Source organism: Emydura macquarii, unplaced genomic scaffold, assembly GCF_026122565.2.
Source record: "Emydura macquarii macquarii isolate MOO-44397 ecotype Brisbane River unplaced genomic scaffold, CSIRO-AGI_Emac_v2 contig_719, whole genome shotgun sequence".
NCBI lineage: Eukaryota > Metazoa > Chordata > Testudines > Chelidae > Emydura > Emydura macquarii.
In genome coordinates this window covers 2,252,460-2,324,548 of record NW_027130856.1, presented here as the reverse complement: position 1 = coordinate 2,324,548, position 72,089 = coordinate 2,252,460, and the positions used below count along the sequence as shown (strand labels likewise).

Sequence of the window (72,089 nt, the reverse complement as noted above, 5' to 3'; positions counted from 1 at the left end):
TGAGAATTAGTGCAGTGGAGTAATGGACCACCTGTATCTGGTCTTGTGCTGACACCATCCCACAAGGCACTTTTGGTGCCATTTGCATTTTGTGTATAATCTTCTATTCTCTTTTAAATCTTTGATAATATGTCTAGTAGATTATTTGTTTTTACTGATGTGTAAATTGCTCTGAGGACAAGCAATAACTTTTATAGAATGAGGGTTATGTAGTTTAATTACTTTTATTAAGAAAGAGTTCAAATTAAAAAAAAATAACATTAATAATCCCTTTGAATAAAGCCATTGTCTTTGTTTTCGTTGGGTCTGTCTATTTGTGTAGGACTGTGTTGGAGAGGTTCATCGCTTACTTTTCCTTGGAGAGTGGAATCCTCTTGGCCCTGATGGTGTTGCTTATTCTGATAAAGGTCTGTGTGGAGCCAGTTCGCATGGCAGCCTCTAATAGGGCTTAACCCCCATCACCTGCAAGGCTAGTGAAGTCACCCAAGTAGTCATGTTTATACCTGGGGAAGTGAGTAGCTAATTGGCTCCTGGCTAGAGGGGATGAAGGTAAGCCATAAATTGGCTGAAGGAGCTCAATTGAGGAAGAGGCGGCAGAAGAGACAGGTCTCTATGGATAAGAGATGCCCAGGGTTAGGGTACACAGACAGAGACAATGAGGGCAGTGTACTACAAGGACAGCATAGGCTCCTGTGAGGGAAGCCCTGAGATACAGTTTGTAAGTAGATCGGCTACTGAATTTTTTTTCTAAGAGTTTAGAAGAACTATTCAGTTTCATTTGGACATTTTTTGGAACTTGTTTATGATACCTCAAAAGGAGTCTGACCGTAGGTGACTTGGCTGAGCCACAGAGGATCCAGGGCCAGAGGCAGGTAGCCAGCAAGATGTGCTGGAGTCAAAGATAGTGGCAAATCCCACACCGACACAAGGGGGTGCTCCAAGGATGAGTGAGCCTGGCCACACAGCCCCGTTGGTATAGCATAGAGGGTTGTTTGTTGTGTTTTACTTTATGGGCTGTGTCAAATTTGTATTGATGAATTTATTCCCCACACTACGTGCAATCTTAATTTCTACAATGATAATATTCCAGTGCTACTGCATTCTGAGTCATAAATAAAGTTCCATGGTGGCATCAGATCATCATTCCCTAAATCCAACAAGTAGTGCCCTAGCAGTCTGTTTTCTTTTAGATTTCAGGAATTCCAAATCTACTATTTGGACTATTTATTGTAAACATCTCCTGGCTTCTACTTGAGAAAGAAAACAACTTATTCCAATGGGAGGTAGTCCCTTATGAGATTCTTTTAGCTGGCCACAGCAGGGGCCAGGTTTGTTGGCCATACAAGCAGGATATGTCATATGCCAAAGTCAACAGGAACAAAATATATGACAAATCCTCGGTCGGAAGTTTTGTATCACAACAAAGCCAAACAGAAATAAGACAGTATGGAGAGCCAGGTCCAAATCACTCATTTAGTACAAACATTTACACACCTTAGTCCAAATTTTGGATGATAGGGCATTTCCATAAAACTTGTAGGCAGGAGCAACCTGGGAAGCACCTTTTAGATACATCTGGAGACAATTTATGACATCTGTTGTATAATCTTGAGTTTGTAAATCCCATGTGAAAAGCAGTGTGTTTGGACTGAGCTGCTGATGACTAGAATTTTCTGTTTGATATAATCCACTGCCAAGTCTCTAGCCGCATCTGTGTCTCAAGCTCCTTTTACTCCAATCCCACACACTTCGAGACAATGCCCTTTTCCAGCTGATTGTAACATGGTATAACCTCTTGCTCTTGATGCTTTGGAGGCTATTTATTAAGAGTAGACTTGATGGATGAAGAGAGCAGGGATTTTTCTTTGTCCACAGACCTTTAATAAAATGTTTAGCTTGGAGTGATTAGAAAGACTTTCTGTTAAGAATCTTATATCAGCATTTGAGTTCCTCAAACTACATGAGCTTAGAAAATGTTTATAGCCCTCCGTAACATGGTTCAACTCACTGCCTTTGCGCCTCCTGCTGGCTATCTGGGGAATCAGCTGTCAACCAGGCAGTCGCCCCTCTCTGCATAGTTTCGCCCTCCATCCTGTCTCCACTAGACCCTCCTTCTTGTGACTCAGCCCTCTGGCTCAGTCACAATCCATGTTCCCCCCCCTTCTGGGGGATTTTGCAGTCCGTTCTAGCCATTTCCCACCGTGGCTATCGCAGTCCTGCTACCAGTCCAATGGCAACCGGGGGGGACCCAGGCGGGCCCACTACTCCAGGCCACGGCTCAAATGCAAACATATACGTCACATCAACCAAGCACTGCTACTCAGCTTGACTAGCAACTGAAGGCTCAACAAAAATGTAACCAAGAAATGCTAATTAAACAGCTAACATCCCTTTGTTTCCTAATGGGACAAGGACTGGCAATAGAAGGTCACAATTCCAAAAGTGACAATCTATATCAGCTCTTGCATCTTTGCGCCAAGAATTGTCCTGATCTTAGCTGCTGACTTTCTGAGAAAAACATACATGTCCCATAACGTAATCAACAAATTAATTAATCTCTTTGCAATGGACATCTTATAGAGACTGCTTTCAAAGATGAATGAGGTGGGATTTTACTCTATTCTTGTGGACAAAACAAGGAATATATTGCAAACAAAGAACAACTGGTCACTTTATTTTGCTGGGTAGATGAAAATTACACCATACATGAAGATTTCATTGGCCTGGTTGACTTACCTAAAACCAACTCCTCTACCATCTCTAATGTGCTAAACGACATTTTGATATGCTGCAACATGCCGCTGGGTCTATGCAGGGGGGAGGCATATGATGGTGAAGCTAATATGTCTAGTCACATACGTGGTGTTGCTGCTCAATTTAAGCAAAAAATCCTGCAGCCATTCATATTCATTTCTTGGCACACTGCATAAATCTGTGCCTGCAAGATGCGGGGGGAAACTGTAAAGCAGTTCGGGATGCATTGGATTTGGTGTTAGAGGTGACCAGTCTTATCAAGGAGTCCCCGAAGTGAAACCATTTGTTTGAGTCTTTAAAGAAAGAATTAACCCAGGAGAGTCAAAACCTGCACACCCTTTGTCCAACACGATGGACTGTCTGCACTGGTGCAGTGAAATCCATCATAGAAACTACAGTGTTCTTTGTACTGTAATGACGCAGATAAACGAAGAGTCACATGATGAATATGGTAGAAGAGTTTGTGGCATTTTAGCAATGCTCGAATAATTTAAAACATGTTATGGTCTGCGTCTCTCCTACCTTATCTTCTCTGCCACTGAACAGTTATCCAAAACATTGCAAGCATTTAACACAACACTACAGGTTGCACAGAAAGCTGTGAAACTTAACATGGGGATTTCTTCTGGGACAGCGGTCAGAACAGGCCTGTGAAAGTTTCTACAAGTCAGTGACAGAGGCTGCCACAGATTTGACAGATGCACCTGTGCTGCCAAGGCACTAGAGACCTCCAAAAAGGCTGAATGGAGGAGAGCCTGGCTACACCTTTCAGAGTCCAGCAGAATATTATAGGAGACAGTATAACGAAGTTTTGGATTTGCTAGAATGCAAACTGCCTCGTCGTTTCGATCAAAAAGACATTGATATGGCAATTGACCTGGAGAAGCTTCTGCTTACTGCAGCTAAAGGAGACAATGTCACCTTTTGCTCCCACACTTTGGAATTGTATGCTAGCAATTTTGATTTTGCTTGCATACACAACACAAAATGTTGCCGAATACAATAAAATAGTCTGGAAACGAACCCACAATGGTAACAACCACTAGATCAATCTCAGATGCAATGAACGTGGTGCCTGTGGCAAAGACACCTGCCAGAGGTGCACAAACTACTTTGTTTGTGCTACACAATACCCGTGACTACGGCAACAGCAGAGAGATGCTTTTCCGCACACCGTCGTGTTAAAAATTACCTGAGATCTACAGTGACTCAGACGAGATTGAATGACTTAATGTGTGCCTACAGTCACAAGGAGACCCTTGCACAGTCAGACATTACCGCAATTGCAGCTGAGTTTGCACAACAAAACGATTGTAGAAGGATTTTCTTTGCAAAGTTTGACACACATGGGCAATAAAATGGCACTTCCATATTCACAAGCAAGGAGCTGACAAATATTGGGGAGTGTTATAACGATATTTTTCAGTTACTCTTCCTGTACTACTGCACAAGTGTGATTTTTGTAACTTAATAATTTCACGATTAGCGCTGTGTATTAATAATAATCAATTATACTTTATGTGTATTACGCAAAGAATGTATGTAAGAAAGAATGGCATTAAGTGTAAATGTAAAGTAAGAAATCAGTGGTGGGAGCTGGGGGGGGCAGGGGTTGGTTTGTTTTTTTGGCCCCCCCCAACCAAAAAGGCGTTCCACAGCCCCTGCTTTGGGCTAAATTCTATCTTGAGGATCCAGACAGGAGATGACCCTCTGTGCATTTTGTTCTGTATTGTGTGTCTTGCCTTATTGCCTAGGTTGCCGTAGCAACAGAGCTTAGCTTGTTGCCATAGCAATAGAGTTAGACTATTAGGGGATAGCTCAGCCAGTCCTGGCTGGTTTTAGTGTAGTTCAATAAATACTTTTCATGGGTTTGCATCTCTCTGTGTTCTGTGCTGATTTATCTCTGAATACAAGTACTTTCCAAGGATTTAACATAACACATTTGTCTCCCCATCCCCATGTAGAAGGGATGGAAGGGCCTGGTCTCTCTACAGCACTGTCTCCTGCAGAAAGCTCTCCTGCATCTGTAGTTGCTCAGGAACCCATGGAGTTTCCTGGCCCCTTTATGGGTATTTTTTTGCTTATGGGCATGATCTGGCCTTCTGTAAGAAATTTCAAAACTTTGTATCCAATTTTTCCAGATTTTCCCTGTTACTGATTTAACTGTGCAGCACTCGACAGGGAGGCCCTTGCAAGACTCCAGCGATAGAGGTAGACGGATCCCAGCCTGTTTAGCTCACCCATAAAACTAATGTTTTTTAAATATTCTGGCCCCATGAGCAGATCTGGACTAGTCTTTCTTCCCACCTGCTCAGCTACAGCCTCACCCTTACAGGTTGTATAGCCACAGAGTAATAGTCCCAAGGTTTCTGAGTTGTGGTGTGCAGCAAGTAAGGGGCTGATTTGTTTGACTTTTCTTCCTCTTTCCCAAGAGATCAGTAAGTCAGTGCCAAAGGGCAAGTTTGTGTTTTGAAGTTTCTGCGGCAGACTAACCTTTCTACTGAATAGTTCGGTATGTGATAGAGCCAGCATCTGTAGCCTTCTGGAACTTGCCTGGGTCAGACACCTCAGAGACATTCTGCTGAACCAGGCTCTAAAAGTAGCATCACACACAATAGACAGACCCAGTATGTTTCTCCACAGAATTCAACTGGGAACAATTTAAAACTTCTATATATTTAGTGAAATAGCCTAGAAGGAAAGAAAAGATGGTTTCTCATTCAGGAAATTCTGAGAGTGGGGTTAGACAGTCCACTTGGAGAGCTGGCTAATGTCAATGCAGAAGCTGTATATAAATATGCATATAAAGGAGGAGGTAGAGAAAATGTAGAGAAAATGTACTGTTTTTGGTTGAGGGCTGTGGAGTTTGTGACAGTCAATAACAATGGTATTGGATTGCTGGAAGGCCTTATTACTACAGCTTTTCTAGGCAAGTTCATTGGAGGGTGACTCCAAGCTAGAAAGAGAGGAAGTCTGTGTTCACTGAATTTAGTTGTTTTGATCCCTGATTACATGAGGAAACCATTAAAAAAACTGGCAAAAAGTCTTACTTTTTATATATTTGTTGCCATTTTGTTCTCCTCCCTTCTTGTTTTCTGATTAGCACTGCATATATCTTAGCATTTACTACCACTTTTTCTTTGGATCTGTTGTAAATAAAATCACTTCTCTGAATAGTGCCAGAAATTTATGGACTTACATTCTTTCCTGACATGAGAGGTCTCCAAGACAACATCCCACAGACCATGCCATGCGATGTGGTTTTATGTATATAACTGGGTGTGTGGTGTTATTCTCAAAAGTCAGAACTATGTACATTAGAATTGTTCAGGGTCAATTTTAACTTATGCAACAGATGGTTTTGCATTTAATTTTTCCTCTTCCCCCAGAAGACTAAATACAAATTGCTCATTTTAGCAATTTTCATCCCTTTTGGATCAGTCCCTTCCCCTATTCTGAGATGCACACAACTGCCCATCCGAATCGCAAGTGATAATTTAGACCAGAGTATACTGTGTTTGCATACCTTCAATTAGAGAAACACATGAAATTATGTCAAAATCCATTATATGTGGCATGGTAATAACAACTAGAATTAGGGCCAGTGTTAGGGTGTCAACGCTGATCATTTTTACTTAAAGATGTGAGGGGATCTTTTAGCACTTCTAAATCATTATGGGCCAAATTCTGCCTGGCATAGTGGGAAGGATACAAGAATCAGGCAGAACTGGAGTCCTTGTGGGAATAGCTAGCTGCACCAGAAGTAGTAAGCTGTGTCCATAAATGGCTGTTGTAGTGGATGTGCAGCCTATTCATGTCGAGGGCTAACATTACATTCTTTAAAAAGGGAAATGGGAACAAAGAGATTCTGGGGAATTATAGACTAGTCAGCCAAATTTCAATAGCTAGAAAGATACTGAAACAAATTGTTAAACAATCAGTATGTAAGCACCTAAAGGATAACCTAGGGTTATAGGGAATAGTCAGCGTGGAGTTGTCAAGAACAAATTATGCCAAGCCAACCTACTTTCCTTCTTTGAGAGGATTAGTGGCCTAATGGATAGGGGGAAAACACTAGACATGATATCTTCATTTTTAGTAAGGGTTTTGACAAGTTCCATATGACATCCTCATAAGCAAATCAGGAAAATGTGGTCTAGATGAAATTACTATAAGATAGGTGCACAATTGGTTGAAAGACTGTACTCAGAGAGTAGTTATCAATGGTATGCTGTCAAACTACTAGGGTGTATCTAATGAAGTCTTGCAGGGATCAGGCCTGAGTCTGACACTAATAACTTAGCCAATGGAATGGAGAGTTTGCTTATAAAATTTGCAGATGACACCAAGTTGGGAGGGGTTGCAAGCAGTTTGGAGAACAGGTTTAGAATTCAAAACAACCTTGCCAAATTAGAGAATAAGTCTGAAATCAACAAGATCAAATTCAATAAAGACAAGTGCAAAGTAGTATACTTAAGAAGGCCAAAAATCAAATGCACAACTATAAAACATGGAATAACTAAAAAGGATCTGGGGGTCATAATGGTTCACAAATTGAATGAGTCAGCAATGTGATGCAGTTGCAAACAAGGAAGGTTAATATCATTCTGGGACGTTGTAAAGAGGTGCACCTGGCCTTTGTGGTTCCCCACAGTCCTATTACACCCCACCCCAAGAAGCAGTGAATGGAGCTGTGAAGCAGTATCCTCCAGTTTGCCTACAGAGGACTTTCTGAGCAGCCTTTTTGGAAACCACAGAGACTTGCTCCTCCTAGGTTAGAGGGGCTAACAACAGCCCTGCTGGCCCATATAAAAGGAGCTGCTTGGCCTTAGCAGGTCAGTTCTTGGCTGGGATAAGAGGAGTGAACAATGGTCCTCCTCACGGGGCAAAGAAGCCCAACAAGTAGCCAGAGTTTGTGGTGAGCTGAATTTACATAGCTGGGATTGCAGAGAGAAGTCCTTGACCATGTGGGCCCTGAGATAGGGCTGGACATAAAAGGGGCTGGTGGCATTGAACAGTATGTGGTTGATGTTTATACGGTCCCTGGGCTCAAACCCTGAGTAGGGGGTGGGCCTGGATTTCCCTACTGGCCACAGATAAAGTGGTTTAAACCCCAAAAAGGGGATAGGACTTATTTGGGAGCCTGAACAAAGGGCTAATTTTAAAGCGATCAGAGCCAGGACTGAAGCTCTAGTGAGCGTCAAAAGACTTTGTGTATTTACTGAATTCTTTAATAACCCAGAATGGGTTCATTGGGACTTGGTGCCTTCACCAGAGGGTCAAGCCACTGAAGACCCACCAAAGTCAGTCAGCAGCCTGCAGGGAATACCAGCGGATGAGAAATGGAGTGTGATACTCCACCCAGCCTCTTGGAGGTGCTTCAGGGATGAGTGCTCTGGTACAGGTGTATTAATGGGAGCGTCATATGTAAGACACAGGAGGTAATTATCCTGCTCTATTTGGCACTGGTGAGGCCTCAGTTGGAGTTCTGTGTCCAATTCTGGGTGCCAAACTTTAAGAAAGATGTGGACAAATTGGAAAAAGTCCAGAGGAGAGCAACAAAAATGATAAAAGGTTAAGAAAATCTGACCTATGAGGAAAGGTTAAAATAAAACTGGGCATGTTTAGTTTTGAGAAAAGAAGACTGAGGGGGGACCTGATAAGTCTTCAAATATCCTAAGGGCTGTTCTACAGAGGATGGTGATAAATTGTTCTTCATGGCTATTGAAGAGAGGACAAAAAGTAATGGGCTTAGTCTGAAGCAAGGGAGACTTGGATTAGGTATAAGGAAGAACTTTCTAACTATAAGGATAGTTAAGTTCTGGAAAGAGAGGTTGTGGAATCTGCATCATTAGAGTTTTTAAGAACAAGTTGGACAAACACCTGTCAGGGATGGTGTAGGTTTACTTGGTCTTGCCTCAGTACAAGAGGTTGGACTTGAAAGCCTCTCAAGGTCCCTACCAGTCTTACATTTCTATGAGTCTGACTTGTCTGTGGTGTCAGAGGCAGTCAGCTGTATATGATGCCTGCCCGCAAAGGGTGGCATCCTAATAAAAACCTTTTTTTCTTCACCCCAATCCAGGACGTGGTTTGCCCTGAACCCAGGAGTGACCTGGATCACTTGGTTACTTGGAAGATACGCTTTTTCTCCCATTTTTTTCAGTGCATTTTTTCATTTTTTCATATGCAGCACTTTTAGTAAAATGAATGATGAATGTTCACATACCTAAAAGAACTGTTGTCTGATCAACTAATTGCTTTTGGATGTTTTCTAATTATTCTTTGCACACTACTCTTTTTTCCAACTATTCTTATTTTTCCACAGGCTTTCTGAGTTGGAGGTAAAGTCAGTTTCAAACTATTTCAAAGCTGAGGAGTCTGAACATCAGTGATGTGTGAAAAAATTCTCCAGATTTCTGACCTGCATTTTGGAAGAGCTAGAAATGTGACCACCTCCACAAAAAATCCACCTAGGATTTTACAGAGGAATTTGAAAGTTTGTCCCAAACCTGCTCCAACTCTCTTTTTGTTCTGTTCGTACAGCACCTAGCATAATGGGGCCCTGGTCTGTGAGTGGAATTCCTAGGTGCTAAAGTAATACAAATAATGAAGTCAGTGGCAAAATTCCCATTGACTATAATGGAAGTAGGAGCAGGCCCATAGAAAGCATTAGGTACTTTTATTCAGGAAGTTCTCTGGAGCTTGGTTAACACTACCAATTCATGTCTGTATAACTATGTTGCTCAGGGGTGTGGAAAACCCACACCCATGTGTAACATAGTTATATCGACCTAACACCCAGTGTACACAGCACTATATCGGCAGGAGGGCTTTTCTAAGCACTACAGCGGTGCAGTTGCATTGGTGCAGCTGTACCACTACAGCGCTGTAAATGTAGACAAGCCCAGGACAGTAAAGTAATCTTGGCAGTTTTAGCTTCATTGGTCCCTGAGAACATTTTGCACAGTTTCAGTTTTCATGGGTTTGCTCCCCAATAAATTCATAAGCGCAGAGCCAAACTTAGTTCAAACTGCTGACTTATGCCTTGTTTTGGGTTATTAAGAAAAAACTTGCAAAACCAGAGCTTCATCTGGCTCCTGCCTGGAACCTGAAATTGGCCCAGGTTCACTGAAAGGTTTCTGAGCCTCTGCAAACTAGTGAAACTTGGCCTGAGTTTCAAGTTTGTATTCACCTGGCTTCATGTTTCATTATAAAAGTTTCACCCAGCTGTAGGTCAGGGGTATACCAATTAAAGTTCTCTGTGGAAGCTGGACCACCCAGAATTACAATTCAGTCCAAAAGGGAGGATAATAGTCATAGTTATAACAAACAGAAATTCTATATATTCTTTTATGAATAAGAAATGTGTGAAATCTGAGGGTGGGGGTGGGAGGAGAGGGAAAAGACTACTGTATGCACCTGACATGGGAAACAGCTTTAGTTATTTTAATTTACATATTTTAAAATGGGCCCAATCCAGATACCTCTGACCTTTAGGAAAGTTTGGATGGGCCTGAGCCTCTAAGTCTGATTATTCTATTTTAAAACATAAGTGGAATTGAAAACTATGTTTTTAGTTCAATCTTAGTTCCAACTGTGATGGTTCAGAAAGCTACTTTTTGGTGACAGGAAATCTCCTGGGTTGTGTGGAATATGCTGTAGGCCCAAGGGGAAAGGAAGGAATGTATCCTTTATTCATGCGCTTAATGGAGGGAGAACTTTTGTCCCACCTATAAATGACAAAACCACACTTTAGCTTGTGGAATAGAGTGGCTGCCATGTGCAGTACCACTTTTGTGGGGAATTAGGATCCAAGTAATCACAGATCTCAGGGCCCTCTCCTGACCCATCTCCTTTACTGCCTTCTCTCTGGCCTCTGGAGGGCCAACATGAAGACAGTTTGTGCTCCTTCACACAGCCCCTGTGTGGGTGGTGAACCACCTGTTCTTCCCACATAGCCCTGCCATAGTGAATGTTAGCCTTAGTGAGTAAAGTGCTTGCTTAGTACCCTGACAATAAAAGGACAGCTCTCACTTTTTTAATATTTTTGTTAGTGCTAGAAGCTATCACATGATAGAGAAAGACCTCATCTTTAGATTGAAACTTTAAAACTTCAAGATTTACATTAATTATATATTAGCATTAGCAATTGGGGAAGACAATCACTACAAGAGCTAACATGTTCTACATGAAAGCAACTCTTAATTTGTAACAGGAATCAAAATACTCTCTTTTAGAAACCCAAGTTTGCTTTTGCTTTGTAAACTATCAGAAGAACAAAAATCAGAATCGATAGAACATGGTACTGCATTGTCATGGTTCTAATTTAATTAGCTGCAGAATTAACCTGTGACCTTCAATTCTTTTTTCTTAAATCCGTGTGGAGAGGCAGCCCCTTTCCTTTCTTCTTTCTTAGATGCTCTCAGAATGGCTTAATCTGACTATCTATACTGCTTATTGCAATCAGATTGTTAGCCTGAAACTGTTCAGAGCTGTCTTGGCCCTTCAGCATCTTACCTATCAGAAAGTTTGTGATCTTTGTTACCTATGCTAAACTGAGAGAGACCTTCTTGTCTCTTCCTCTCAGGAGTTCCTATCCCCCAATTTTTGACTGTCTTCTCTTAATATCCCTGCTCCACTGAGTCCCTTCCCTGTCTACCTTAGCATGAATATCTAGACTCCAGGTTCTTTATATTATGTCCGTACTGTTCCCCAACTAACACCGTGCACTACTATGTGAAAATAAAACATTCAAATGCATTCTTTAGCGTAGATAACACCGGAAAACATGTGGAGTTCGCAGCCCAAACTATAGTAGGAGGATGACAGGAAAAATGACAGGAAGGCTTTCAAAAAGCACATGAAAGGGAAATGTTTTAATACCATGTCCTTGATTCAAGAAAGTACTTAACCACCTGCTTAAAGTTAAGGTCCTGATTAAGTCCTATCAACATCAAAAGGACTTAAGTATATGTTTAAAGATAAGCAAGTCCTTAAGTCATTTGCTGAATTAGGGTTGGAAGGGATCTCAGGAGGTCATCTAGTCCAACCCCCTGCTCAAAGCAGTAACAACCCCAACTAAATCATCCCAGCCAGGGCTTTGTCAAGTCGGGCCCTAAAAACCTCTAAGGATGGAGATTCCACCACCTCCCTAGGTAACCCATTCCAGTGCTTCACCACCCTCCTAGTGAAAATGTTTTTCCTAATATCCAACCTAGACCTCCCCCCACTGCAACTTGACACCATTGCTCCTTGTTCTGCCATCTGCCACCACTGAGAACAGCCTACCGCCATCCTCTTTGGAACCCCCCTTCAGGTAGATGAAGCCTGCTATCAAATTCTCCCTCACTCTTCCTTTCTGCAGACTAAATAAGCCCAATTCCCTCAGCCTCTCCTAATGTGCTCCAGTCCCCTAATAATTTTCCTTGCCCTCCGCTGGACTCCCTCCAATTTGTCCACATTCTTCCTGGAGTGGGGGTCCCAAAATTGGACATAATACTCCAAATGTGCTGAATAGAGGAGAACAATCACTTCCCTCAATCTGCTGGCAATGCTCATACTAATGCAGCCCAATATGCCGTTAGCTTTCTTGGTAATGAGGGCACATTGTTGACTCATATCCAGCTTCCTGTCCATTGTAGCCCCCAGGTCCTTTTCTGCAGAACTGCTGCCTAGCCCGTCGGTCCCCAGTCTATAGCAGCACATGGGATTCTTCCGTCCTAAGTGCAGAACTCCGCACTTGTCCTTGTTGAACCTCGTCAGATTTCTTTTGGCCCAATCCTCCAATTTTTCTAGGTCCCTACCCTCCAGTGTATCTACCATTCCCCCCAGCTTAGTGTCATCCGCGAACTTGGTGAGAGTGGAATCCACCCCATCCTCCAGATCATTAAGGAAGATGTTGAACAAAATTGGCTCCAGGACTGACCCCTGGGGCACTCCACTCATTACCAGCTGCCAGCTAGACATCGAGCCGTTGATCACTACCTGTTGAGCTCGACGATCTAGTCAGCTTTCTATTCACCTTCTAGTCCATTTATCCAAACCAGACTTCTTTAACTTGTTGGCAAGAATACTGTAAGAGACCGTATTGTTTGCTAAAGTTAAGGTATATCATGTCCACCGCTTTCTCCACATCCATAGAGCCAGTCATCTCACCAAAGAAGGCAATCAGGTTGGTCAGGCATGACTTGCCTTTGGTGAATCCATTCTGACTGCTCCTGATCACCTTCCTCCCTTCCAAGTGCTTCCAAGTGCTTCTCCATGATTTTTCCAGGAACTAAGGTAAACCTGATTAATCTGTAGTTCCCTGGATCCTCCTTCTTCCCTTTTTTAAAAGATGGGCACTATATTTGTCTTTTTCTAATCACCTGGGACCTCCCCAGATCACCTTAAGTTTTCAAAGATAACGGCCAATGGCTCTGTAATCGCATCAGCCAACTCCCTCAGCACCCTCGGGTGCATTGCATCTGGCCCCATGGACTTGTGCATGTCCAGCTTGTCTATATAGTCCTGAACCTGTTTTTTCATCACTGAGACATCCTCCCCATACTGTGCTGCCCAGTGCAGTAGTCTGGGAGCTGACCTTGTCTGTGAAGACAGAGGAAAAAAAGCATGGAGTACTTAAGCTTTTTCCACATCATCTGTCACCAGGTTGCCTCCCCCATTCAGTAAGGGGCCCACACTTTCCCTGACTTTCTTCATGTTGCTAGCATACCAGTAAAAACCCTTCTTGTTACCCTTCACGTCCCTTGCTAGCTGCAACTCCAGTTGTGCTCTGGCCTTCCTGATTTCACTACTGTATGCTCAAGCAATATTTTTATACTCCTCCCTATGCATCTACCCAAGCTTTCACTTCTTGTAAGCTTCCTTTTTGTGTTTAAGCTCGAAGATTACTCTGTTAAGCCAAGCTGGTTGCCTGCCATATTTGCTATTCTTTCTTCAGGGATGGTCTAGGTATAGTTGATCCTACCTCAGCACAGGGGGCTAGACTAGACCTCTTGAAGTCCCTTCAAACCCTACATATATATATATGATTCTATGTAAAACTTGAGGGAGTATATTTTTTATGAGGAAGCTGAAAATTGGGCTTGTAATAAGAAGAAAACATCAGCATGATCCATGGATCACTATTGCTCCATTGTAAGTGATATAGCGATTATAATATTTGGACAGAAGACCATCTACAGTTAAGGTCATTTGTTAAAGTGGATATTTGTGATGACACAACAATAGTACGAGACACTCACCATGACAAAAAGGTGAGCATTCGAGGAGATGCTATATATATTGTAAATTGAATTAGCCCCTTCTACAAGATGTATGGTACCTATAATCTTAATATGTAGGATAGTCAAGCAAGTTCTTCTTTGTCTGAATGCGTTTGGATAGCTTCAGGCATCCCTGCAATGTTCCTGCTCCTAATTTTGTATGTGTTCCTTCTGAAAGATTATATTATGAATTTCAACATGCTGGATCCATTCTCTACTCAGTCTGAACTCCAGACAGGTATGAGAATATACATTTTATAGAAATCTGTCTTAAAGTGTTTTGGCGATAGTCCTTTTTTTGTATATAACCATTTTGATAGTGCTTTTTCAGTGTATATTCTGAGTGAGTAAATCTGGATACTTTTAATATCAATTTTTGAGCTATAAAATGGGTGTGCCCTACAGGATACAAAGGTCATGAAAGACAATAATAGCATTGAAAGCTTAATTATTCTGTACTAATTACCTACTGAAATAAATTAGTGTCAAGGGTGTCTGTGTGAAAGTGACATCATTCATGATATAATTAAATACACAAAACTATGTTTAAATAACATTAAGTGTCTGGCTCAAATGAAGCCAGGAAATTCAAAGGTAATGACACTCCACCCTTAAGTCACACTGTGGGGAATAAAAGGCATTTTTATAGCTATCATACTAGCTTTAACTATTAATGCACTGGGGTCTGTAGGCTTATTTAGGACTTTCATGTTTTTTAGTTTTCTTTTAGTCCTAAAAATTAATGGAAATGCGAAATAATCTGCTTAGTATGTTTTTCTTTAAGAACACAGTTGACCAGTGTGTAATGTTACCTGATTACATACGTATTTTGATACATATACTAGTTACTCAAGAGTCCAGGAAGGTGCCTCCCAAATCCATATGATCACTCCATAATTAGTAAAGTTTTACTACTTTAGCTAGAGTGATTTTTGGAGTGATAAACACAATGAAATATGAAACATAATTTTATGGATTCCAGCGTGGCTTAAAAATGTCCAAGTGATTGGATAAAGTACTAGAATATATACCACAGAATACAATTCTAAACTGGCCCCAGGAATAGATTAGGCCATGTCTAAACTACCACTTATGCCTGCAAAACATGTTGCTCAGGGGTGTGAAAAAACACATCCCTGAGTGACATGAGTTTTGCGAGGATAAGTGGCAGTGTGCACAGCACTATGTCAGTGGGAGAGCTTCGCCTACCGCCATAGCTACTATTGATCATTGAGGTGGTTTTATTATGTCGACGGGAGAGTTCTGTCCCGTCAGCATAGAGTGGCTACACAAGCGATCTTACAGCGGCACAGCTGCATTGTTACAGCTGTATCACTGTAAGCTTGCTAGTGTAGACATGGCCTTAGAGCATCAGTCAAGCTTTCCCATCTCTAATAGAAATTAAACATTGTTCTTCTGCTGAAACCTTTTATGCTAAGTTTCAGCATGAGGCAACTTTTGTGACCTTAAAAGAGAAGTTTAAAACAAATTTTGGGAGTCTGAACTATGGCACCTTTAGACATGTTATAATAAGTACGGTAAAAATAGTAACTATTATTCTATATTATACCATACCATAAAAATTGTTTAGCTTTTACCAGCCCATTGATAAACTTAATTTTTAATATCAGATACTTTCAGTTTCATATACTGATAATTTCATGGCCAGAAGGGACCATTGTGATCATCTAGTCTGATCTCCTGTTTAACACAGGCCATAGCTCCCCAAAATAATTTCTAAAGCATATATTTTAGGAAAAACACCCAATTTGGATTTTAAAATGGTCAGTGATGGAGACTCCACCACAACCTTTGGTAAATTGTTCCAATGGATTCATTACCCTCACTGTTAAATTTATGCCTTATTTCCGGGGTGAATTTGTCTAGCTTCAACTTCCAGCCATTGGATCATGTTATACCTTTCCCTACTAGTCTGAAGAGCCAATTATTCGATATTTGTTCCTCATGTAGATATATATAGACTAATCCAGTCACCCTTTACCCTTCTTTGTTAAGCTAAATAGACTGAGCTCCTTGAGTCTATCACTATATGGCATGTTTTCTAATTCTTTAATCATTCTTGTGACTCTTCTCTGAACCATCACCAATTAATCATCATGCTACTTTAATTGCGGGCACCAGAACTGGACACAATTTTCCAGCAGTGGTTGCACCAGAGCCAAGTACAGAGGTAAAATAACCTCTCAACTCCTACTTGAGATTCCCCTGTTTATCAATCCCAAGATTGTGTTAGCTCTTTTGGCCACACCATCACATTGGGAGCTCATGTTCAGCTGATTATCCACCAGGACCCCCCCAAATCTTTTTCAGAGTTACTGCTTCCCAGGATAGAATCCCTGATCCTGTAAGTATGGTCTACATTCTTTGTTCCATTTAGACATATTAAAATACATATTGTTTGCTTGTGCTCCATTTAGCAAGCGATTGAAATCACTCTGAATCAGTGACCTGTCCTCTTCATAATTTACCACTATCCCAATCTTTGTCATCTGCAAACTTTATCAGTTATGACTTTGTTTTCTTTCAAGTTATTGATAAAAATGTTAAATAGCATAGGGCCAAGAATGGATCTTGAGCGACCCCACTGGAAACATATCTGTTGGTGATTATTTCCTGTTGAAAATGACATTTTTAGACCTATCTGTTAGACATTTTTAAATCCATTTAATGTGTGCCTTGTTAATTTTATATCGTTCTAGTTTTTTAATCAAAATGTCATGTGGTACCAAGTCAAATGCCTTACAGAAATCTATTACATCAACACTATTATCTTTATCAACCAAACTTGCAATCTTATCCAAAAAAAAATCAAGTTATCTCGATAAGACCCATTTTCCATAAATCCATGTTGATTTGCATTAATTACATCACCCTCCTCTAATTCTTTATTAATCAAGTGCCATATCAGATGCTCCATTATCTTGGTTGGGATTGATGTCAGGCTGAAAAGCATATAATTACCTAAATCATCCCATTGACTTTTTTTTTTTAATTGGCACAATGTTAGTTTTCTTCCAGTTTTCTGGAACTTTTCCAGTGCTCCAAGACTTATTGAAAGTCGACATCAACAATACAGTGAGTTCCTCAGTAGTTATTTTAAAACTCTAGGGTGCAAGTTACCTGGACCTGCTGAATTAAAAATGTCTAACTTTAGTAGCTTCTGTTTTAACATCCTCCAGAGACATTAGTGGAATGGAAAGAGTTTTATTACCGTATGTTGAGATTATATCATCTGTGTTTTCCTCAAATAGAAAAGAAATATTTATTGAACACTTCTGCCTTTTCTGCATTAATATTGACAATTCTTCCATTTCCATCTAGTAATGGATCAATAGCTATGTCAAGAATCTTTTCATTTCTAATATATTTTTGTAAGCAGGTTCTGAATGAGCTCTACCCTGCTGAGCTGGCTGGCGGGAGGGGAACAAGCTGCAGGACCAGACTGTATTTGCATGCACACACTCACCCTGCCTAGGTGCTCAGCATGATGGGACTGCTTTGCCCAAATGCTCACTTTGGCTGGTGTTGGGTTACAAATCATTTTATTGTTGAATGCAGGGGTAATGAAATGTTATCCTTATTGTATGAGCAAAGGGCAGAACTGTGCTTAGCTTGTCCTTATTGAAGGATCACTCTCATCTAAACTGAACTCAGTAAGCAGGGGGCTCAGATGCAGACGCCCTGTGAAAGAGAGAGGGGGTGGGGACAGGTATCCCTGCAGGGATGTGTGGGCTTCGCTTAAGAGTGCTATGCATGGTTTGACCTGCCCCTCCCCATGGTTCAAAGATAGAGCTAATCAAGGCTCCATTAGGAGTCTTTGTTTTGTTAAGTGAGCTGAAATCCACGTGCTGTAGGACAGCATTCCTGCCCAGCCTGCTTTTTCAGTGAAGCTCCCCAGAGCTGAAAATCATTTAGAGCTGACAATCACTAAGAACTGGAGGAACCTCAGGAGACGGACCTGCAGGGGAGCAGGTGGCAGCAGAATGTGATGGTGTGCATCGGAGCAGCTGGCAGAGCAGCTGGTGGGGCAGTCCACTCACACATCTGGGCAGAGTTCCTTGGGCAGTGTCTGCTGGCTCCCTTGACACCTTGCGGGAGCAGTGGGCGCTGTCCGGGGTTCTCTTCTCGGTGTCCCGTTCTAGTTCCCTTCGTTTGACTCTGTGACCCCCACGCCCACTCCTTTTTTTCATTCTTTTGTCCCCTGAAATCAGTTGTGTCCTGGGTCCAGTGACTCCTCCCCTCCAGGGGAAGGGGCCTTTAGCCCACCTACTTCCTGGCTCACAAATAGTAGCAAGCTGCCACCAGGGTGGCCGGAACGTAGCGGCTGGACAGCAGAGTGAGCAAGGTGCCATCAACCAGGGTGGAAGGTGAACTCTGCAGCTGCACCTCTAGACTCTGGGTCAGCCCTGACTAAGGACACCATCTATGAATGGGGTGCTGTGAAGGGAGAGGCACATTAAAGGAACTTCTTGTTACTGGACTTAGGAACCTGAGGCAAAATGAAACTGCCCCTCGTACTCTGAGGTGGTTGTTTTGTTTATTGTTTTGTGCATGTGAATCCTGCCTGTGGCATTTTCCCAAGTTAATGCTGGATTACTTTTCCCCTTTTTATTAGAAGTCTCTTTTCTACACTCAGTCTCTGTGCTTGCAAGAGGGGAAGAGGGCCCAAAGGGTGATGTGTAATTGTCCCAGGTTACTGGGTGGGGGCTTGAGCTGGTTTTGTATTGTTGAAAGGAACCCCTAGATATTGAACCTGGCCCTTGTTGCTGTCAAGTCCAACTGGCAGAAGGGTTGCATTTTTTAAAACTCCTTATTGTCCTTAACTCTGCTGGCCATAGATTGCTCCTTTGCTCCTCTTATTTATTTTCTGCAGTTCCTAACTTATAATTTTTATTCTTTACTATCAACTTCCTCTTTCTTCAGTTTGTTACATTTTTGTAGCTTCCTTCACTTCCCTGCTAAACCAGGTTGGTTTTTTAACCAGCACAGCCTTCTTCCTCAAGTATGGGATTCTGACTTCTGGGGCATCTAGTAAGGTAAGGACACAATTCCTTATTATCATTCACATTTTTCTGATTAAATTATTTTTCCCAGCTTATTTGGCTCAATGATCACTTGTACCTAAGCTACCATTCATGTTTACTTTATGTCAGATCACAGAAAAACAACAACTTTTGATTGACATGCTATAGCAGAAAGGCAATACTGTATCTGTCACTTGGTTCATCTGAGGCAATAATGCACTTGTTAAGTGGTATCTTTGTTCCTTTGTATTTTTTTTTGTCTCTATTCCCAAATAAAAATGAATACAGATGTAACTCATGATTTTTTCTGCTCACCTGCAGTTTCTGTTCATATACTTTTTATGGTACTTTAGTCAATGGCTTTTAACAGCTAAACATAAAAGCCACTGAGAGCATAAACAGGAAACTTGTGTTTAGGTGGGAGTTCCTAGGAATTTTATACTGCAAACCGCAGAGGCCATGGGAGAAAGGAAATAGGAAAAACACTGTAAATACCTGGGTGACTAATGACTTTGTGCTGCTCATCTGGCTTTTTGAATATGAAACGCTCAGTGTCTTCCAGGGAAAACACCACAAAGAAGGCAGGAAGATTTTTCAAGATATTACTTGCTATGCCACTGTGTTTATTTCACTTGTTACATTCTCACCACATTTTATAGAAAGAGTATCTTGTTTCTATAAGGCTGTAGCGTGAAATGGTCAAATAAACCTACAGTAAATCATCACCTATAGTATGTGTTACTTCCCTGCCCCCAAGATTAAATGTATTGATTGTGAAGTAAGGGAGTGTGAAGCAAGAGTGAATGCTCACCCTTTGCATTCACACTAAGAGGATTTAAATGAAAGTAACTAAATTTGCACTCCCCTTGTTTGCTACTGAAGTGGTAGCTGGAGTGTGAGAGCAGTGTATCCCTTTGTAAGGAGTTTCCTCATTGGCTCCCTAAAGAATTCCCATTGTTATCAGAGGGGCCATCTGAGGGACTTTTTTTGTTAAGAGCATGACTTAGAAGAGGTTTGGTCTCTTGCTGATTGCAGCAGATTTTGCTGATCTGCATCTTGCATGCAGTGGAGGTGGGGCAGGATTTCAAAATCAGCCATCTGCACAGAGTGAGATTGGCAGTCTGGGATAGTTAAGTGTCTTGATGATTCCCCTTAGAACACCAGACTGTGACTAAACTGAGACATCTGGTCTCCTTCATTTAAAACATCGGGTCTAATTTCACTAGAAAGCCTAGGCAGCTTTCTCATATTAAAATTCTGAATTGGCAAAGTGGGGATAAAAGTAGCTGATAGTACTTTTAGAGTCTCACATTTTGGGAGCAGGAGATTCACATCCCTGGGGAAAGAAACTGAACACTTAACAGAGGAAGGGAGGGGGTGATGTGGGGAACTAATCTCTTAAACTTAGTTCTGACATAGGATGTAGACAAAGGGGTAATAGAGTTGGACCCTTTCTCACACAGAAAAGGGGAATTGCTTCCACTGGAATGCACTGCTTTTAGCTAGCCTGAAAAAGTTATTACAGACGCAATAAAAGAATCTCACTTGCCTGAGGTTGACAGTGCTGCTTCTGTGATGCTTTTAGCTCCTGCAGGTCCAGGCAATGAACAGAAAGGGCAGGATGGGACTCAGACTGCTGAAATCCTCACATGAAAGAAAACAGCGGGGCCTCCATCTTATTCAGTTCTTGATATGTTTGGCTTTTGTGACACCTGGTCTACTTCTAGCCATAGAACAAAAATTAGTGGGCAGTCTGTTTATTGCAGTTTATTTGAATTATCCTAATTTGTACAGAGCAAAGACTGGAATTAAACCAAATTTTAAAGCTATTCAGCCCTGAAGTAACAGATCTAACTTTAACAGAGTTATAATAATAATATGCTCAGCATGTTAGAGCCAAAAAAAACCCATGATGTTAGCCCTTATTCAGCAAACACTTAAGCACATGCATAAGTCTCATTGAAGGCAAGCATTTTGCAGAATAGGAATGTGATTACAGACATGCTTAAAGTAAAGGACATGTTGAAGTGCTTTTCTGAATCAGGGCCAAGGTTTATACCCTAAGCATCTTACAGTCTAATTATAGAGGTGATGCACTAAATGAGTGTGACACTCTGTGTCTGAGAACAACACCCCAGAAACTCCAATGTCATGTATTTATGACATGCTCTGAACAACATATGCCTTGCTTGGTATTATTTTAAAAGTCTTGATCTGCTAAACATTAATATCCTGTTGGATTGTATGTGCTACTATAGTATGTGAAATGATAAAATATTTTTGTAAATGCTACTAGAACATGTTGCAAGGTGGGAAACTCCCACAAACAGCCTTTCAGACACAACAATGGAGTGGCTAGACAGCTTTAATGGCTCTCTCTCACCCAATCAACGATAGATTCCACTAACAGGAATCGTTTACAGTGAAGACTTCTATGTAGAAAGCAGGTTCTCAATGAGGTTGCTTGACCAATGGGAAGCAGCCGCTACGTCATGTGCATGGACTGTTCTAGCAAGCTGAAACAGAGTATAAAAGGGGATGCATGACATCACTACTTGGCTTCTCTCTCTCTCCCCATCTCAACACCTGAAGGATCATCTGGAAGATAAAAGGGCTTTGAAAGGGGGGTCCCAGGTAGGGAAGGCTGCCCAGCCTGCATTTAAAAAACTGCTAGTATCAGCTAACAAGGGTGAGACATTGTTAATTCAATATTAGTAGAGTGTAGAACTTAGATTGTGATCTTATGTTTATTTCATTTGGTAACTACTTGTGTTCTTTTTACATTTGCTACTTATAATCACTTAGAATCTATTTTTCTGTAGCTAATAAACTTGTTTAATGTTGTATCTTAACCAGTGTGTTTTTGAGTGAGGTGTTTAGACAAATTGCTTAGCAACAAAAGCTGTTGCATGTCCTCTTCACAATGAGGGGGGGGAGCGGACTTATTAATATAATTTTGGGGATATACTCCTTTTGGTGCAGTTCTTACAAACTAAGGTGGGGTGGGAATAATTGGCTGCTGCCTCTCTATTATTGATTTGTGAGTGGCTAGAGAAGGCACTCATAAAACTCAGTTGCTTGTGTCTCTGGCTGTAGATGGCTGTATAAGGCCTTCTCTATACTAGTACTTATGCCGGCAAAACTTTTGTCACTCAGGGGGTGTGAAAAAAACACTCCGAGTGATATAAATTTTGCCAACATAAATACTTGTGTGTGTATAGTGCTATGTTGTCAGGAGAGTGTCTCCCACCAACATAGCTACTGCTGTTTGTTTAGGTGGTTTTATTATGTTGGCGGGAGAGCTCTCTCCCATCAACATAACGCGGCTACAGAAGTGCTCTTACAGCAGCACAGCTGTACCCATATAGCTGTGCCACTGTAAGTTTTAAGGGTAGACTAGCCCTAAGAGTAGCTTGCTGATAGCATCACAAAGTAACAGGCAACCCAGGTTAACATTCATGCAGTCTAGCTGGGTGTGGTGCTCTGCAGTACTATGGGGCTAGGTGATAACAGCACTTGGAGGGGCTTGCCTCTTGTCACTAGCAAGGCATTGTGAGGGACAGCCCTGGCTGGAGAGTGAAGAGGGCACAGTGTTCCCACAGTTTTCAGGTTGCACCCTGGGAAACACTGCCACAGTGAGTACCATTCAGTAAGGGAGTTGGGGATAAGGAGAACAGTAACTAAGATCGCATGGGTGCTCATCTGTAGTCTATACACATGCTGAAGATTGTATTTACATTTATATAAAATGTAACTCATTTTTTTTATTAGACTATAGCTTGCTTTTTCTACACAGTTAGAAAATAAATACAGAGAATTGGCCATGTAGACACAGTAATAAGAATCCTCTGATTAGGCTCTTTTCTTATTTTTAAATTTAGTGGTGATGGTGGAAGGTGTCAAACTGATTGAAATCTTCTATTTTTTTTTTCCAAAGAACAGATACAGCACAGGGAATGGCAGTATAAACTGAAGTCAGTGGGAGCACTAATATGCTTAAAGACAGGCATATGCTAAAATATTTTGCTGACTCATGGCCTCAGTCACTGGCCTCTTCTGAGACTGCTAAAGAGGATGCCAAGTGCAGTATTGTGTGATACAGACACATGTCCACTGGGAATCACATTGTGGTACAAACTCATTTCGTATGGATCACCAAATAACAAGCAAATGATAATTTCTGGTCACTACTATTTCTGGCCAAATAGGAACTGCTGACCTAAAAGTGAAAGCCAGTGACTTCAATGTCAAAACTCCCATTGACTTCAAGGGGTCTAGGATTTTCTTCTCCTGAAGCTAAGTGGCTGGTCTGGCTGATGTGTACATTTAGTGTATGCCCTTTCTTGTGGAAAAAGCAGAGGCCCTCCCCTCCATTAGCTCACCTAGAATATAAGAAACTTGTGTTGCAGGGATTTGACCCTGACTCTCCTACACCCCAGATGAGCGCCCTAACCACAGGGTTGTAGTTGTCTCTGGTCCACTGAATATTTAACTACTTATACAAAATGGAATAGGTCCAACAGGAGAGACAGAGAACAGACTATCCGGGTGGTTCAGGCACCCACCTGGGAGGGGAGAAACCTTTGTTCAAGGTTCTGCTCCAACTCAGGCAGAGTAGGGATTCAAGCCCAGCTCTCCTTCTTTGTTGGTAAAAGCCCCTCACCATTAACTATGGGGTATCTTAGAACAGAGCCACCTCTGATCATGTAGCCATGCCCTGAAAGCACCTGTGGGATTGGGTCCTTGGTGTGGGATGGTACTTGGAGCAGCTCATTAGCTGTGGGGTGGTGTCAGCTTTGCACATTCCCACCAGTGGAAACAGACATATATGGGGTTAGGCAGCAGCTGAGGGGTATGTGTGACAATGCCAATGATGTCTAAAAAAAGCAATGAGGCACCTACATACTGCTGTGGAGCTAGTCTTGGGCCTATAGGTTGATCAGGAACTATATGTTCAGTTTCAGCTTATTGCACCTTACTAGATCATTACGATTCATTAATACACTGGCTGCATGCGTTTTGATTTGTTTATATAACTGTATTGCCACATCTAATATGTATTTCTAGATCCCACTGCATTTGCTGAGCAAATGCATATAACTGTTTTTAATTCTGCCTTTCAAAACATTGGTTCCAATCATTCCCCACATTACATGTTCCATTAAACTGGAAACCAGTAGGGAATCTGTTGCAAAGTCAATAAAGCATGAGACAGTACTACCTTTGCATGTGGCGTAAGTGCACTGTGGGAGCCCCTTGAATGGCTCTGCTGTAACTGTGCTGAGAAGGGTCTATGGGAGAGCTATCAGGACCATACAAAGGTGTGAAGGCAGAGAGAGGTTGAGCATGGACAATCTCTTGTCCTGCAGCATATCCTGCCGCGCCCCCCCCCACACACACACACCCCCCCCGAAACAACTTGTTTCATATTAAGAAATTGTTAGCTAAAAAGTGGAAACATTAAATTTGTAATGAAGCTGTCTTGTTTTTTAAAGCCTTTCATGAGCGGGGGGAAAAAACTGATCAGCTCTAGCAGAGACATTGGAGCTTTTTCCAGAGATCTTGCAGCAGCCGCACATCGTACACAAGATAGAGAGAATGTAGGCATGTGCACGTAACCTGTTCAGAGGATGCTGTACAATGGGGTGGTCTCAGTTCAGAGAACAACCTTGCTCTGCTTTAGTAGGCTAGAATCAGTCACTTTCTATTTAAATATAGTTTTTGGTCCAGTTGTACAATTCTTTCTGTCATGAGTAATTCAATGGAAATCAGTGGGAACATTCACATGAATGGGGGTTGCAGGATCCACTCCTTTGTGTGCTTCAATTAACTCTTGTCACAGTAATATTTTAAAAGTCTCTTTATAAACAAAAGTCTAAATTCATATTTACTCTCCACTTCCTCTGATCCATGGATCTTATGTCTATGTATTTAGAGAAATTTTAAAGTATGCTGAGAGATGTGGCATATAGATGTATATATTTACACTTTGTAGCCCAGATATTTACTCAACAGACCTTTTAATGGCTTTTTCAGAGCCATCACAGTCTATTATGTATGACAGCTAACTGTAACTACATGTATGATTTCCACTTTGATATTCTATTTATGACCTTGCCTGTTAAAATGTACCTGGTAGTTTGTATTTATATAACTTTTTTAATCCATTATTATTTAGCTGAATAGACTGTACTGTTGGTATGGATGTCCTCCACCTGATGATTACAGTTCAGTGGAAGCCCTGCCTACTGGTTAGAGCCCATGGCAGTAGGAGCAGGGGGGAGTAAGGGCACCTGGACCCCACCAGCTTTCGACAGAGGGGCCCTTTTGTGTACTGTAGGGATGGCATTCATCATCTGCAATCCTGCTACTGCTCTCCTTTGGGTCCCTTCCTACCACTCTATCCTTCTTGGAAGTATGCTGAAGCTTCTAGGTATCCCTTACAGTCCAGTCCGTGGCATGCGGTGGGTGAGAAAGTCCCTGTTCCGTGCCTCCTTCTGTTGCACCCACCTGGGGCAGTCCCTTTGTAGCAGTGAGCACACGTATATTCCCCATGTGCTAGCCACCTGGCTCAGTTGCAGTGCCCTGTTTTAAGCCCTTCCTCCAACTGGTGCATGCCCAATAGGTCTGCCAATGTGGAGCTTTCTGGGCCCAGAGTTGCTGTTAACACAACCACACACACACACAACCACAATGTCCTCACATTCCCCCATCCTGGGAAAAGAAATCTGCATTCTGGTGTTGAATCCCAGGCCTATCAGCCACTTGAAAGACATAAGCTGTAAAAGCTAAATACCATCTCTTAATCTAGGGCTTGGTGTCCCTCATGGAATTTAGCCACTAGAGAGGTGCGTGAATCAATTATCAAGAGAAATGGATTTCCAAACAGAATAATTCTACAGCCCACTTCAGTGTCAAGGTCTCTTTCTCGGTAGCTGAGTAGGCCATTTCTCGGGACAACTGTTTCTAATATAGAGTATTGGGTATTCCGCCCTATCAAAGTCGTAGGATAGGCTCCTAGCCCCACATCTGAAACATCGGTGTGGAATATGAGCTGTTGTATGAAGTCCAGGTGGAAGAGGACAGGTTCTCCACTCAGCCTGAGACCTGTGACAGCTTTCTATGTGACCCTCTGGGAGCCAGAATACCCAGTAAGTCAATGATTGGTGTGCTATTGTGGCAAAGCCACCTATGAACTGCCTGTAGCAACTGGCTAGGCCCAGAAATCATCTAACTTGTTTCTTTGTTGGCAGTATAGGGCAGTCAGTCAAAGATTGGACTGTCCCACTCGAAGGTCAAAGTTTGCCCCTCCTGCTGGTGTATCCCAAGTACATAACCTCATGAAATCCTAAGCGACATTTGGCTGGGTTCACTAGGAGGCCAGCTTCTTCCAGGGCCTGTAAAACACTACTAGTATGCTCAAGTTGTCTTTCCCAATCACAACTATAAATGACTATATTGTCAACGAAGGCCATTGCATACTGGTCACATGGATGCAAGACCTTGTCCATTAGCTGTTGGAAAGTGGCTGCAGCTCCTTGGATGCCGAAAAGCATGGTCTTGACTTGGTACACACTAAAAGGTGTTGCAAAGGCCATTTTTTCTTGGGACCCTCTTGTTGAGGGGATCTACCAGTAACCCTTGGTCAGATTTAAGACTGAGATATACTTCCTGGCCTTCAACCACTCATCAATTTCAGGCATGGATAGAGCATTAATTTTTTCTAAAGTTCATGCAAAACCACATATTCCATTTGCCTTGGGCACCAAGACCGTGGGACTCCGCCACCCTCCATGACACTCCTCACAGTGGTTTAACTGCAGCTCCCAGTGCACTGATCCCATATCTTCCTGGGTGGGGGTTGATGTCTCTCATGGACCCTTTGTCCAGGCCCCAACAAGATGCAGCAACAAATCAGTTGGGTTTGTCCAGGTCATGATGAAAACACAGGAAAAAAGACTGGACCACCTGCCATATCTGTGTCCCAATGGGCTATCAGAGCCCTTCCCCTAAAAGAATCAGGTCCAAATCTTGGGGCAACAGAGCCTGGGGCCCCAGCTCTGTGAATAAGCTCTTGCTCTCCCACCAAGTTTTCAGAACATGTACATGGTAAATCTGTGTCTCTCTTCTTTTCCTGGGCTGTATGACCTCATAATCCACAACTCCAATTTGGTATACCATCTCAAAGGGCCCTTGCCACCTAGCCATTAACTTTGACTCTGAGCTAGGCAACAACAGTAGCACCTTGTCACTGGCTTGAAATTTGTGTGAGCAGGCACCCATATTATAAACTTGCTCTTGGCTCTCTTGGACCTTTAAGAAGTTTTCCTTTGCAAATGCTCCTACTGTCTTCAGCTTCTTGCATAGCTGGAGAATGTAATGTAGTACCATGGTGCCCAGGGTTCTAGAATCCCTTGAGGCTGTCTTCTCATAGAAGGTGAACAAACAAGAGTTTGTTGACCACCTACTGGTCAGGTAGGGGTCTGGCAGTTCATCTCCCCATTGCAAATATAGTCCTGTCCTTTAGCGCCTCATCCCTATGGATTTCTGGTCCTTCCCTTTAGCACAGGGATTTTGGGGTCTGGGCCCTTGAAGAGTGAGGGACTTTCTCAGTTGGGTTCTTCCCTGAGGTGAAGGCTCCTGTTGTCATTAAGTCTTCCTTGAGGGGGTAGGGAAACATGGGCTCACCCTCTCCATGGAGCTCTGGTCCAGGGTCCAATAATGGGCAGCTATGCACTGTACCTTGGGGTATTAAGCAGCCAACCCTATGGACCACTTCCTACTCAAGTATCCTTTCCCTCATAGTATAAGTCAAAGACTCTCAAATAAAGTCTCTGACCTGCACAATCAGTCACCTGCCTCTCCTTTGTAGATATGCTCAGGTCTGTGTTGTCAGGATTCAGGCAATGAGCTCCTGGGTAGTACTTCCTCCCAGAACTCAAAGCAGTAGTCTGGTCCCTTCCATCTGCCTTCTTCTGAGATGCTCTCCTTCTCCTTTTAAGCCCCACCTCAAGCTTGTGCTCCAGCCCTGTGTTCTCATCATGACCTGGTGTGGCTAGGTGGGGAAATTGCCAGAGCTGTTCCTTTACCCCTTGCTCTCCAGTGTGGGGCTTGTATACCTCATCATACTCCCATAAAACAACTCTAAGGGTGAGAACCCTGTTGAGGCCAGGGGAAACTCACATGCTATAAATAGGAGTGGTCGTAATAAACAGTCTCAGTGTGAATATCCTCAGCCACAAACTCTTTCAACATCCCCTTTCAGGTTCTGTTGAAGCCTTTGACTAGTCCAGCCATCCTGTGGATGGTAAATGGATGTTCTCAGAGATTTGCTTTTCAGTAGCTCACACAATTTCTTCAGAAGTTGTGTGTGAAGTTCATTCCTTGGTCTGTCACTATGTTCTTGGGAATGCCTACTATCACAATGCCATCACAAATACCTTCATAAGATCCATTGCTACAGCCACTGTGTTGGTTGTGTGACATGGAATAGCCTCTGGGTACCATGTTTCATAATCAACAATCACCAGTAGATGTAGGTGACCATTTGTGCACTTCTCCAATGGTCTGACCAAGTCCATGCCAATTCTCTCAAAGGGGGTGTCTTCCACTGGCACCGGTACCAAGGGAGCCACTGCAGTACTCTTGAGTCCTGTCAACTGACACTCTGGGCCGAATGCATAGTAATCCCTCACCTCTTTGTAGATGCCTGGCCAAAAGAACTGTCTGGTTACTCTCTCTAGGGTCTTCTCCCTTCTCCTCATAATACTGAGTACTTGAGCCAAAGTAAAATCATCCAAAAAGGCCTACATACCAGAAGTCAGGCCTGTATTTCATTAATCTGCTGATCATGCACCAGCCAGTAAAACTGTTCCTCCTTAACTCAAAGTGTGACCATTGTTCTAGCTTCCATTGGCATAAGGATGAGGGGACTAGAACCTGGGATGGCTGATGTTCCCACAGTGCCACCAGGAGGCCATGCAGAGCCACAGCCAGGAAGCACCATGGAGAATAAGTGCCACAGGAAGTACTGACCAAAGAAGCCAGAGTGACAGTACCCTGCAGCCCTCTGATTGGCCAACCACTCTATTTAACCCTGGAGGTTAAAGGTATCCCAGGAAGTTCTCTGTGCAACACCACAGACTTCAGGCCTGCTGCAACTCCAGACCTAACCTCATCTCTTGATCTCTGGCCTCTGATTCCAACCTGATTCCTGCCTCCTGATTCCAACCTAGTACTGCCTCTGATCTCCGGTCTCTGACTCTGGCCTGACTTTAAGCCTGAATCTTGCTTATTGAGCCTAGTTCTAGTGATTCTTCCAGCACCTGCTCACTGACTACTATCCCTGCTGTGTGGACTCCAGCCCAGCTGTGACCGCTAGGTCAGACAGCCTATGCCTTGATACTTTCCAATTGGTTGATTAACTCCCCATTGACAGTGGCCAGCTGTTCATATGCCCAACACATGATGGTATCTCCCTTCTGTCCCCTTATGAAATCTTTATTTGGGTCAGACTTTTGGTGTCCATAGGATCTTGGATTTGCTGGTCCTGTGGGCCCCCCAGGGACTCTTTCTTGAGTCATGAAGTCCCCTCACTCAGATCTTCTTGCATTCCTGTATCAGTCAACCTCATGGACCCAGCCTCTCCCCAAGTCTCAGAGATTGTCATCCCCTGTGACTGGGTCTCTCCCTGACAACTGCAAGACCTCACCAAAGTACTTCCAGACACAGCCTAAGACCACTGGGTACGTGAGTGAAGCTGCCACACCTATACGGAGGGTTTTGATGTGGTTCCCCACCATCAGCTATATCTCCTTTGTGGGGTATGGATTCATGTCTGTGATATTCTGTAAGAAGATTATGGCAGTTGGTGTCCTGTAGGCCTCAACTATCCCTTACCTCATGAGGATCTGATTGCACCTGGAATTGATTAAGCCCATCACTTAGACCTATAGACTCTCACTAGAAATATCATCTTGGCTGGCGCCTGTTTGTGGGCTCTGTGGGTGGCTGTCTACACATGCCTGCAGCTACAGTTCATGAAGGGGCAGTGGGATGGGGTGCCTACTCCACACAGGCATAGAAAGGGTTAACCATACCATGCCCTGCCCCGAGGAAGCAGGGGAGGGGAGCCCTCCAAGCAGTCATAGAGAGACTGCATGGGGTGCAGGCAATCAGAGAATGGCTGCAGGGAGCAGACAATCCGGGCTCAGAAGGCCCATATAAAAGAGGAGCTGCAGTGCAGTGCAGGGTCAGTTGTTCCTGGGAGCTCAGGGAGAGGGGACTGTGTCCCTGAAAGGCTGAGAGAACTGTAAACACCTTGGACAGAGCAGCTTCTGGCAGGGACCAGGAGATTAAGAGGGAGCTACTGCCTGCTGAGATGGACAGCTGAAGGCCCTAAGGTGAGGGCAGAGAAGGTGCTGGAACTATGGGGAAGAAGCCCAGGGAGTTGTAGTAGCATTGAGAGAAATTAAAGAGGTGTAGTAGGAGGCTGCTATCCACAGGGTCCCTGGGTTGGGACATGGAGTAGTGGGAGGGCACTAGGGAGGTGGCTGGACAATAGGCCTGTGATATGCACCCCCTAATGGGGAAACACAGATGGTGACCTAGACAGAGGGCTGAGTTGCAAAGAGGATGTTGCGATTCCGGAAGCTGAGCGATGGGCCATAGGCAAAAGCAGAGAAGAAGTGACTGTGTGCAGACTGCAAACGGGGGCATTGGCAGTGAGGGATGTACCCGATGAGAGGCAGTTATGTCAGAAGTGGCTGCACTGTCCACACTCTAAGCAATTGTCTGCTGGTGGAGCTGCCATCGTTGGGTGTGCCACAGCTGGGGGACCCTTAACTGCCATGCCTCCCTGACTTCTTTGGCTGCTGTTCCCCATGGTGCTCTTGCTTGACCTCAGTCCCTGCTGCAGGAGAAACTTGGACCTTGCCCCAGCTGATGATCTCCTATGCCTCATTCCTTCTGCTGCACTTAGCCTTCCATGTTCAGTAATGGGCTAGCCTCAGGGTCCTCACTTCTGGGGTTCTGGGAGTACATGTGCCCCTTCAGTGCCCCTTCAGCTGTCTGTAGTTTTCTATGAGGCTCACTGTCTCTGACAGCATGCATGGTCAGTGTCTCCACTCCCACTACCGTCCCCTGACCAAGAGAACCTGGATAAATTGCTCAAGTAGAATATCTTCTGCCACCTGTGCTCCAGTTTATCCCTCCAGGGCCAGCTGTAGTCAGCAGTAAACCTTGAGCCATTGGGCCACTACCTGGGGGCCTCCAGTAGTATCTTCCCCTACAGAAGTACTGGCAATATATCTCTGGAGAGATGTCCAAAATGGCCACCTTGGCCTTGTTGTTGTCTCTGACATCAATGAGATCTAGTGTCCTGTAGGCCGCCTCGGCTGGCCCCGTCAAATATGTGGTCCAGGAGCCATGCCTCCACAATGCCCATATGCTCAAATGTCAGCAAGAAGGCCTCCAGGTCGTTCTCTGGGTCTATCTTTGTCAGCTTGACCAGCATTCCTGGTGTCATGACTCCCCACCTCACCTGAGGGCCTTCATTCTGGGGTTGCAACAGTCCCCTGGAATTGTAGAAGCACTGCCATCTGCTGGACCAGGGGTTGGTGTTGGGAGGTCAGCTCCTGGAGCAAGTACTGCAGCTGCTGGCTGCTTCTGTTGTGTAGCCATTAATTGCAAGAACGGGCTCTCTTGCTGCTGCTCTGGGTCACCTGTTGTTGCTGGTTCCACCATCCACTTCAGTAGTTTCTCCACCTCCATGGTCCCCTCCCCTTTTGGTTTTTTCCCCTTTCTCCACTTTTCTGTGGGCCTCCTTTGTGTCCTTCAACAAGGCTGGGCTATTATGCCCATGTTCTCCACTACATGTCAAGAGGCTGGTCCCCTTCCCAGCAGTAAGTCTGTGTCAGCAGCCCTTCTTAGGGGTTAGATTCTGTGGTGGTAGAAGTAAGGGTACCTGGCCCTGTGCACTCCACCAGGTATTGACCCAGGGGCCCTCCTGAGTACCATAGGGTGGGTGTTCGACACCTGCAATCCAGCTAACACTCTCCCCAGAATCCTTTCCTACCACTCTATGCCTCCTGGAGGTGTATAGAAAGTTCTAGGCATCCTTTGCAGCCCAGCCAACAGGCCTTTGTGAGTGAGGGAATCTCTGTTTCACCAGGAAAGGGACTGCAGCATGATGCACCTTTTTGGGGTAGTCCTTCTGTAGCAGTGACCACGGGTCCATTCCCCGCGATTAGCCACCTGGCTGTGCTGCAATGCCTCCTTTTAAGCCCCTCCTCCAACTGGAGCATGCACAACAGGCTTGTGGGTGAGGGGCTTCCTGGGCCCAGAGCTGTTCTTGCACCCTTGTCTCCTTAGTGTGGTATATTTTCGCCTCATCACAAAGCACTACTCTGTATTGTGAGTCTAGAGAACTCAGCTGGAAGCAGCTAAGACTTGTCTCAAACATATTGCCTGAGAAGGCTGTCTGGTGAGGGAAGAAGTACTTAAAGAGAGCTTGATTCCTTCCTAATGGTTCTAGCAGTGAAAGCAGGGATTGCTGCACAAACAATGACATTCACACTAGGGGGTGGGGGGAGTGGCTTTGCCACTGCTACCAGATACAGTTGTTCCACCAAGGGAGGCAGCTTTGACTCCCATCAGGGGTCCTCTTGGGGAGTTTGTTCACAGGATGCACTGAAGCAGCAAATATGCTAGGGGCCTTGGCCACATCTCTTCTCTGGCCAGCTCTGCCCACTTTGAGCTACACTAGCTAGTTCTGAACCCTCCAGCACGGTAGGTGTTGTAGGCATCTTGCACCACTGTGACCACCCTACAGCTGAACTTTCCATTGCTGGGGATTTTGCATCAGGGTCTCTGCTGGGGGAACCCCAAGGATGGCTGGAGTCCAGTAGTGCTTAAAATGTGCCTGGGTGTCTATTTTGGGGGAAGTCTATTTTCTAAAGTGTGTGTGCTGTGTCTTATTGTCAACAGGTCACCTTCATACATAGGGACAATCATCCTGCTGTGGGCTAGAGGGTGTGGTGATGTGAGTGTGTGAGACTGGCCTAATTCCACTCTTTCAGAGCCAATCAGCCAATTAAGCTGCAAACGGCAGAGATTTGGGTTGTGTGCCGGGTGCTAATTAGAAGGAAGCTCACCTGTGAAGGAAGTGGCTGTGTTTTTATAAAGCCAGCAGACTGGCAAAAGTGTTAATAAGCAGGCTTCCTCCCTACCACCTCCTAATCTCCCCCTTAAGTAAGGGAGAAGAAAGAGGCTATAGGAAACCATGTAGAAGGGTTTACTGCATAGGCTTAAGAGAGAGGGGTCTGACTAATAAGGTTTATGAATGAGAAGCTTAAAGAAGCATGGTAGGAGATAGTCCACAGAGAGCAATAGGGTTAGTGAAGTGAATTGATTACTGTAGGGCTCTGGCTCAGAGTAGAGAGCAGGCCTGGGTTCCTCCACTGTTCGAACCTGCAGAGCTGGAACCAGAGGGGTTTTGGGCTACTGATGCCTCTGCATCACCATGGGAGGCTGAGGCTGGGTTCCCATGGGAAGAGCCTGTGAGGCTGGGATCAGCAGGAAGTACCACCCCGCAGGACCTAAGTGTGACACCTCAGAGCCCACTGATGGCTGGGATCAGTACTTAAACCAGGAAGCCATGAAGGGGAGCTGCCTGAGCCACACCACAGACTGCCTGCCTATCTTTGCTCCAGACACTAGACTCTGGCTTCTGACCCTGGTTTGTCCTTGACTTTGCTATTCAGTTGCTGTCTGTAACCTGACACCTGACCCTAATCTCCTGGTAACCTGATTCTGCCTGCCTCCTGATGCCTGACTCTTGGTTCACCCTTGGGTTTGTCTTGAACTCTGACTTCCTGGTAACCTGACCCTCCCTGTCTCCTGATACCTGATTCTCATCTGCTCACTAGCCTGTCTTGGACTCTGACCTCCTGGTGCCTGACTCCCGACTCCTGCTCCGACACTAGATCTGACTGCCCACATCTTGGTTGTGACCCCTACTATTCACTGCAGAGTAGTATTGCTAGGGGCAACGAATAGGAAGACTGCCTGAGTCATTGTGAGAGTGACAGAGTCAGGACAGTGGGCCTGAGGATTGCCTGACACTGCTTGTGCAAAGAGACTTGGAAGACTCCCCTGGAAGGGGAAATCACAGTGTGACATGGCTGGAAGGCCAAGTGACAAAGCAGCCGAACTGCAACTGCGTGCGTGGAAGGAGATGTTATAACACAGATGAAGAGAAGAAAAAGGATATTGAATCAGACAGAGCTAATCTCCAGAATTGCTGGAAGATGGGGCACCACCCAGTGGTAAGTAGAGCGCACTGTGACAAATTGTTAAATGAGACTTGGGCTGCCATAGCTTGAACTAAATAGAGAGGGGGAAAGCTTACCCTCAGACTCCTCAAGACATGTAACTAGGTTACTGAGCTGACCGTGTCCTTCTTGGGACATACCTATGGGACTGCAGGAGAGAAGGAGCTTGCAATGGTGGGACTATGAGGGCAAGAGGAGGAGTCTGGCTGTTGATGACACAGGACATAGTTGATTTGATTGGCTCCTCCCCCTGGTACTTCAGTCATCTGCACTGCCCACTGTAGGACATCTGCTTCTGGCTGAGCAAAAGCGAGATGGGCTTGTGTCTCCCATAGGGGAGCCAGTATTCCTGGTTGTCTGGCACCCAGCCATGCCAAGACAAACAACCCCAGAGTAATACAGAACTGCTTTTATCTGGGCACTCACACCATGCTCCTATTCAGCATAAATCTGGTAGCTATTTTCCCCTCTTGTGGCTGCAGGCACCTCAATTTGCACTGCCACCCTGGCTGGCCCTTGGAGTAAGGTGTGCAACAGCTACCAATATCATTTTTTGCAGTTGGAACCAGCATGCATGTGTCCCTGTCTACTTCCATCCCCACCTGACCTGGTTTGTGTATCTATTGTTACTGTGTACGTGACTGTTGATTTATCCTGCCATTCCTCCTCTCCAAGCCAAAGTGAGCAAAGTTTGCTCCTATGATACGTTCAGGTGAAATTTCAAGTTGCATGACATTGCAAAACTGTTGACATATCAAGCAGGAAATAGAGATCACAAACTAACCTGTGAGCATTTTGGCACCCTCAACCTTTTGCAGAAAAGAGTTTTGCAATCTCAAAAGCCACACAACAAACAGATAAACTTGGAAAGTTTTTCAGCCATTTCAAGCACCTGTCTTAAACTCAATTTTGGCTCCTTCCCCACTTCCTATAGATTGCAGGAAAGGCTTAATCTACATTCTGAAAGTATATAGAATTTTACTTTTCAAAAAAAGCTGCCAGCTTTTAAGCAAAAGTCATATTTACACCCAGTAAACTCAATGTGTGTTTTTACTCTCCTGGATCTTTTAATTGGTGGCTGGCACAGGCTTTGCTCTGAAGTTTCAGAATATAGGGAATTTCTTGCAGCCAACTTCTAAATCTCTAATAAAGTTCATAGTGGAAATGTTGACAGACTCTTGATCAAAGCAGCATTACTTTTATATATTTGATTATTAAAACAACAACTTAAATAGCTGGGCAGTGTTGAATTGGGACACGTGGTATTTCCAACTGACAGCTGAACACTGAACAGGATTTTTCTCAAGTCTCTTTTCTCCCCTGCCCCCCTCCCATGGTTTTTCTGATTGTGGCCAACCAGGGTCACTTACATTTTTTCCTAATGGGGACCATTGTATTAATAAGGAAAATGTCTTGTGGTCATCTACACTCCCATTGCAATTGCAGTGATCTCCCCTCCTATTCATGGCTGAATGGACCACCTCCACTTGCACTGGTGACTGAATAATAACCTTGTGTCAATTACAGCAATTGCTTACATGGAAAAGTGACATTAAGAAAATACTTGCTGTAATTTTAGCTTCTTTAACATGATATGGCAGCTGGAAGGGAGTTTGAGACCCTACACCATGTGACTAATCAGCCATCTGTAGACCCTGGAAGTTGGGAACTGTGGAACTATAGGAAGGAGTGGGGAGATGCATGAAGTTCAAAACGTAGCTTCTCCCAAGTTTAGAGATGTTGGATCTTGGATTTAGCCTGTCTGTTCTAGATACAGGACCATGCCTCAACATTACCATCCAGCTTTGAACTTCTCCAAAGTTCAGAGGGATAGTCTGAACCAGGGATGTCTATGGCAAGGAAACTCAAAGTAGAGGCTGCCATACTAACCTTAAGCCACCACACTGGACCCCAAAGTATCTCACCAACCTGATACTGTACACAGCACTTCTCAGATCACTGTGATATTGAGGAATAATGGAAGGTCAGTCTTAACTGTATTATCTTCTGCAAGTTGAAAGTGAAATTGACAAGAGCTGTCCAGGATGGCCAATGGAGGTGGGGGAAAATGACTGATTCAATGGAAAACCAATTTTATTTTTATTTTTTTTAGGGAGTGCAAAACTTTCTCTTAGAAAACTTCAATTCTGAAAAAAGTGTGTGTGTGTGAGTGAGTGAGAGAAAAAAATCCTTGACAACAAATTCCCAATCGGCTCTGAGGAGAATCTCCAGGAGGTAGGGATAGCTCTATAGGAAAGTCCATGGGAGCAAGGCTCTTGTCACTAGGGGCAATTCAGAAAAAATGGCTTTTGCACACACTACTTGGCTGCTGGTGGATCCTCTGTGATCAGTCAAACAAGAATGTGAAAATACCAAAAACAGGAAGCCTCCAGCCTTATTGTGGTTTTGGAAAACCACCTTCAAAGCCATAAACTATATTCAAATATTTAATAGCCCCTTTAATGCATGCTGTGACTTATCCTAATTGATAATTTTTCTGTCTTTTCTTTGAATCCAGTCCATTTCAGAACTTGACTCTCTACCCAGATCAGCTTGAGCGAAGCACGATCTCCATGATGCTCCAAATTAACTACTGGGGTGAGGAGTCAGTGTTTCAGGAATGAACTCAAACTCAGTCAGACTTCCTTTCTGTGTTTTATCTGCTGTGGGGATTTGTCTTTCGAAGAATGACACCATGGCATATGTGTGAACTCCAGTAACAGACATTTGAGCTGACAGTGCTCCAGGTTTCATATGAAGGGGGCTGCTGTTAGTGTTTTATGGTAAAGAGCCCTTGGCCCTGAAACTTGCTTCACTGGATAACAGAGGCCAGTGTGATCTGCTGGTCACCCTGCAAGGCTTCTATTTTCATGCTTTTGAGAAAAGGGATGGCCTAGAGAGGATGTGCGAGGCATTTGTTCATTCCACTTAAGTGGGTGAGGAAAGTTTGTAATTTGTTACTGGTTTATCTGCAATACTTCCTGCAGCTTTCAATGTGCATGCACCTGGAAAGATAGGCACACACTTGTGGAAATTTAAATGAACAGCCACTGATTGTGCACTGAGCATGCAGACTGATTTCAGTGAGGCTGTGTGAAACAGATGAGCATGATACGCTTTTCATACACAACCCACATTAAAAGAATACTAGTAAGGTTGTTCAGTCAAGCAAGTTGAGCCTCTCACAGCTACTAGTGCTGAGCAGAGCAACTGAGCTTGGCCATCCATGGCTATGGGGTAAAGCTGGACTTCCCTTGTAAAGCTTGCTCTGGAGCAGGGTGGGGATAGGCACTGGAACTGGGAGCCCCTCTCTCCTGTGTTCCCAATGACACCCCATGCTAGTGCCCAAGAAACATGAAGGAGGAAGCCATCTGAGTTGAATGCAGAGGGAAGAAAATACATGAGTCCTATGGCCTATGCAGGAGGGCAGAGTGGACTATCTCAGGGGTCCATTTTTAGCCTTAAACAATGATTATGAAAAGCCAAACCAGGCAAAAGGAAAGGAGTAGATTAGGACAAGGATCCTTGTGGGACTGGGACTAGGGTTGGAGGGAGAAACTGGGATTGGTTAGGCAGGGAGACTGGAAGCCAATGAAGGGAAATAGGGGCTGGGAGTCAGTTGACTGAGGGAGAAACACTGAGTTCAAAGAAGGAACTGAGGGGCTAGGGGAGGGAGAACTGGGGCAAGGAGTAATGGAGGGTGCAGACTGGGGCAAGGAGCTGGGGCTATGAAAAAAATAGTATGTGATCCTAAAATTAGATTGTATCAAAATGCATATACACAAGGAGACCACATTAAGGATGCACAGGCAACTTAACTTCTGAGTGCTTGGGTTTGAAACTTTCATGTTCTTTTAACATAGTGAGGTGGAGTGGGTGTGTGTGAGCCACAGATTTCCTAGGTTTTTTTTTAAAAAGCAAATAAAATTTCTGTTTTTTTTCCCATCATGTAGCATCATATTGACACACACATGGTTTATCGGGGTGGAGCCTTTAGATCCACCACCCAGACCTCTGCCATGGGAGCTAATGGAGTAATAAATATCAATAGTATGTTTTCACCCTCTGTGTGGCCCAGTGCTAGAGAGAGACGAGACCCACACTTTGCTGATAGAATGGGAATGCTGAGACTCTGAATCCTCGGTTCCATTCCAGACTTTGGAGATGGCTGTGATCTACTGGGTATGGATTCTTCTGCCCATTTCTCTCAAGCAGGACCCCTTCTGCCCAATCCCTGGCTACTTTTCCCATTCTCCTTGTTGTCCAAGTCGCCACTTCTCAGGCGTCTCACCCCAGTCTCCTAGCCTATCTAGTCCCTGTTTCATCCCTTCTTCTAGTCTCCCTCCCCAGGCTTCTCATCCAGTCTGTCTCCTTCTGGTTTGACTTTTGTCCCCTCCACATTTGAATCAGACAGCTTCCTGCTGTCTGGTGCCAGCAGAGGATCATTGAGAGCATAGGAGAGGAAAGGCTTCCTGCTTTCAGTTCTAGTGTCCTGAGCATGTCTGGCTCAGAGCAGCCATTTCAGGGGAAGCCTGTCTTCAACCCTGCATCCCTGGATTGGAGCATGCTCAATCCTGTTCTGTGAAACACAGGAGCTGTAAGATGATGGAGCATACTCAGCCATTCTGTGGGGATGGCGCATGCATAGTCTGTGTAGCACAGAAAGAGGTGAGCATGCACAGTAAGGACAGAATCTGGAGGTTTCTGCTGCTAATATCAAATCCTACTAAAGCCTAGTCTACACTTACCCGGAAATTCGGCAGCAGTCGATGGGAGTTACGCAAGCTATACAGAGTAGCTTGCGTAACTCCCATTGACTTCGTAACTTCCCTTTAGCACCCTGTCTCCACTGTGCTGGGCTGACAAGAAATGTGTTCCCGTCGACGCAACGCTACGCCTTTTGAGGAGGTGGTTTAATTGAATCAATTTCCGGATTGATTGAATGGGTCTTCACTTCCACTCACTTGGTCTGGATAGATTGATCTGATGGCGGTGAATTTGCTGCGGTCAGTGTGTACATAGCCTAAGTAGGTGTGAACTGAAATTTTTCAAAGCTTATAAATTGGCCAGATTTGGCCAAATTTTCACTAGGATGGCAAAAGGCGCATTCATCCCTGACACACAGGCCACACGCCTGCCAAATTTCAGGGCCTTGCTCAAAAGCCTGGAGGGACAGGGGAGCCTAGAGGTTTGCAATTAAAGGTCACCAGAATTTTAACATGGGCAAAGCGACATTTTTTCCTAACCTTGTTTTTGGAAACCACTGAACCATTTTGGCTGAAATTGTTCAAAATACTGCAGCTTAAGGCAGTCACCTGGCATGTAAAATTTCAGCCTGCATAGTTAAAGTTTGATTAAGTTACAAGACTTTCAATTGCTTATAACAGGAAGTGTTGGCCAATCTTAATATTAAATGTCACTACCAGTCCCATCTACAATATATAAAAAGCATTTTCCTATGTATAGCAAAGAGATGAATGTAAACTAGTATCTGAAGATGCAGTCACCATTTCCCAACATGAAGTAGCTCACTCATCACTTGTTCAAAATTACCAAGTGCAATTAGACCATGTTAATGGAATAATGCCTTGAAGGAATTTACTTTAAATAAAAGCTTGCTTTGAATTATGCTGAAGGAAAATGCATCTTTAAATCAACTTATTTCCATTTTATTATCTGGATACTGGTTGGAAACAGCTGAACTGACTTTATGTTTAATTGTGAAAAATTCACTCCCAGGCTCAACTCTTCTATGCCAAGTTACAGTGCTGAGCACATTTTTACAGTCTAGTTATAAACCCTAGAAAAACACATTTATAGGAAATGTTGACATAATGTTAACTAAAGTAGTGCTAGCTGATACCTCTCTGTCTAATTTGGGGATTTCTACAAAGAAAGTATAAATGCTAATACACTAAATGAAGCCAATTATAATAAATACCTTGTAGTATTCCTGTTCACACCAAGAAGACCTACTTCAAAAAAGCACCAATTCAGACTAGAGATGAGCTGAAGTTAACTGCATTCCTCTGAGGGCAGTAAAAATCCCCTGCAAGTAGTCCAGTCTTGTAGTTACCTGCGAGACTTTGGTTTGGTTTGCTCAAAGTCAATGACTCCTTTGAATAGCCACTAAATTCTCCCTGAAAAGAGAATGAGAGCATGGTTTAGGGTGCATGCCAACTTGTATCCCTCCTAGCACAAAATAAAAAAAAAATGAGGGGGAATAGGTTTTATAAAGTCTGATTGAAATAGTTTTAAGAACAGATGGGACACACAAAGATGGAGGGTGAATGGTAAAATTGGCTTTCTTAGCTGTATCTTTCAAGTTTCATTCCACCTAAAACGAATGTATTCAAGGAGTGGTGTGGCCTCACCTCTTATCCTTCAAAAAGTGTAAAGTAGAAGCTAGTCCTAGCAGCAAGAAAAGTATTTAACTAATTTCTACACCATTTGGTTAAGGGATTGCATACATCCAGCATTGTCCTTTTCACAGGCTGTGACAGAGTGGTGAGAAACAGCCACTGATGCAGTGCTTTGGTCCCTGAACCAACAAGTTGCTCTAGAGTAGTCCTGATTAGGAAGAGTTGTGCCTTACTGGTGGGGTAGGATGGGCTGAGGAGAGTGCCAAAGGCCAATTAGTTTAGTCCATTACCTGAGAGGCAGAAAAGGCACAGGAAAGAAGCGCTCAGGGTGGGGCAGGTTTTTCCAGTGTCAGGAAAGCTCTCTTATGGGGAAGATACTGTCTTCGCCCTCCTTTGCCAAGAGAGCTCAGAATTGCATGACGTTGTAAATACAGAGCTGCATGAGTTTGTCCAGGTGGTAGGGAGAACACATTGAAATAAACCATGAGATGTTTGGCCAAAAGAAGGTCTCCAAGGGATTTGTTGCTTGAAAAGAGACAGGAGCAGGACCCCCACCCTATCAGAGATAGTACATCTACATGGCAGTTAAACACCTGTGGCAGGCTCAGGCTTCAGGGCTGTAAAATTGCTGTGTAGATGTTTGGGCTCGGGCTAGAACCTGAGCTCTGGCACCCTGTGAGTGGGGGAGGGTCCCCAGAGTTCGGTGCTAGCCTGAGCCCAAACACCCACACAGCAATTTTTAGCCCTGTAGTCTGAGCCCTGTGAGCCTGAGTCAGCTGACCCAGGCCAGCCATGGCCATGTCACAGGGCTTTTATTCCAACGGCAACTTACACAGAGGGGTTAGCTTGGAGTCAAGCCCATGGTTATGGATGACTCCCTAAGAGAGAGTTTGTCAAGCCTGATGGGAGAACCTGAAAAAGTTTGGGGACAATGCCTACTGGGCCTGTCTCAAGAGTGAGAAAGCATCATAGCAGAGTACTGCTGGGAGATAAGATGGTCTGTTTTATTTATGTATTTATTAGGTCAGCCCTGATCTTCCCTGCCAGATTACAGGTGGGGGAAATAGCTGCATCACTGTTAGGCTGGGGGTATGAGCTGTTAAAATACTGCTTTGCAGATTGACTGAGTGGTGTTAGGTACCAAAAGGGGGGACAGAATAAGCTAGTCCATCTATGGCTATTAGCCAGGATGGGCTGGGATTGCTGCTTGCCAGAAACTGGGAATAGGCGATGGGATGGATCACTTGATGGTTATCTGTTCTGTTCATTCCCTCCGAAGCACCTGGCATTGGCCACAGTTGGAAGACATAATACTGGGCGAGATGGACTATTGGTCTGACTTAGTGTGGCCGTTCTTATGTAGGTCACCCCAGGAGCTCTGGGAAGGAGCAATAAATAACCGTAACTAGTTATGTGCTGTTCATCAATCACTCTGATTCAGAATTTCAGTAGCTAGGGGAACTAAGATATCTGAATCCACCCACCTTCTGTTACTTGCTCACCGAGGGGATAGGATGCTAATGCTAAGATTATACTCTGAGCAGTTACGTGCTAGATTCCAGACCCCATTTAAATGATTGCCACTGTGAGTCATCTTGTTTGGAAATACTGAATTTGGTGGAAAATGAAAGCGCTGAACACCCGCTCACCATCTGAAAGTCAGGCCCCTTTAAGATGTCTCAAGGAAGACCCAAAAAATCACTGATCATATCTGCAAAAATGTTGTCCAGGATTTTTCCTTCTTCCACAGACACCTATTCCGTACCTCTTCAGAGACAACCATTGAAAAATCTACATTGGAGAGGCCAGAATTAGTCAGCAGAAAACCACAGTAATAATAATAATACTTAGCTCTTATACAGCATCAGTAGATTTCAAAGCACTTTACAAAGGGAGGTTTCTTTCAGTAAACATTTTCCAAACATTTTCACCTTGTTCTAAATCAATTAATCACCCCCTTTATATATTTGTAACCCTCTTTATTTCAAGGAACTTACAAACTTTAGAGCTCTGATTCTGTGAGGCATTGGCTGCCTACACCATCACTTTTGTGTTCAAGTCCACCAGTCCATTAAGAAAGTAATTTTGGTAATACCCCAATGATTGTCAGACATGCCTAACATCCAACTCACAAGGGACCTTTAAGTTAGGTATCTCTGAGAGCAGAAAGTGCTTTGAATTCTCTCCCCCCCCCCCCCCCCCTTAGGTTTTCAGCCTCTCTGGCAACGATTTCTCATTCCTTCCCCACTCCCCCACCCCGCCTTTCTCCGCCAAAAGCTTTCACAAGATATCACTATAATCCTGGCAAAAATAACCAGTCTCCTTTAAGATTAATGCTAAACTTCTGTAGGACATTATTTTTAAGGTTTAAAAGAAAGCTAGTAAGTTTCAGTATGTACCTGTCAGTACTAAATGATTGTTCATTTCCTGTGAATTGAGACTAAAGTAATAACAGCTCACCAGATGTATAAGACATGTTGCTTATTGTTTTTCATCCATGAGTTGTATCCTTTACCAGCTGTGAAATATTACCATACAAACTCTCTGAATAACTTTAAGGAAAATTAAAACATTGTAGATGTCAACAATAGATCTGGTGATCTTATCTAGGCATGTTTGGGAGCATATTTCATGAATAAAACTGCAAACATGGGAGAGCTTAATCAGCTCAGAGAATCAGGTACAGCCCAATCTTGGACCACATGAAACCCAAGTCAATGGGTGTTTTGGGTAAGCAAAGAATAGGGGATCAGGCCCTTGCTACAGAATGGAGATAATTTGATAATCCTGCTAAAACTAAATGTCCAAAAGACTCAAGATAACTACTAAAAATATGAAATAGCCTAACACTTTTAAAACTTTTTAAATTAATGCCACCATATATTAAATATTGCTGTAATTCTGAAAGAACAAAGAGCTAGGAACCAACCTTGTTCCCTTTGAAGTAAATGAGAATTTTGCTATTAACATCACTGGGAACAGGATTGGGCTCTTATGGCCAAAATCAAGAGGGTGTCTAAACTAGTATAACATAAACCTTCAAGCTCCTACGATATTTAGGTTACCCAACCCCTGGAATAAAGTTACTTTCTTTGACTCTCATCTTTCACTGAAGAAGGGAAAGATAAGGTAAGGTGAAATCCAAATTCCTATTCATTTCAGAGGGGCCAGGATTTCACCCTAAGTTGCAGTTGCAGAGAAAAGTTTGAAAATGTGAATCAAAAAACCAGAATGCAAATAAAAAGAAACTAAAATTATATTTAAAAAATTATTTCTAACCAGATTTCATGATTTGAGGTTCAACTTACTATTTTTGAATACTTAGTTGGCAATACTGCAGATTCTGCTTTGCTATGCTGATATACATCTGGAGTAGCTGCTTTCTGTATAGTTACGCTGGTGTCATTTCAACCAGTAAATCAGGGCAGAATTTGGTATATTGGGCCTAATTCTCCCCTGATGTGCACCCTGTGCAGCCAATTACCCCTACACAAAGTCGGTATAAAAGGTTACCACTGCTATAACAGCATCTTCACCTACTTTGCACAGGTGTAAATGACTGACCATGGTGCAAAGAGCAGAGACGCAGGGTACTTGGATTTCCTTTACATTTACTGAGTGAGGTGTAACTTGCACACCCTGATACATCGCCTCTGAATTTGTCCCTTAGAGAGTAAATGAAAAATGTTAAGTCAGCTGAATCTAACTGCAATGTTTCATTGTCATTAAAAATCACGTTTTATAACATTATGGGCTAAATTCTAAGCTGGTGTAAATCGCTGTAGCTCTCTGGACTTTGAAGCTACGCCAGTCTACAACAGATAAAATCTGACCCTATGTGTTTGCTGAGTTGTTCATGCTGGTTTGAGTCTATCTGGTGTTCACTGATTTGCTGCCATTCCAAATTCATTTGGAAGAAGAGGGGAAGCAGTGTACATTTCCACCTTGTGTTCTAGCTTTCTTGAGTCCAATCTTGTTCTCAATGAAGTTTTGCTGTTAACCCCCGAATGCCAGTAAGCCATTTGGCTACATCCTTGGCCCCTGCACTGGTGATTTGCACTGCTCTGGGAACTACAAAGTTGTCAAAAAGTGGTTTAATCTGATACCTGGGGATTCCCAATTGTGTACAGCCTGCACAGGTGGTTCCTATGCCTCCCTTCCCCTGCAAGAGGTGGTGTGTAGGTGTGGCTGGGAGAAAGAGTGTTGCACTCTGGCTGCTATCCTGGCCCCTCAGTACTATAGCCAGCTAGCATAACCTAGAGCAATCTGCAGTTTTGAGAATAGTGGATGGAAAAGAGGGGATCCTGTGATGTTCCCATCCAAGGTTGTGGCAAAGGTGATAAACTCTGATTCTCTAGAGGACTCCAGTTACCAATGCTATAGAGCTCATACTCTGCACCAGGAGGCATTGGACTCAGACCACACTAGCATCTGAACAGGTCCCTGATGGACTGGGAACTCTCCATAAACCAGGAGCATCCTGGCATGGAACTGGACTTCAAAGGGATAAGGTTTTAACCCAATGCCAAGATTTAGTACATATTCAGTACCTATTGCTTTGTTACTATTTGCTAAGCACCAACAGTCTTCTCAGTGCTGCACCAAACAGACGATGACATTCTAAATAGACAAACAATAGAAAATGCACTGGGTGTTCAGAGGAAAATTCAGTCAGATTTACCACCTCTCCCTCTGTCCCTCTGATTTAATGTAATCATTTAAAAGGTTAGAGGTTTATGGGCTGTGCAGAACAGGTGGATCTTGATGGATTTTAAAGAGAGGATGAGGGCCTAGTGTCCTAGATTAGAGAAGGAGGTTCAGGTATGGCGATAACATGGATGGAAGTACAGACAGGAGTGAAAGGAGATGGAGAGGGGAGAAATAGGATTTATTGGTGGAACAAAATGGATGATAGGGGAAATGATTAGTAATTATCCATTAAACTCACTTCAGATCTTGCTGTTCTCCATGTATGCTAAAGACATTGTTAGGATAAAACATATTTTGTGTGTGTGTGTGTGTGTGTGTGTGTGTGTGTGTCAATATAAATAAATAAATGTCAACTTGTGGTATTGCTAATAATGCAAGGGTGTTTACTTTTCACCATTTGTACTGTTTTGTTTTTTGCATGTCACTAAGTTAGGACAATGCAATTAGAGCAGTTGGTGGGGAGAAGGGGGACTCTCTCATACCGTCTTCCACTCACCCTTCCTCTCAGCTCAAGTAAATTTAATGTCCGTTTGAATTTTACATTCCCATCCTTCATTTTTGAAGCTTGACTTGGATAAAGTGCTGGGTGGATGGAGGAAACAAAACAAAACAGCTTATTGATTGAATGCTCCTGTGTGACATTTTATTTTATTTTATAGCGTTTAAAATGTTTACACTGCTTACAATATTAAATGTCAAATTTCTTCAAGTTTTTGCAGTGGTTCAGAAAATACAAGAATCTCTGCAGGACTCCCGTTAGCACTGAGCTGTGCCTTGGACTCATCATTGTCATTCATTAGCACTGCATGCCCAGTAAACATCATCTTTTATCTGGGAATAATGATTCTCATGGGCAAGTGGTTCTTTCCCAGCCCCAGCATGTAATATTCGTAAGGACATGACTGTAACTTGAATCATTAAATTAACATTAAGTTTTAACATTCAGAGAAAAGCTGAATGGGGATTTCTCTGCTGGAATAAATATAATGTTACTGTTGAACAGAATGGATACTTTGCAGAAGGACAGGAGGTTTTCTCAACTGCACAATAAATTCCCAAATGGAACAAGTGTTGGTTTGATCACTTTTTCTTTGTAAAGAATGGCGTATTCATAATCATTGTTCCAATGCCGTTGTATCAGCTAAGCCCTTTGGAGTTTGTAAGCAAATGTAAGTTCTCTTTACCTGCAAATTTCTGTGGGGTTTTGGGTGTTTTTTCCTCCATGTTCTGCTGACTGTACCAATTAATGCCTAGATTCCCATGGACTTCAATGGGACTTAAGCACATGTTAAATTGCTTTCTTGACTAGGGATGATTTCTTGAAGTTGGGGCCTGAATGTGCTTAGCTAAGGAGAGCATCTAGATCACCAAACATTTGTCCAGTCAATCTAATGTGGTCAGTGAACATTGACAATAGTTTCCTCGATATTTACTCATTTGATATTATGTATGGGGAAAATACCCAGGTGCAGCTTCAACCTTCATGCAAAATAAGCTATGAATCTTGAACAGACTCTTCTGGGGGGCGGGAGGGGGAATAGGCCTACTGAAATTGGAATAGGGAAAGGAAGAGAGGGCAGGATACTGTACAACAGATTCATGTTTCCTGCTTGTCATGGAGTACATTGCCATGGGGTTGTATGGTGTGACCCTGAGCTGAAAGGGTCTTGGACCTGGACTAATATATCCATGACTATGCAGAGCTTCCCAAATGTGCAGGGGTGTGGGAAGGACTGGGAGGCACAACAGCTGCAGGGACCTCTGTAGTTTTCATGGGTGGATATTAAATTACGCTAGCACACATTTTGTAATGGCCTGTATCAACCAAATAATGCTCTACAAGGCCCTAGAAATGTCTGCACATACCTGAAGGAAGAATCAGAATTTCCACTAGCACTGAGGTGGAGAGGGCATCCTTTTTCTCTTGAGGTTTTTCCCCTCTCCCTTTTTGAATGATTTAGTCGTACTTAGGCTGCTGAAAGAAGGAGCCTTGTTCTTCAGACTAGGCTAATTCATCTTAGAAAAATAGCACTGATTTTTTTGGGAGAACTGGATCCCTTTTCTTCTGGGATCCTGCACTTTGTTTGCCCTTCTCCGCCAGCTGGTCTGGTCTGCACTCTCAGTCTGAGAGGCCAAGAGCAGGCTATCTGCCTGCAGCCAAAGACCCACCCCTAACCCCACCTGCCTCCTACATTCTCTTCCTTATCCCAGCAAAATCTATCACCTCATCACATTCATTCCTTTTCCTTACACATGTGCTGTAAGTAAAGTTGGCAGAAAGTTTGAATTTCACATTTTCTACAGTGATTTTACAGCTTTCATGGCAAATAAGTCCATTTCACATTTCAGTGAAATCCATGTTAAGCCTGAAAGTATTACAGCCTTAATTGTATTAGATGGAGATGGAAAAGACCTACTAGATCACTGAGACTATCCCTTTGCAAGCACAGGATACATATCCCAGAGAGAGGATACTTGAAAAAAATATTGGTGATTAGAGGAAAAGAGTAGATCAATGGAGAGTACATCTACATTTTTAAGGGGGCATGGGTGGCTCTTTAAGGTTTGAAAATGGGGGGGAATGACTAGTGGAAAGAGAGACAGGAGAAAATGGTTTGAATGTAAAGTAAAGAAATAGTAGATATAATGCATCCTTGAAATTTTTACTGGAGTAAATTGCATGGTAGAAGAAGGGAATTGGAAGAACCTGATTATTGGGCCCAGTACCTCCTCTTCCTTGTAATCACACTCTTTTTTAGCAGTCCATGTTTGCAGAGTTTGACTTGTGCTTAGTTTTCCTGATGGCAGAGTTCATGTGCCCTTGATTATTTCCACAAGAGAGCAAATTTAACCATGAAAACTTCAAAAGTCAGAGCTTATCTGAGAGCAGAATAGAGTTCTTATTCACTTTATGCAAGTGTAGTCTTGATGGTACAGTATGATTAGCTCTAAACATGTCACGGTGATGTGTAGGCTTAATTCTAACAATGAAGAGACCTAAAAGGGCATTCATTCTATTGATTGTTTACATTCTGCAAATATGTATGCTTGTTGGATGGGGACATCAAATAAACCATGCAGGGTAAGAAAATAAATATTTTTTTCCCCACAGTTTTTTTAAATCTTCTGGTACTTAGAAATGCAAGTAGCACATTTACATGATATAATTATATTTAAAGAGACAGAACAGATTGGATTTTCTGTGTTAAGGTAAATACATATAGAAATGTGATACATGTTGACTCTTACTTTCTACATGATAAAATGATTACTTGTTATTTATAGGCTCACGGAAATATTTCTCAAGACACTGATGCTGTCTCTTTCATAGTACAAAGGCGTCAGTACTGAAAATGGCCCATGAGTATCTCAGTCAAGTTATTTGATAAGAAAAACTTAACATGTCTGTTTGGCTTCAAATATTAAATTTGTATTGACATGACTTGATTCTTCTCTCATACCTGTTTTACATCAGTGTAGCTCTAGTAACTGTTTCAGGTTACTCGTGATTTACTGCTGTGAGAGGAGTGTTAAGCCCTATAACAGGATGGCCTGACCCTTTAAAGGCCATGGGAGCTGTGTAGCAGCTGTTCCTGTTCTGGAGAGGAGCCCAGCAGGCAGGTGCTGGGAATCATCTGACCTAGCTGGGCAGCATTTAGTGATTGGGACTGATGGGTCCCAGGCGGGAGATATAAATGAGGGTCCCAACTGCCTGAGGCTAGCTAATACTAGGAGAGGGCTGGGAGTGCACTGGGCTGAGACAGGGTAGACAAGTTGGTGAAGGTCCAGTCCATTTTGCCATTGGAAGCCAGAGGACCCACAATCTCAGATGAGAACAGGACTGCTGCCTTTTGTTGTTGTTGTTGTTCTAGTTCCCTTTTTTTGTGGTAATGAACAACCAGAGCCTTCAGGAAAGGACTACAAACTGAACTTGGTGTGGCTGACTGTTTGTCCCAGGCGGGTGATAGGGTCTGTCCGTCTACACGCCCATAACTATTTCCTTTATAGCCTAGGCCTTAGTTACAAATTCAAGATGTCAGGCCAGATTCTCAGCAGGTGTAAATCAGTCTAGCTCTGTTAACTTCAGTGCAATTATACTGATTTACATCAGTTGAGAAGCTGGCTCTTCTTTTTTTTAAAGTTCATGTTAACATAACACGTCATTCTGTGTGTTTCTACTGTACCTAAGTTTTCTTTGTGTTGGAAAATTTCTGATTCTTTTCCAGTTCTAATAGACACCCACAAAATTTGCTGAAACCTTTTCGTTGATATCATGGACCTGATTTTCCAAGGCAGGCACTCAAAAAATAAAGCACCTCAAACCAGTGGCCACTTTTGAGAAACTTGGGCTATTTGTTTTTTGTGATATGATGGGATGACTTACTGCGGTGCTGATCATTTATATTGATAGCTACCCAGCAGGGTGGCAACACTGCTATATCAAGCAGTGAGAAATCCGTTCTGTCATCTCTCTCCACTATCTTGTGATTGGAGAAGACAGGAGAGCAGATTTCTGCCTGGCTCAGCCTTCAGCAATGTGGCAAACAGATCTCCACGTGTGTGAAGAGAGTGATAAAGTGTGCAACTGTCATTGTTTTACAATTGCTCACAGTTTAAAAGCTAGAGAGACAAGGTGGGTGAGATAATATCTTTTATTGGACCAACTTCTGTTGGTGAGAAAGACAAGCTTTCGAGCTTGCACAATTAGTCAGCAGCAGAGACAGGAAGAGAAAAGGTCACAAGAGGACAGCATCCACTGCCAGCATCAGGTTTCAAGTAAGGACTATAAGGGAGAAAATAAAGAACATTTGGAGCTAATTAGGCCACTAATCGGAAAATAAGGAACAGTTGGTTGCTGCAGATATTGGATGATGCAGGGAGATTTTTTTGGATCATTGTAACATTGCTTTGTATTGGTTTCTGCTACGGAGAAAAAAGGAGAAAGATGGTGGTAGAAAATGGTTCTGTGGCTCCTGGGTCTAAAGGATTGTTCTTCTACAGTAGCACCTCTAACAGAGCCCCGGGGAAGGGGTAGCAGATATGCATGGCTGCAGAGTTACTGTTTAGAGCGCTGCTTCTCTAAAGAGGGTGTTTTTAATGTAATTAAAATACATATTTCTGCTAGAAATATTTTAGATTCCATGTCAGGTATTCATCTGGGACAGGAAAGACAGTTTTGTAGTTAAAACACAATATCTAGCAGATGAATAATGTTAGGCACCTAAGCTCCCTGTACAATGCATGGGGGGAGAGAGGCACCTAAGTACGTGATCCACAAAAGCCAGCATGCTAGGCAGAGAGCAGCCTAAACTAACTGATGAGAGATGCTAATGAGAGGGGTGCATCCTAAGCCCAGCGCTTCTCAGGGAGATAGGTGCATAAGTCCAGGCTCTAGGGAGGTACCTCTCTCTCCTAGTGATCCACAAGCAGGAACCACTCTCCTGGAGTCAGGCAGCTTAGGCATCTAAGTTGTTCCTCGTGAGAAGGAGTATGCTTTGCTCAGATGTCAATGTCTACATAAGGACAAGGCTGTATTCTGCATCTGTTCTGCCCAAATGTACATCACTACACAAGGACTAGGCAGTGCACAATCTGACCAAAGACTTTGTCTTGACCCCTTTCCTAACTAGGGCTGATTTAGGGGCAGACGATCCAGGTGACTGCTAAGGGTGCTGCTTTTGTTGCTGGTGACAAAAGGAAACATTTTACTTCAAACATTCTCTTTTTCCAAGTATTCCATGAAATGGGCTACAAATGCAATAAAAAATAAGGTATTCAAAAGTTTAAAAAATGGGGGGAGGAGAGTGCAGAAGACGCTTCTCACCTGGAGTGTCATCTGGTGTAGGGTCAGCCCTGTCCCTAACACACAATGTGAGCAAATTAAAAATGAAGTGCTTGGGGAGCTCTGAGTGAAAAGAGCTATATAAGAACTACCTATTAATTATTTCATCAGAAAAATGAACAGCAGTCTGATACCTGATAGAAAATCATATGCTATCTCCAGGAAATGGATGTGGACACTCAGAGATCTAACTGATAAATCTAACTTTGAAAATGGTTGTGGTGTGTGGTAAATAGTACAATTGTTGCTGTTATATCATTGTGTTTGTCAGTGGTAAGAAAAAGAATCCCACATCAGAGGGGAGAATACAAGTTAGTACTGACTCACAGGCAAAGGAAACTTATGCAAGGATTTTTTTTTTAAAGTAATGTTTCTCCACTTTGTTCTTTCAAACTGAAATATTTTTCCTTCTCTTTTAGAATAGGCCCCTGGTAGCCCTGCTGGAGAACTTGGCAGGTGTGCTTACAGCACAAAACCTTTTGTTAAAAGGAACACTGTTGCTGTTCACTGAAAGTTGGTGGGCTTGATTTTGGTCACCCTTAAACTAGCTTTATACCAGTGTAACGAAGTATGGCGAAGTCTTAGCCCAACTGAAGCCACTGACAACTCCAGTTAACTCAACAGGGCCAGGGTTTCTCCCGTTGATTTCAAAGGAGTTACCACTGTACACAGACCTCTTTGACCACCCAAGAGTGCACTTGTCATTGAGGCACCTGTTGTGGACCCACTTAGCTCTGTCCAGATTTCTCTGACATCGATGTTGCGTGAAGAATGGGCTTCAGCTGCCATCAGAAACCAGTCTCTGATAACTGACACAACATGCATGTACTCAGCTTTGATGTGTCTCATCATTCATATGCCCTTCAGAACCAATTTTGAACAGGCCAGGGTCAAGGTGCAGCCAGCCTTCACACATTGGGCCAACGAGAGGATCCTACATGCAACTGTGGCCAAAGACAAACAGATAACGTCATGCGTCACTGATGGCTACCCTCTGGTCAGATTTGATGGTGGTCTGAGGGCTCTGCACTTCACTGATGAGACTGCTGCAAATTGGCTCGGCAAGCTCCGCATCGGATGATAAGACTCCTGATTTACACTGGTGTAACTGAGATCAGACTGTGGCCCAAAGTCTCTTTTTAAGTAGGAAGTTGGACATGGAAGATTCTTATTTGAAGCTGACTAAGGATTTGGGGAGAAAGGATAGATCTGTAATAGCCAAAGGGAGGCTCTCAACTATTCTGCCTGTGCAGGATCTGGAGCATTGTTTCTTGCTGCTACTCAGACTCAGATTCTAAGGTCAGAAGGGACCAATATTATCATCTAGTCTGACCTCCTGCACAACGTAGGCCACAGAACCTCACCCACCCGCTCCTGTAATAACCTCTAACCTATGACTGAGTTATTAAAATCCTCAAATCATGGCTTAAAGACTTTAAGGTACAGAGAATCCACCAGTAAATGACCCGTGCCCCATGCTACAGAGGAAGGCAAAAACACCCCAGAGCCTTTGCCAATCTGCCCTGGGGGAAAATTCCTTCCCGACCCCAAATATGGCCATCAGTTAAACCCTGAGCATGTGGGCAAGACTCACCAGCCAGAATTCTCTGTAGATAACTCAGAACCCACCCCAACAAATGTCCCATCACAGGCCACTGGCATATCTACCTTAGATTTAGAATTGGACCCCTGTTCACCCTGTTCTTACTTCCAGAAGTCATGCCAGGTTGGGGAAGGAATGTGGCACCAGTTGGCTCTCCCCTAACCCACATGCAATGCCCACCTGGGCTGCCACTAGCCGCCCTCCCTCCCCGAGTCTTGGAGTGCTAGCAGCAGCATTTTGCTTGGGGCCTCCATATGTATGCAAGAGGGATGGAGAAAAGCTCCTTTTATTCTTTCCCTAACACCCTTACAAGCAATAATAAACTTTAGGTGCCAGATAACGATCATTACTGTGATAATTCCCCAACACATCACAGCATGTGTACTCTGAACAGATACAGTGCTTTGCTTTGATTTCACCATTAATATAGAAAATTCTTCCATAATAACCACTGCTGGTTTTATCTGGTCACCTTGAAATTTCTTTTATCTTAGATAACTAGATAATGCTAACTAATATTCCCAGTAGTACTAATATGTCCCGTAGTACTTCCACTACTGCATATAGAGTGTAGTTAGATAACTAGATAAAGTTCTCTCTAAGGCTAGTCTGGAAAATTTTCAAATCTGACCACTGTACGTAGTTGTAAATTGCAAGAGTCACCTAAGAAAGTGCCTGATCCTTCAATCCTAAACTTCCTAGCAGGAGTCTCCAAGTGCTCATCCCATAATCCCTCCATGGGTTTCCTGCTGTTCTCCCCTTTTCTTTCTGTCTACTTCCTAGGCTTGCCTACAGGGCAAGTTAGTGTACAGAAATCTAAGGTATGAATTTATGGCACACTAGCTGCTCCACAGTAACTCCCCATGTGCAAATTTATTGCACACTAAAAGTACCCTCAGGTGCTTTAGGCAATTTTAATGTGCAACAGGAGTCTCTACATGGGGAGTCAGTACGGAATGGTTAGTGTACTGTAAATTCACATCTTATCTTGCTATTTTAACTTCCCATGTAGACAAGCCCTTTGTTTAAAAAAAAAAAAAAAAAAAAGTGATGGTTCCCTAACCTAACACTTTGCTCATCAAGCTGCTCACCTACCTTAGGAGTGTCTCTTGTAGTAACTTTGTTTCATCACATTGTATGTACTGAGGAAAAAGCTTTCATTAAAATAAAAATATAATAATTGACTTGTGCAATACAACACTAGAATGTCTTGACATCTGCAACTTTGACTTTCATAAGTTCCAAGACACATACACTCTCTTCACGTAGAAGGAAATAGTATATTTGGTTATATGCCACAAACTACTTATTTTTAAGTTGAGCACTTAAATTTAATGTTTCCATTCCAGTGACAGTTTTTTCTTCTGCAGCTTTGTTTGGCTCTACGTACCATATGCACAAAAGCATCAGACTTATAATCATCAGTGAGTTACTAAACTTCAGTGTTTGGATCCCGTTAGGAAGCCAGAACTAGTTTTAATGTACTTTAAGTGTAGTACAATCATGCAAACATTTCCAAGTCTAAAACATAACATTGTTCATACAATCATTACTGTCATTTCCATACTTCAGAAACATTAGTGAATTCTCAAAGCTTCATATTTAATAGAGCCCAAAAAGCAACATAGCAATTAAAACTATGCCACTTTCCCCTTTATTTGAAGATGCTACAGCACGTTTATTGAAAAAGAGATGCCACAATATGCTGAATTTTTGTATTAGTCTCTTCATAAAAATTAGCTTATTTACCAAATTAACAGAGTGTAGATCATAAAGCAATAAAAATATGCTAGTTTCATTTCTGATTAGAGACCTGATATCCCTGTAAGGTGTATGAATATCAAGTAATGGTGTTTTATATATCTCGTGTGTGACATTCAGGACCCAATTCAGAGAGAATATAAAGCTAGTGTTTTCTGACCCCCTCGGTTTGCAAATTAGACTAATTTCCTTACACTCGTATCCTCTTTCCAATGTGTAGCTTACATCCCTTTCCACATATCTGTGAATTTGGCTGTATGAAGGAGTGGGGCCTATCTTGTAGCATGCTCCTTCTACCATATCAGGTTTTGCTCTTGCTGAGACAGTTCACTCCCTGGGGTAATGCTCTCTAAAGTTCTCTCTCAGAATCCAGGGAAGCAGTTTCCAGCAGAGTTCATTGTTTTTATTTTAAGCCTTCTTAACAAAACAAATCAAAATCTCACAGACTCTTCCCTCAAAGTCTGTGCAGACCGAGTAGTCCCTTCCTGACTTTTGTCCATCCCACCAGTAAGTTCAGCAACACAAAATTTCCTGGTTCTTACCTCAGAGCCTCAGTAATAAAAGGACTCCACGCTTCTATTCATTTGGTTCCTGGAGCCATTCCTTTCTGCAGCAGGTCCCTCAACTTCCCCCCTCTATTTCCTGCTACCTTCTTTTATGAGGGTCAGCCAATTAAGTTCCTGGTTGTTTTTCCCCCAAGTGCAGCAGGCAGGGCTATTCTGCCAGCTATAGGCCTCTGACCCCAGAGGAATGGTATCCCTTATACCTTCGCATACCACCCTCCCTTGAGTTGGCCTGTCAGGGTCCCATCTTCTTCAGTTCTTGAAAGAAAGTATACATTCCAGGGGTCCTCCCTGGCCAATGCTCTATTTGAAATTGAAAAGGCTGTAAAGGCTAAGTACCAAGGTCTCACATGGGTATTTGAGACCTTCATGGTTTGGAGCCAACTTACTGCTGCATGGCAGGGCCAGCCCTAGACCAAATGGCATCTCCATCCCTCCTTTTGCTAAACTTTTGAATACCTTATTTTTTATTCCATTTGTAGCCCATTGCATGACTTTGATCCATGATTTGCATGCATGATTTATCCTTGCTAATTTCTTAGTAATAGGACTTCTATCATTTATGCTTCACTCCTCAATTTCTTCTGGGACAATTGTTACTGCCTAAAGCCCGGTCTATGTTGTTCTGTTTCAGATACTTTCCCATCGAATTTGACCCTTGCTGCAAACTAGATTGCAGTTGAGCTTTCTGCTTCCTATCCTGAGCTCCTGAAGGGTTCTTTGGGGCATCTTTTATTTTCTACAGGGGAAAATAGACAGTATTAGGAAGAGCAAAAGTCTATGTTCTGCAGTCTTAGAAAGTCATCAGACATTACGTGTTAAGCATGGCAAAAGTAGTAACTGTATTTATTTTATATTGTTGTGTAGATAGGGGTTCGATAGATATCTCTGGTGTCTCATTAAATATGTCCTTTATTAGTCACTACTTACACTCCACGTCTTAAAACACAAGTGCACTTTCAAAATTACACAATAAAACAAGGTTCACAATTTTGTAACTGGGCTCTCACTTCACTTCAAGTTCACTTTCTTCTTATCTCACTGATTGACTGGTGACACCCCACCCCTTATATATGTGTGAGGGCATGGCTGACAACATTCTAGGAGGTTCAAGGCAATTGTAGCTCTCAAAGTCTGGAAGGTTCTACGAGATTCTAAAAAGGTCCAGAACATTCTAGGAGGTTAGTGAAAAATAAATCCACATACGGAATACCTGAAACCTTTTACTTCAAACATTCTATTTTTCTTTTTGTCACTATAAGACGGGCTTCGGCCCGGTCTGGTCATTGCGGCCCTTCCTCCGGCCCGGGCTCTGAGGAAGGCCACCACGCCTTCTAAAAAAGGGGAATGTTAGCGTCCATAGGAGTCGTAGTCCAGGCCCTCAGGCAGGGCGGACTGTCAAGTAGTCTATCGCACTGGCCCTCAGGCAGGGCGGGCAAGCACGCAGTGTCCTCTGGTCAGTAGTGCAAGGGACTGTAATCACTCCCTGGGTGGCGAGGACAAGGGGGGAGGGGAGGGAGATGCAGGCCCACCCAACTCCACTGTGTCCCAGCCCAGGGCCCTAGCAGTGGCAAATGCATTGCCACTGAGTTGGCGGGGCTCCCGCCACAACACGCCAAAGGGGTCTTGCCCCTGTCTCAGCCACAGCTGTGGCTGTCCCTGGGCCACTTCCTCCCCATATCCCCAGGTACCTGTCTCCTCCGGGTTCTCAGGACCGCTGAGGTACACAGCCCATGGCAGGCTCACCAGTCCCTCTTTGTCCACCAGCAGCAAGGCGGGGAGCTCCTTGGCGGAGGGCAGCTCCTCTAGGTCGCAGGGTCCTAGGGTTCCTCTGCAGAGGGAAATTCCTCCAGGTCACAGGGCTCCGGGGTTTCTGCGTCAGGCAGCTCCTCCAGGTCCGGGCCGGCCTCCCAGGGTATCCCCCAGCCCTCAGGCTCGGGGGGCTCGGTCCAATCGCTGGGGCCCAGAGGCCTGGTCAGTTCTTGTGGTCTGGTGGCCTGGCCGAGTCCAGTGTAGGTGGCCCAGAGGCCCTATCCAGTCTCAGGGGCCCAGTCACTTGGGCTGTTCCCGGGGCCTCTGCTCTGGGAGGCACTCGCTTGGGGCAGAGACCCGGCTAAGTTCAGGCCTTCGCTGCAGTCGGTGGGACGATACGTCTGCCTCTGGCGGCAGCCTGTTCTCACTGAGCTGTGGGGCCTGCTTTTTATACTCCCAGCCCCAGCTGAGGCTCTGCCCCTCTGCCAGATTGGCTGGCTGGCGAGACCTATCACTCGCAGGCTACCTGGTTGCCGGGCAGACTGGTCTGCCAGCCCTTCCACTATCTGGTCTGGTCGTTGCGGCCCTTCCTCGGGCCCAGGTTGTGAGGAAGGCCACTGCACCTTCCTACAGTCACTAACAACGAAAACAGCCCCCCAAGCCTAGCACCCCAACTGGTCACCTAGGTTGCCTGGCCCTAAATCCAGCCCTGCTGCATGGTCAATGATTCAGACAAAGGGTGTTCCAAACAGGTAGTATCTCAGTGCCTTTTTTTGGCCCAGTGTATGGCCATGCATTCTTTCTCCAGCACAGAGTATCAGGTTTCCCACTCTAGGAGCTTTTTATTTATATAAAGGATAGGGTGCTCTTGTCCATGGACGGTTTGGGATAGCACTGCACCCACAGCGCACTGCCAGGCATCTCTTTGTAGAATGAATTCTCAAGAGAAATCAGGACTGTGCTGTAATGGCTTGTTGCATATCCTCTGTTTAATTTTCTGAAATCCTTGTTTACATTGGGGGAACCATGTAGCTTGTTAAAGGGATGATTTTTTTTAGCAATGTCGCTAAGAGATACGGCTAATAAGGCAAAATTGGGCACAAACCTTCTGTAGTACCCTGCTAGGCACAGTAAGGCCTGGATCTGCTTTTTAGTTCTTGGTATGGGTCTTTTGCTAGGGCCTCAGCTTTGTCCACTAGGGGTTGTACCTTTCCATTCCCTACTAGATAGCCTAAATATTTGGTTTCCCATTTTTCCCCCTTGCACTTCTTTGGATTTTCTGTTAAATGGGCCTCCTATAGGGCTTGAAGGACAGCTGCTAGGTTCTGAAGGTGGATGGTTCGGTCCCCACTGTAGACCACCACATCATCTAGGTAGGCTGTGACATAGCAATGATGGGGCCCTAAAACCTGGTCCATCAGTCTTTGAAAGGTGGCCAGGTCCTCATGCAATTCAAAAGGCATGGTAACAAATTGGAATAGGCTCACCAAGGTAGAAAAGGTGGGGTTGTTTTCCCATCAAGAGTAAAAGGAATTTTCCAATAGCCGTTAGTTAGATCTAATGATGTGATAAAGCAGGTGTGACTGAGGCGATCCAGCAGATTATTGACTTGGGGCATCGGATATGCATCAAATTCAGAAATGGCATTTATCTTACAGAAATCTGCACAAAATCAGACAGTCCCTCTGGCTTTGGTACCAAAACCACTGGACTACACCAGGGGCTACTGGACTCTGATTACTCCCAGTCTTAACATTTCCTGTGCTTCCTGAACTAATGGGGTTACGCCTCATGGGATTTGATATAAACTTCTTAGTGGGCTTGGGCCGTGGTGAGTTCATCCCAGTAGTGGGGAAAACACCACTTTGTAAACTCTCAGGATACTGTTTATTTGTCTTCTCTGCCTATTAGTCACACTCTCCCCAAGTGGCATCTTCTCTATCCCATTTTTCACCAGCTTAGGGAACTGAAGCCCCAGATCCTCTTCTCTGTCCTCTGGATGGATGAAGAAGCTTTCCTGTACCTTCCAGGGTTTTAAACAGATTTACATGATAAATCTGCTATTGTTTTCACTGGCCTAGGCATTGAATTTCATAATCTACTGGCCCCACTTGATGAAGCACTTCATAGGGGCCCTGCCATTTGGCCAGGAACTTGCTCTCCAAGCTGGGAAGGAGTAGGAGCACTCAGTCTTCTGACTGGAATTCCCTGTCTTTAGCCCCTATATTGTTGCATCTGGGTCTGTTTGGCCTGAAAAAGGTTATTTTGGGCAAAATGGCCTACGTGTTCTAACCTTTCCCTTATTTGAAAGACATTGAAAGACATTGGTAGCATGGGTGAGGTGAGCTTCCCAAAATTCCCTAACCAAATTTAACACTCCTTGGGACTGTCTCCCATAAAGAAACTTGAAAGGGAAGAAGCCAATGGAGGCCTGTGTTACCTCCTGCACTGCAGACAAAAGATAAGGGAGCAGTAGGTCCCAATCTTTGGCCTCTGCTCTCACAAACTTTTTTAACATACCTTGAGGGTCTTATTGAACCACTCCACTAGACCATTCATTTGGGGATGGTAGACTGAGGTCCAGAGTGGTTGTACTTTCAGCAGTGCCTACACTTGTTAGAGCATCTGGGACATGAACTATGCCCCTTGATCAGTGATCACTTCTGATGGAAGGCCAACCTGGTAAAACACTTGGAGTAGCTCTTATGCTAGGGTGGAGGCAAAAGTGTTTTGTAAGGGAATTGCATCTGGATATTGGGTGGCATAGGTCAAAAGTATGAAAATAAACTTGTAACCTTAGGTGCTGTTCTCCAGAAGGTCTATTATATCAATCCCTACCTGCTCAAAGGGGGTTGTGATGAAGAGTAAGGGGAGTAGGGGTATGAGAGGAGCTTGACCCCATCCCTTTGGAACTATTTTTGGGCAAGCGGGGCATGATATGCAGAAATCAGTTACTTCTTTATATATCCTTGGCCAAAAGAATCAGGCCAACAATCTTTCTTGGGTATTTGCCTTACCTAGGTTTCCAGCCATGGGAAGAGAATGGGCTAGCCAAAGGAGCTCCTGCCAAGTGGGTATGGGGACCAGAAGTTGATATGTGGGCCCTACAGTTTGGGAATGTCTCTCTACTCAGTACAAAATCTCATCCTGTAATTCAAACCAGATTGCCACACCCTGATTCTATCAATCCCTCCATTGTGTCTGGCCCTATTTTACCAAGACCATGAAGGGCCTTCGGATCAGTTCTGTTGGTTGGTTTGTATTCTCCCTGTCTGGCCAAAGATGCATCCTAAATAGTTGCATTCCATCATAATGCATTCCCTTGGGATGTGCCTGAGTTGTCCATAGTGATCCTGGCCCTTCACAGGGGGGTGGTGGTGGTCCCTTGAAAGTCCAGGACTTTGGGGCCCCTGTTCATGGCATGGGGGCCTGAGGTAGGGGTAAAGTTTTGGGCGCTCAAGGCAGGCCAGTACTGCAACCCTTGCTGGGTTGGTAGTTTATCGGCTTTTGCTGCCACTCTCAATGTGGCTGGTCCACCGGGAGACTGTCCTTCCCATTCTTAGGTAATTCAGCCTCTAAAAACCTCTCAGTTGTCTTGACTGCCTCCACAGTGGAGCAAGGCAAAACTGCCTCACCAACGGCAGTGCAAACCTGGGGAGAATGTGCAGTTATTTTTCTAGGACAATATTGTCCAAGAGTTCTGCTACTGTCTTGGCCTCTGGGTTTAGCCATCAGGTAGCCAAGTCCTGAAACTGTTGAGCTACTGCCCCAGGAGTGTGCCCATTAAGGAATGTCTCCAACTGAAATTTCTTATAAGCTTCTGTAGAAAGACTGATATGATCCATGATGGTTGCCTTTAGTATTGTATAGGATTGTGCCTCATCTACACTCTGTGCCTGATAAGCTGCTTGGGTTTTTCTGTTGAGGTACAGGGCCAGTCGCACAACCCAGGAACTCCTCCCACAGGTGGTCAGGTAGGCCTCCGGGTTATCACTGATGCCTATCTTGGAAAAGGTGAGAGTGGGTGAAGCTCTGGGGCAGGCCTCTCCTCCGTGGCTGTTCCCATCTCTTGACAACTGCTGTGAGAGCAAGCGAGCCATTTCTACTTGGAACTGTCTGTTCCGCTCATACTTGGACAGCTGGGCTTCCTGCAAGAGCTGCTGGGTGGCCAGGAGTGCCTCCTGAAACCGGCAGTTCCTTTCATTCTCCACCAGCTTTTGATTCACCATTAGTCAGTTAGTTTCCAGCAGGGTTTGTTGTTTTTATTTTAAGCCTTCTTAAGAAATCAAAACCTCACAGACTCTTTCTTTCCCCAAAGTCTGTGCAGACTGAATAGTTGCTTCCCCAAATCTGTCCCTCACACAGGTAAGCTCAACAACCCAGAATTTCCTGGTTGTTACTTCAGAGCCCTGGTAATAAAAGGACTTCACACAGTCTCCTTCTGTCCATTTGGTTTCTGGAGCAATTCCTTTCTGCAGTTGCTCTAGCAGCAGTCCATTGGGAGCATCGCAACTAGCCTCAGCTCTCTGAAGGATATTGCCCTCTCCCACATCCATTCCTGCTGCCTTCTTTTATGAGGATCAGCCAGTTAAGATCCAGTTCTTTTCTCAGGTGCAGCAGACGAGGCTAATCAGCCAGCTGCAGGCCTCTGGCCACAGAGGAATGGTATCCCTTATACCTTCACAGGTCCTTTTGAGTCTTAAGTCTACTGGAGTTCAAGTTAATGTAATTTACATGCTGATGATGTAGAAGAGAGATGTGTAACAAGAAAAGCAACAAACAGAAGGCTGTACGTAAGAGGGCATAAGTTGCAATCATTATAACAGTGCTTTATTGAATACTATATTGACTCTTATTTCAAACACACGTCCCCTTACACATCAACAATTCAAATACCTCAAATCCGAAGGCAGCCGAAAGACATACAAGCAACATATCAAATGCATTGAGTCAGATAAATCAAGTCTATTTAATGCTATTGGACAAATATGTAGGTACAGATAAGTCTCCAATAGCTTTATGCATTCATTGTAATGCTCACTATTGTTTCTCCTGTATGCTTCATTCTTTGTATTATAACTGAAAGGATATCTGCCATCACACACTTCACTATTGAATTAGAGGTTGCTGGTATTGTAAATATTTTTGACATGTAATGCTATCACTTCTTTCTTTTTTATGTCTCCTATTTATATTCGTACCTAACTAAATTGACATTCTGTTTATGAGAATCATCACACCAGGTTTCAGTTATGTCCAGTATATCATTCTTGCCTACTTACTATACTCCTTGCATTTCTGTACAGACATTTTATTAGGGCTAATGTTTGACTTTTTTTGTCTTATTCACCATTTGTTTCAGGACAACTCCATCTCCTGCTTTACTTTGTGTGCTGTAAATACTGGCCAGAAGATTACCTCAGGTAAGAAAAAGTACCTTTTCTACTCCTTTCCTACCTTTATTTAAATTCTGCTGAGCAGGCCCTATTACTTTTGAATATAGGAAGTTAGTACTCCTTCAGTTTACGTGGAGGACGTCAAATCCCAGTTGACTGTCACCAGAAAAGCTATACCAGTATCTATCAGTTCAAATCCCTCTTCTCTTCACTATTACTGCCTTCATCAGTTGGTCTCCAGTATTAATCTTCTTCAGTTAGTGCAGAAGAACCTCAGATATTATCTAGAAGGCCCCCCCTGTCTTTTCTTTTCATTCCATATCCTTTAAGTGATCAATAAACATATCAAGTCTTCCGTTCCTTTTTATGTTTTTTACCATATGGACTTTAAATGGTAGTAATTCCCTGGAATTCTTTAAGATATCAAACATCCTTTTTGTGACATGCTTTACCCTGTACCAAAACCATTTTGTTTATTTTTATCCAGAACACAGATATCTTGGCCAAAGTTCACTAGTCAACAATCAAGATTACTAAGCACTTCCTTCCTTTCAGGGCTCAAATACTCATGTCCAATAGCTGGATTACTGACCTACCGTGGGCTCCTCTTATTTTTATTTATTTTTTTTTGTAAAAGACAGAATGTTGGTTATGACTATAAAGGTAAAATAATACTTTGTATTTATAGAGCAGCTTCCATCTGAGGATGACAATGTACTGTATAAGCAATCCATTAGCTTAACAGCAACCCTCTGAGATAAGCATAACCCCCATTTTACCAATGTGGAAATCGTGTGAATTGGCATAGCTGGCCCTGTGTATTTAAAATACAATTTCAGATTATTTTCCTTGCATGGACCAAGCACTCTACTGTCTGTTCTATGTATATATGAATAAATAAGTATAATAATATAACTTGGTTAACCAAATAAACTGCTTTATTTAATAATCTGTGAAATTTCTCTTTTCCTATTTCAATGTTTAAAAATTATAATGAAAATGGTTTTATGCACATTTATTAATCCTGAAAAGAACAAGTGTAAAAAAAATTGTAAATTCTGAATGTTTTTTAAACATATTGTTCTGATTTCTGAAGACATACTCTTGCTTAAATGTATTTTTTGGGCCAGCGCCAGGTGCTTTCTGTTCCCTGGAGCTGAATCTATGGACGTCAGATACTGAGAAACCTTACATATAATAAAAGTGTAAGAGATGCCAGGCCTGATTCTAATTATAATTGACACCCATTTTAAGGCCCTTCACACTGACACAGTATAAATGAGAATCAGGCCCTCAGAACATATTCATATGAAAGATTAACGTTAAAATTCTGTTTAGCTCACCCTTGTTAAAAATGTCTGAGAAAAAGAAAGTGTTTACATAACCACTGAGATACTGCATATTTTATCTGAAGTCTGCTGTATAAAAATAGTGATTGATTTTTCCAGATTAAGGGTAAATTAGCAGGAGATGTGCATCAAGGACTCTTACGTATGTACCCGTTTGCAACAAAGATACTTACTATTCAAATTTAAATTGGATTTCCATGGTTTTGGCTGTAGGGCTTGCAAGGCTCAACTCTGCAGACTCTTGTCTTGAATCAGACAACAAATATACTTACCTAGGAGATTTGAAGACAGATCTTTGCCAAAGGGTCTGTGTCATTTGCACCCAGACCTTTACTCAGTTTAGCTGGTCTTGTGTCAATGTGATGAGGTTTCAGCATATGATACCTCACTCATTGTGACCAGAGTTTGTTCCTATTATTGTGTATCCAATCTGGGAACAGAAACATAAAATCTGAACATCTTTTTCCTGTTTATATTCCATGTGACTTTTTCCCCCTGCAATGAAAATACTTAAGAGGAACTTTGATTTCATGTTTCTATCTCCAAATATACATGCAGCCCTGGGTATGAAATATGAAACTATTGTGCTACAACATTGCTGTGATAAAATGTCACTAAATGTGGAGTAAGTGACTCTGAGATGAACCCTTTGGTAATATGCTGTGGGACAAGAGGTCATGCCTCATGTGGCCCAGAATGACAGTGTGGCACTACCACCACAATATGGGTTTGAGAGCCAGTTTGGAAGTCTGTTCTCTAATTCAGTGACCTCACCTCAATAGGAACTGTCTAAACAGTGAAGGCAACTGAAGACATCTAGATTTATTTATAGTGCTCTCATGCAGTGAGGCTCTCTGAAGATAAGGGAAGTAGAAATTACAGATGACCAGTAATGGCAAAATAAAACAGCAATCATAGTTTACATATACACTGAAGAGAAACCAAAGTACTTTTCAAAGAGGGTTACCAATAGCTCAGTGATTCTAACCTTTTCCATACCAGGATCGCCCTCCTATCTACAGGATCTGACTAGAGTCTCCCCTCCTATTTAGCAATCTGGGCAGGACAGAACGGTTGTGACCCTCCTGGTTGAGAATCCTGCAATAGCTCTTACCTCCAAGATTCCTATCCTCAACTGCTAATTGGAGAAGGAGAATGTGGTTTTCATGATCACTTGGTATCATAAAAAGAAATTATTAAAATGTATTTTAAAAGAAAGGAAAAAGTATTATCCAGGAATTAATATTATTTTAAATTGCTTATTGTTTAAAACAGACACCCATGCATAGGTTTCAGCAGCCTGTTGGGTGTTGCAAGTCAAGATGAGAAGAAATAAAGAATTCACTACATAAAAACGAACTATTGGCCTATTTTGTCTCCTGCCTACAGCAGTGATGTTTTAAAGACAATGCCCCTGTCCTAAATGCTAGAAACTGGTAACTGTGCAGTTCTGTATATAGTGGAAATAATGGTTTCTTAGACTCTCAGACTATAACCTGAAGGACATGATTTCATTACCTCTATCATTACCTTGGCTTCTATTACAAATACTATACTATTCGTGATCATATTGTGCAGCTCAATTTAAAAATTGTCACCACTTTCTCCTGCAAGAACTCTGTAACGAAACTTGCGTAGAACCAGACTGCTCTATGCTTGCTCAACCCAGTGCTTTTCCAGTCCTTCGCTTTCATAATCACTAAGTTTATTCACAGATTTTGACAAAAGCAAAAATGTAAAATAATCCAAGAAATTGGTCATATTGAGGCCATGATCCTGCTAATCTTTGCGTGGAGTACAATGCGATTGGTGCACTCTGCAAGAAGTGCTAGCGGTGGCTACATGAGGGCACAGGTAAAGTGGAGTGCTAGGATAGCTCTAAAATTCTGTGCTCAGTGCTCAAAACCCTAGTACACCTATTTTCTTACAAGTATTGCAATGCAAAAAAGAGACAAAATGCAGGCCAATAATGAGTGAATGTGAAGAGACGTGGTCTTAAGCATGATTCTCATCATGCTAATAATGTGCTTAGACACATGTTCTGCTCTGAGGCCGCAATCCTGCACTGTAATACACATAGGTGGATCCTTGTGACCGATGGAGCCCCATTGACTTCACTGAGACTCCGCACGGTTGCAGGGATCTGCCCATACAACTCACTTTCAGGATTGGGGCCTCAGTCTCACCCCTTTGAGCCACCTTTGTACTACCTCTGATTCTGTGATAGCTGTGTTCTAGCCCAGTACCTCAGCTGAAGTTATAGCAGCCACGTATCAGGTCTTAAACATCTTGTTATAAAGCAATAGAAATACTTGTGTATGTATCACAGCATAGATGTATTACACAGTCTGACACAACCAGTAACAGTCATTTTATTTTAGTTACTGATTTCGTCGTGAATATATTTCACATAATTTGTAACACTTTTACATCAGGGGAGCTGGTACTGGGATCAATGATCATCTTTTCCCAGGATCTTCAGACAATAGCAAAGAGAAGCATGTAAATGGGTTGCCTTCATCAGCACTTGGTGTGGTATACCATAGGCTGGCCCTTTAATTTGTAAGGGGTTTACTGGTCCTGCTTGCAGGCTAGGGGCCTCTGTAGGGAAGAGTTTGATCAGAAACAATCTGCTAAGAGCCAGGCTACAGCAAGGTGAGTTGAGTTGTGCCTCTCTGCCTTAGGGAGCAGCCTATTTTCTCTCTATTTTTTGGCTCTTCTTGGTTAGGGTTCTGGATTTTAAGCAACAAAATAATGGTGTGTTGCATACTGAAAGATAAAAAACATAAGTTACTCTAACTTCTCTGTTTGTATGCTGTGAACATAACACTTGGCTCACAGTGTCTCACTTTAATTTGTCTTCTCTATTAGTTGGGGCTTGTTTTTATAAAGTATCATTTAACTGTAGACTTGACTGCTTGATGAAATTATTCAGATGTTTAAAGTAAAAAAATCTTCACCTTTACACGAGATGTCTGATATATAGCATTATCCATGCTCATATTTGATATCCAATATTTTTGGGTTAAGGCATTTAATACCCCGATTAAAATATTGATTGGATTGTAATTGCAAGGAATATTTTTTCCTTTGGAAACTGATTCTATCCTTTGCATTTTTCCAGCCCTCTGGTAGCTGTCCCCCCATTCTCTCCAGGATTAATTGTCAGTATTACAGGAAGTTCGTTAACAAATTCCCTATACGCCGTAGGGCTGGACTGACTGATTTGTAATGCTTCACGTGCAGCTGGACTGGCTGACTTGTAGCGTTCACATTTTCCAAATGTTTCCTTACCTGTATTTTAGCAACAGCAATTTTGCACAAGCTCTTTATTACTACCTAGTAGTACAAACCCCTTTTAAAATTTATTTTCTAAAGACAGATTTAAAAATTCTTAGCTATTTCTGCCTGTGCAACCTTAATTCAGCCTCCTTGTGTGTATGCATAATGATACAGTCTTTAATTACAAGATCAAACTATTTTTTCACAGGAATCCTGCCTCATTCAGTCTACATATGGACAAACAAGAGGGCAAAATTAAGATTGTATGAGCAACCATAAAGCTGGCATTTCCTAACTTTCAAGGGCTTATCTTTACAAACTAAATAGCATTATTTTAAGTTAATTTTACGTATGTAATAGAATATACAAGGTGTTGAATGTGGCTGGTAATGCTGCTGGAGCAACATTAACTTTTGGAATTTCCTGATTCAGAGATGGATCTCACAACTTTAATGGTCCATTAACACTAGTTCTCATTTATGACATTGCCTACAAAAAGACACATCAAAGAAGTCCATAAGAATGGCTATAATAGGTTGGACCAATGGTCTGTCTAGCCCAGGATCCTGTCTTCCCACAGTGGCTGGTGCCAAATGCTTCAGAGGGAGTGAACAGAACAGAGCAATTTATCAAATGATCCACCCCGTCATCCAGTCCCATCTTCTACCAGTCAGAAATTTAGGGACACCCAGAATATGCGGTTGTGTCCCTGACTATCTTGGCTAATAGCCATTAACAGACAATCCTCCATGAATTTAGCTAATTCTTTTTTTAACCCAGTTATACTTTTGGCCTTCACAACATCCATGTGCCTAGCTATGCAGCCACAAAAACTTTTGGAGCAGTAGTTGGTGGCAGAGAAGTGGCATGTTCAATAGACCAAAGGTGGTATGCCACCTCATGTCACTTTTTCAGAAGCAGTAAAGCATGAGCTTCCAGACTGATGCTGTAGCCAAAAGAACTAATGTGATCTTGGGCTGCATAAACAGGGGAGTCTTGAGTAGGTGCAGAAAGGTTATTTTACTTCTGTATTTGGCATTGATGCAACCACGGCTGGAATAGTGTGTCCAGTTCTAGTGCCCACAATGCAAGATGGATTTTGACAAATTGGTGAGGTTTAGCGAAGAGCCCTGAGAATGATTAAAAGGTTAGAAAACATAGTGATAGACTGAAAGAGCTCAATCTATTTAATTTAACAAAGAGAAGGTTAAAGGGTGACTTGATTACAGTCTATACGTATCTACATGGGGAACCAATATTTAATAATGGGCTCTTCAATCTAGCAGAGAAAGCTATAACACAATCCAATAGCTGGAAGTTATTGAAGCTAGACAAATTGAGACTGGAAATAATGCATACATTTTTAATAGTGAGAGTAATTAATCATTGGAACATTTTACCAAGGGTCATGGTGATTGTCCATCACTGACAATTTTAAAATTAAGATTGCATGTTTTTTCTAAAACATGTGCTGTAGGAATTATTTGGGGGAAGTTCTATGGCCTGTGGTAGACAGGAGGTTAGACTAGATGATCCCAATGGTCCCTTCTGGCCTTGGAATTTATTAATCATACCTTCTAACCAGTCCCTCTGTATCTGCTAGATAGAGCAGTGGCTGAACCAATCTCTCTTTTTATTGGTTAAAACTAGTACCCTAAACTGTTTTTAGAGATGAACAGGTAGCCAGTGCAGATCCTGCAGGCATGGTCCCAGTGTGATAGCTGACTTATCAACTGGGCTGCTGCACTCTACATAGGTTTTAGATTCCAGTTATAGATAGCTTAATCAAACATTTTCTGTGTTAATTTATTTCCCATTGTCCTAAACTTTTTTAGCTCCCATGTTCTTGGTAGTAGTAGGTTTTCAGAACTCAGACTTCATACACAGCTGCAACTCTCTAGGCTCTTATTTTTTGTATAAATATAATTTGGAAGGACAGTTCTAAATCACGGGGCATTGTCCAATTGACCTATCAAAAATCTTAATCCTATTGACTAGAATCTCAGAAAATAGAAAGGGAACAAGCTAAGAAAGCCAATTTCACTCTCTTGAGAAGTTTCATACCTATTCGTTACTATTTAGAATGATTTTGGAGGATTCTAGGAGAGATTTGGACTAGGAGAATATTGGGTGGGAAGAAGAGTGGCTAGAATCTGAGGAATGAATAAGGGAAATTGGAGATTGGAGGGGTTGAAGGTAGGAACAACACAGGGAAAGGATAAGGTTACTTGTGTGTCTTAACTATGCATTTCTGTGCTTTTAAATGTTTGGGTTTCTTTTAAATGTAATCTTAATTTTGAATTCCCTTGTTTTCTAAGGTTTGCTAATTTGATAACTACAACATTCTTGTGAAGTTGTTAAAGTTACTGATATGTACTCTCAACCTTAAATACAGTTTAATAAAGTTTTTTTGTTTGGAATATCAATAAGCCAAGCTCCCATCACATGAATCTCATCTAGAGCATTACAAGAGTCCTTTTGTCACTTTTAATTTTGCTCTAGTTATTGAATTAAAAAAATCAGACTAGACAAATTTTCCATTTGATAAGAAAGATGTTCTATTTAAACTAGTATGTATAAAACTGAAATGGACTTATTAATTTAGATATCACATCCTCTGATAACAGGAATAATTGCTATGGTTTACATTGCTATGGTTTACATGAAACCTTACAGTGTAAATAGAAAGAGCAAAAATATGCCTCAGGATCTTTAGAAACTTTCAAATGTCTGCAGTCCAATGGAACTAGTACCACTTTCTGATTAACATTGTATTTGACCAGTACTTCATTAACTTTCTGAACCTGTGTCTAAACTTAGATGGAGTATTTTCGTTACTTTTTATAACAAAAGTCACCAATGGTTGAGAGCAATCTGATAATTTCAAACCATTATAGAAAAATTCATATTTAAAATGTTTGCAGTTCCTTTCTTATCACCATCAGACATCAGTACATAGAATATATTACCATCAGTATGTGCTGCACTATTGTTTCAAATGTACTAAGATAAAGATCATCTTTAAGGGCTCTCCAATTATCTTTTTTGCTCAGGTATGAATCTGATGATGAGTATGCAGCTCCAGTTTCATTCTGGTATGGTGAGGAGTAAGAAATCTCTTTAAAATTGTAAACTGGGGATAAGGATACTTACCTTTGTAAAGTGCTTTGAGATTTATGCATGAAAAGTGCTAGGTGTTGATATTGAAACTGGGGTGTAGACTAGATTTTTTTTTTAGTAGGTTTGACTTAGCAATTTATTGGCAGCATTTCTGTCATCTTTTTCTTCAGCTCTGCTTTCTTTTAACATCCATCCTGTTCTTTGGTTCTCTACACTCCTTCTCTTCTATCTGGGCCTCACCATCCTTATTGTTTTGGTTGCTATCTCCCTTTTCCTGACCCATTGTTTCAATGTTTAATAATTCTTAGCAATCATTACATTTTTCAATTTACTAATCTGTCTTCATAATATGTAGGTAAGAATTATTATCCCTATTTTAAAGAGAAACTGAAGTAGAGAGATCAAAATCTAATTTTCTTAAATCTTTCACATGTACAAAAGGCCGTTTGGGCCAATCTATTGGATCCAGAGGGAGTTAGGCACCCCTGAGGCTTTTCAAAGCTGGCATTTGGTTTTGCCTAAGTTCCCTAAGCATTTTGGGCTCCAAAGAGGTGAGTTTAGCATGGGGTTAGTGGTGAGAGCTCAGTCAATATCAAAAGTGGCCAGATGCTGACTTTTGTTTTTGCTAGGGGGTGCCGGTGGGTGTGGGGGGAAGAGGTGGAGCAAAGGCAGAGTCTCAGGGGAAGAGGTGGAGAAGGGGCAGGAAGAGGTGCAGCACGGACAGGGCCATAAGGGGAAGAGGCTGAGTGAGAGCTGGGCCTTAGGGAGGAGTGCAGGTAGGGCTACAGTCTGGGTGCCAGTGGCTCCCTCACTTCTCAGGAGCTTCAGAGGCGGTGGGACAGCACACTTCCAAAGGGAGGTGCACCACATCCTGCCACCCATGCTGCCACCTCTTTTTTTCTGTGGGTGCTTGAACCCCAGAGCACCCACAGAGTCGGCACCTACTGGTCAAACTTAATTGTCTCAGCCACAATTAAGCCAGGATATACAGGTTAAGATGGTGAAGCAGCACCCCCTTTTTGGCTGCCTTGCAATGTGTGCACCCTGTGATTTCTCTCTGCACTCAATAATTTACACCCGCCCACCCCAGATTATGGGTGAGCACGATAGAAAGAGATAATTAATTTTCTAAACCTTGTTAGGATCAGGATAGGGAAAGGAGGAGAGTTAGGAATAGAATAGGCTACTGAAGAGGAGATTGGATTGGCACAGAAGGGGCACTTATATTAGCATGCAGGTGGAGGATTGGCTGAGTGCACATTTCCCCTTATATGCCCAGTTCCAAGAACTGATTTTCAAAATACAATCATGTGGCATGTTCTGCTTTTAAAATTCCCCTTATTTTCTGAGTTTGTAAAACAGGTTGGCCACATCCTCTTCAGAGCACCTACTGGAGGCCCTTTGGGGTGGCTTGGAGATCCACATGTGAGGTGGGGGCAGACAGACTGGGAGACAGGTATGCGATATGCATTTGTCTCCACTGTAATCAGTGTAGAATCCACTCAGAAATCAATGTCAGGATTAGTATTTAAGAAATTCCTGCTTTCTACACCTGTTCTCAGACTACTGGATCATATACCTCTCCAAGTTACTCTCTCCAAAATGTGTCTTTCTAAGGTACTCCACAACACACCAAAATATCCTTTTGTTACCAGGTATTTGAAATTGCTACTGGTACTGATGTAATGAGGAAAGCACTACTGTGCAGGCTTCATTGCATTGATTTAATGCTGCAAAATGTCCTTCCATTGCTAAACAAAAAAGTGAGCTTCAGTATTCTTAGAGTCCTGAATTCATTTTAGTCCCTAAAGTACTTTTGTCTAATTTTCTAATTTCTAATAGTATATACTGCTTTTTCAAACATTCACCAAAATCTTAAAAGAAAAAATAATTTAAAATAATTAAGTCCATAGTTTAACATGGAGTTATCATCCTTATTAATTCACAAATG

At 42.9% G+C, this 72,089-nt stretch overlaps 1 long non-coding RNA gene across 1 annotated transcript; it reads left to right on the top strand.

Annotated features, from left to right (window-relative positions):
• The first annotated feature begins 33,385 nt into the window (after positions 1 to 33,385).
• LOC137149280 (uncharacterized) lies at positions 33,386 to 63,565 on the top strand. The gene is made up of 3 exons (XR_010918714.1): positions 33,386 to 34,392; positions 62,354 to 62,414; positions 62,875 to 63,565. It is a non-coding gene; the product is annotated as an uncharacterized lncRNA (long non-coding RNA).
• The last annotated feature ends 8,524 nt before the right edge of the window (positions 63,566 to 72,089 follow it).